The sequence below is a fragment of the Gossypium arboreum genome, chromosome 5, assembly GCF_025698485.1.
Source record: "Gossypium arboreum isolate Shixiya-1 chromosome 5, ASM2569848v2, whole genome shotgun sequence".
Classification (NCBI taxonomy): Eukaryota; Viridiplantae; Streptophyta; class Magnoliopsida; order Malvales; family Malvaceae; genus Gossypium; species Gossypium arboreum.
Window position 1 is genome coordinate 38,401,406 of NC_069074.1, and position 72,089 is coordinate 38,473,494.

The 72,089-nt window shown below is 33.2% G+C and overlaps 2 protein-coding genes and 2 long non-coding RNA genes across 4 annotated transcripts; all 4 read left to right on the plus strand.

Annotated features, from left to right (window-relative positions):
- The first annotated feature begins 3,829 nt into the window (after positions 1–3,829).
- On the plus strand, positions 3,830–4,681 carry LOC128292839 (uncharacterized). Its single transcript, XR_008282787.1, has 2 exons — positions 3,830–4,193; positions 4,430–4,681. It is a non-coding gene; the product is annotated as an uncharacterized LOC128292839 (long non-coding RNA).
- A 32,154-nt stretch (positions 4,682–36,835) lies between these two features.
- Positions 36,836–40,033, plus strand: LOC128292659 (uncharacterized). The gene is made up of 6 exons (XM_053027549.1): positions 36,836–37,180; positions 37,394–37,832; positions 37,896–38,555; positions 38,601–38,785; positions 39,476–39,656; positions 39,852–40,033. Exons 1-6 carry the CDS (start codon positions 36,836–36,838, stop codon positions 40,031–40,033), a joined length of 1,992 nt encoding a protein of 663 aa, XP_052883509.1.
- A 15,475-nt stretch (positions 40,034–55,508) lies between these two features.
- LOC128292903 (uncharacterized) lies at positions 55,509–56,190 on the plus strand. Its single transcript, XR_008282885.1, has 2 exons — positions 55,509–55,571; positions 55,871–56,190. It is a non-coding gene; the product is annotated as an uncharacterized LOC128292903 (long non-coding RNA).
- A 7,502-nt stretch (positions 56,191–63,692) lies between these two features.
- Positions 63,693–65,632, plus strand: LOC108451273 (F-box protein At2g39490-like). The gene is made up of 3 exons (XM_053027550.1): positions 63,693–64,795; positions 64,966–65,187; positions 65,315–65,632. The coding sequence occupies exons 1-3, from the start codon at positions 63,794–63,796 to the stop codon at positions 65,630–65,632; spliced, it is 1,542 nt and encodes a 513-aa protein (XP_052883510.1). The 5' UTR covers positions 63,693–63,793.
- Positions 65,633–72,089: the final 6,457 nt, after the last annotated feature.

Sequence of the window (72,089 nt, forward strand, 5' to 3'; positions counted from 1 at the left end):
AACCATAGCCTATATCAGCTTAAACCACGAAATAGAATAAGTTGGCCTTAGCCTGAGCGAATTCAAAATAAAGCCCATAGGCCCATAATGTAACGTAATGATATTACATGTTTATGCGAAACTCAACCATATCCAACCGTATACACCCCGTACCAACCTTACACCGTGTGGGAGACAACTCGACCCACCCAACCGCTACACACCACGTAATTTGTAGCATGGCTGCTGAATGATAATGTGACAGAGTCACCATCTGAGATAATCGTGGCGAGCCACGGAATCGATATATGTGGCGAGCCACCGGATCGATATTTGTGGCATAGCCACCGAACGCTTCCTCCATAATATAACCCATGTCCCCATGCAACAGATATATAATCATGGCATACATCATACGTAATCGATCGTCATGCTTTTCAGGTCAAAATTAACCCTAGGGTATAACGGTAATTTTGCACCTAAGGGTATAACAGTAATTTTCCATACATAGGGGTATTATAGTAATTTAGCTACTTTTAGGGTTTTCATGCATATCCTAACTATTTACGTACTATCAGAACACTTACCGCACATACTTACTAAATTAGGCCCGTTGGCCCATGAACCCGATCTTTGGCCCATTAAGCCCAAATTATCAAAATGTACGAAATCGCGCGTACTGCAGTTTATTACTTTAGATTACCAAATATACAAACCCAACTATCTTACGAGCATTCGCACACTCGCAAATTCCCAAAATACTGACTTTTCGGCATTTCGGCTTTTGCCAATCTAGTCTATGAGAGGGTGTCAGTTACACACATTGCTTATGCGACGATATCTTGTGAGATCCACACACGAACTGCCTACAATTGGATTACTAACACGTTAATCTAACTATTCAAATACGAACTACGTATTAACCCCTTACAATATTCAGTCAACCACACCTACAGATCATAGTAAGCTTATAAGAAATCAATAAGCAACTCATTAACAAATTTTTGTCAATGTTTACCACATAATCATAATTTCACTGCAAGCTGTCTTTCTGAGCAACAGTCACTAAATCATTTATAACTGGAGCTACGAAACTCCAAATCAAGTGTCGTTAATTTTCCCTGAAAATAGACTCATATATCTTCTATTCATAAAATTTTCAGAATTTTTGGTTTGGCCAATCAATACCAGATTTTTCTTAAAGTTTCCCATGTTTCACTGTTTGACTAATCTGACCACTCTTAATTACGAATCAAATTTCTCATTGTACATAATTCAAAATATGTTCTCGTTTATTTCATTTGAAACTAGACTCAACAAGCTTTAATTACATAATTTATTCACCTTCTAACTCATCTCCCATAATTTATGGTGATTTTCCAAAGTCACGTTACTGCTGCTGTCCCAAGCAGATTTACTACCAAAACACTCTTTCACACATAACTTGCATGCATGTTATTTAAACATGTATATCACCAATCAATCATCACATATCTATGATTTTACTTAAGTATAATCTCCATTTCATCATTTTAAAGCACAACATGTTAGCTGATTTTTCCCTTTAACATCTAAGGCACATGCATGCTCATTTGCTTGGCTCAACTTCACCTATCTTCCATTTTTCATCAAAAGAACATGAAACAACAACCATTTCCTTCATTTTAATTCATGACTAAATGCTCACAACACAACTAAAAATCAAAATATACTTCAAGAGTTAAGGTAGAATCAAGAAGAACTCTTGAACCTCAAAATAGAAGCAAGGTATTAAGAACTTACCTTCAATTTTCCTCCTCCTAATGACCGAAAACTCAAGAGCTTTCTCTTCTCCTTTCTCTTCTCTAACTTTCAGCTATGATGAACAAAGATGGACAAAACTTTGTTCTTTTCACCCCTTTTTCTTTTAATAAAACTTCATATTTCATCCATTTAATTCTTTAATACAAAAGACATGAAATTCTTATCATGAAACATTTACCTAACCCATTATCATGGAACATTTACCTAACCCATTATCATGGAACATTTACCTAACCTATTATCATAGAACATTTACCTAACCCATTATCAATTTGTATCAATTTGTCTACAACAACATGATGGTTGGCCACTTCATGTAAAATGGGAGGTTTGTCATGCAAATCCTCCTATTTTGCACTCCTATTTATTTGGCCACTTCAATTTAGCCTATAGCATTTTCAAACATTTTCACATAGGTCCTATTTCATAATTTCACTCCCTTTTTCTTATGGAACAAAAATTAACTAAAATTACTGGGTTCTATCTTAAGCTTGGGCCTTCTAGAGGCCCACTAACATAATTAAACCTATGCCAACATTCACAGGATTCCCGAAAATTGGGGCGTTACACTCATAACGCCCAAAATTGGTACCTAATTATTAATTAATGTCCTAATGTCGAAAATTTGAAAAGGTTTTAAAATACAATCCCTTTTAAAAAATGTTTGGATAACTCGAATTGCATATTGATATTTTCTTGTTCCGAAGGAATAAAATATCATATCCAGCACATTAGGATACAACATTTCAAGCCTTCGATACCAAGATCATCTCATGATTTTTAAAACTCATGCATTGAAATTTAAAATGATATTTGGTTATTTGGTTATTTGGTCAATGAAAAATCAAAACCCAGCACGTTAGGACACGATTTCTCGAATTTCCAAACACGAAATATTGCCTTGTTTTGAGAAGTTTTCAAATAAGCGATTATAAAACTGACTTAAAATATATTTGTTTGGTTTACTTAAGGATAAAAGACAATCGATATTGGCAAAAAGTTGAAATTATAATCACGATGCAATAACAAGAAATAAAAGCATAATTGCAAGCATGGAATAATAATATGTGAGTACAATATTATACAAATGAATGACAATGATATAAAAATATGAATATACAAATCAAAATACACACAATGGCAATGATCACTTAATATATGTCACTTAAATACCAACATTAATAATCAAACGAATGAAATAAATAACATAAAACCATTTAAAATAAACAATGAGACAATTTTAAATAAATAATACGTAAGAAATAAGTTTAAAATAGATATTATAAAAGAAATGTAATGTGAATGGTATAAAACAACTTAAAATAATTAATACACAAAACAATTTAAAATAAAATAAAGCAACTTAAAATAAATAATATATAACAATTTAAAATAACATATAGAAAGTCTAACATAAATAATATGTAAAAAATTAAAATAAATAATATTTAAAAATATAAAACAGTTTAATAATAAACAAAAATTTAAAACAATTAACATATAAAACAGTATAAACTAAATAACATAAAATTTTAAAATAGATAAAATAGTTTAAAATAAATAAAATATGTAAAAATATTTAAAATAAATAATATATAATAAAACAGTTTAAAGTATACGGTCAAGGATTGAATTGGGATTAAAATAAAATTAGAGGGTCAAATTTAAAAAAAGAATCAGGTCCCAAACGAAACCCGCGCAAAGGTACGAGGGCTGAATGTGCAATAAATCCAATCCTTAGACACACGTCCTTTTCCCAGGGAATCAGTGAGCCAGGGACTAATTTGAAAAGGTAAACAAATCCTGTGGTTCGCTTTAAAATATAAAAAAGTACACAAAGGACTAAATAAAAACAAATCGAAAATGCGAAAGGGATGAAATGAATATTCGCCCACTTTCAGAAAATGCGCGGATCCTGAGGCCTACGTTGGTTAGGTCGTGGGTCTGGCACCTAAATGGCGCCGTTTAGCATCCGAAAATAAAGTACCAAAACGGTGCCGTTTTACAAGCTTATAAAATTAATTTCTTTTGACAAAAATTCATTTAGTTTCTGCTCTAAAAAAAAACTGCTTTCCCCATTTTTTCTCTAAAAAGGGTTTGGGGTTGGCCAAAGCGGTTCAATGGCTCTCTGTCGTGGCCTCGCCGTGAACGACGGTCAGAGACACGCGGATCCGGCCCTTTTTTAAGCCCTTTCCAAACCCTTTCCCTTTTCTCTTTAAATAAAAAATAAAAAAAAATCTAGATCTAGGATATTCAAAACGGAAATAAGAGAGAAAAAGAGGGAAAAAAATGTAAATAACGAAGGGAAGCCTTCATTTTCGTTGCTTTTTCGACCCTCGTCGGAACCCGAATGGGTTTTATGACATTTGGATTGCCGGAGATCCCCACAACGAAGGAAGACGCGCCTAAAGGTAGGATTTTTATCCTTTTCTACACATTCATTCCAAAATAAGAAATAAAAATAATAAAAATAAAATTAAATAGATCTTTGAAACTTTTGTTCTTTTGATTATGATGATTGTATATTTTCGTGTATTCTCTCTGTAACCAAAAAATACAACCTTGTATGGCTTTATATAGCCGAATAAAAGAAAGAAAAATACATTCTTTTTTCCATTTTGTGTTGTTATTTTAGCCTGATTGGCAGGTACAAGGCGACGTAAAGGCATACGGGCGTCCTAACGTGGCGAGGTGGTCGTGGTTGCGGCGCAAGGAGGCCATACATGGAGTAGTTGGCTGCGACACAAGGGCTAGGGTTTGCTGCAAACATGGTCTGAGCTTTGGGCCATTTGGGCCAATGTAATTGGGTCTTAGGGTTTTATTAGTTTTGGGTTTTAAATTGGGCTTGCCATATTGTAATGGACTGTATGAAAATTTGGGCTTTTATTTCTGTTTATTATTTTTTTGTGGGTCTTAGGCCAGGGTGAAATTGGGCCTCTACACAAGGAATGAAAATCCAATTTGTGTTTATTGAAAGGTCTAAGATGAAGGAATGACTTAAAACTAAAGGCTTTTAAGAAGTCATAATTTGGTTTGCTTGCGAACAACATCCCATGAGGATTATTATTATGAATAACTTTAGTGGTTGTCGGTTCATGGTGAACACAGTTGAATAGAATGCATAATTGTAGAAGGTTAAAAGATTGAAGGTTGTGTAAGCAATGTGAGCCCAATCTCAACAACTTGGCAACTAAGCTATTTTAAGAAGGTGTTTGATGGCATGTTAATCTATGAATAATACCATTATACAGAAACTAACGTTTTAAGGTTCTAAACTTTCCATTGTCAGTCTATATCTCTTTTCTTTTTCCTATCAAATATTTTTTCGTCACAAATAGAAATCGTATGACAACAGTAGGAGCTTCTGATTTTTTAGTGAGAAAGCATATCCATGTATAATTTGTGTATGCATCCATGATCAAAACAATATAATATCTGAATCCATTAGAATGTATAAGAGTTGGATCCCATAAATCTATTTCAACTTGTTATAGAAGTTTACTATAGTGATGGATATTTTAAATGGAAATTTGTGCATTTTTCCTATGACATGCATTGGAAGAACCAAAATCTTTTTTTTTTTTTGCTGAGTAGAAGCATTATATGACTTTAGTGAATAAAACGCTGCATCATAAGGGGAGTAACCTGCCCTATTGAGCTAGAAAATAAATGACTCGTGTTTTTAGACAAGACTATATGATAGATATATATAAAGAGAGAAAGAAAAACTAGTAGATAATAAGACTAAAGAAAACTCTTTAATATCTACAGTCGGTAGAATTTAGGACTCAGCATTAGGTTGAGGTGGGGCTTTGGCTTTAGTAGGTGTAGAGTATAGAGGTCACCGTGCTCATGTCCTTGAAGTAGGAGTTCCCTAGACACCAAATTCTTCTTGAGAAATCATGAGGTATGGTGTACTAGTTTTTCATCTCATTCCTTAATCATGTGATCGAGGTTCGATCTCTGCTAATAGGAATGGAGCATATTTCATGATCATTCGTTTAACTTTTTAAACTGCACTTGTAGTAAGGGTTTAATCACTACTATCGGCAATGAATACCTTGATTATAATTGAAAACAATCCTTCATGAGACAATGTAAAGGGTAAATTTCAAACGTAATGTTATTATCCTTGAAAAACTTGGAAACTAAAAGTGAACTTTTAGCGATTTAGGTGCAAAGAGTATATTAGAAATGGTAATAGTTTAGATTTGGATAGAAAAGTAGTTTGTCCAATATAAGTAAAAGCCTAAAAGGTTTAGCGCATTGTTTTCAAATATGTAGATTGTAAAAACTGATCAAGTAAAAAGAGTTCGAGTGTGACCTGTCAAATCACATCTCATCAACATAGTAGAGTTTGTGAAGTATAAATTTTAAATTATGAATATTAGAGTGACATGTACATAGTTAATATTTTGGATTGAAAGCATTAAATTGATAGTGCATTGGTTAAAGGTAGTGTAGTGATTTAGTGGACATGTATTGAATACTTGGTGGCACATTAGTTGAAGATTCAACTTAAATAAGTTCTATGATTATTCGAATGAAATTAGGAGTATTTTGAGGTCTAAAAATGGTTGAGAATGATTGGGGTATGATTTAGTATATATGTTCAAAGGTGTTTATAAGCTTGATTTTGGCTTCCTTACATCTAAGTCTTAATACTTACAAACTTTGAACCTAAAAATCAATAGTAACATAGTAACAGGTTGGATCTTGCTTCCTTGCTCTAAGAGCATATCATTTTTAGGTCTCAAAAGGCTTCTAAATGACTCTAAAATGCTCTCTTTTCATAGTGTTGGATCTTATGTGTAGTACCCCTACCCATATCCCACGCCGGGACAAGGTACGAGGCATTACTAGACTTAAACACATGCATACAAACATTTTCAGGTCATAAAATTTTTCTCAAATTTAAAACTTTCAAAATTCCTTTTTAACGTCCCTAATATGGACCTACGAGGCCCAAAACACGCTTTGGAAATGGTTCGAGAATAAACCGAACACTTTTGAAAACTTTTAAAAAAATTTCAATGCAACCAAGGGCATACGCCCATGTGGAAGGGCGACACGCCCGTGTATACTCTTAACTTGGCCATGTCGAAGGTCCGTGTAGCTCACACGGCCTAAACCTATCGGGACATGCCCGTGTCCCTATCCCGTATAGATTTATTTCTCAGTTCAAACCTACAGGGGTTTTCACATGGCCTGGCACACACCGGTGTCCATGTCTTGTGTCCCTCACATGGTCATGACACGCCCATGTTTCAACCCGTGTACTAAAACCTAGACATTCTATTTCTGACGTTATCAACGATTTAGTGCACACAGCTAAGGCACATGCTTGTGTGCTAGGCCGTGCGGCGAATTTAATTTCCCATTTAAGGTATAGACTTCACATGGCCTGGGCACATGCCCATGTACTATGGTCGTGTCCTTTATACGGTTGAGACACACGGCCGTGTCTCCACCCGTGTAGTTACTACTAGGCGTTCTTTTTTCCAAATTTAGGTGCAGGGGACACACAGCTTGACTACACGCCCATGGGGCAGACTGTATCTCACACGTAGCCTAGACACACGCTCATGTGTCTCCCTGTATGGACAAAAACAAGGATATCTACCAAGCCTTTTTGCCACCATTACTTGCACCAACCTACACAACATCAAATATCTCCTACTTATCAATACAAACCATGCAATAATCACATCCATGAAAATCCTCATTAAATGCATTTAGCAATAATAAATATTAGCCATCATCCATGGCCTTATACAAAATGAATCAATCTTTATGGAAAGCCAACATATTTGGCTAAAACAATATGACACTTAGCAAAAAGACCAAGCCCTATACATTGCATACTCAAAATGAAAAATCTAACTATACTAAATATTCTGATTGATAGTGTGATTGAGCCTCTACCATCCTTTGATCCCCGAGTTAGCTTGGCGATGCTATAAGAAAATGAAAAAGAAAGGGAGTAAGCATAAAGCTTAGTAAGCTGCATGTAAATAAGTAACAACATCAACCATGCATTTTTAAACACATAGCATATTATAAACCAGCACAAAATTCTCAATTTAACAATGGTAGATTTGTTACATATTTACACATCACAAGTATAAGCCAAAGATTTCAAGATCGTCCCGAAATCATTCTCATAGATAGAACTTACTCAATTTCATCCTTACCATTAAGGAATCATAACTAAGCTCATATCTCATGAGTTTCAAGTAAGAACCTGTACCACTCACAAAATGATTATTTCCTTTTGTATCTTTATCATAAGCTTAAAATAACCCCTGGAACCATTTGGAATACTAAAAGATATCCGATAAGCCCCACACAAGAGGGTAAATTGCCGATGCCATGTCCCAGACATGGTCTTACACCAGCTCTTGTCTCAATGTTGATGCCATGTCCCAAGCATGGTCTTACATTAGCTCTCATAATGTGGCGGATGCATGTCCCAAACATGGTCTTACACTAGCACAGATATCACCCAAATGTCATGGCATGGATATCCAATCGATTCCTAAGGTTCAACCGAGAGTTTTTACTACCCCAGTTTTCATCATGCATATTCACAACAATAATCAAACACTTTGTGCCATATTAATTGTTCAATACACAATAACAATAAAGTTGTATTATTTACGTACAACTTACCTCGGTATATAAAAAGTAGGTGACTAGATTGAATTAGTCTACTAGCTTGGTCTTTCCCCGGTCTAGGTCCGGATTCCTTATTTCTTGATCTATAATGATAACATTTATTTATTTAATCATCACCTTAATCAAGGCATTCTAAAATTCCTACTTTGGCAAAATGACTGTTTTGCCCTTAAACTTTCACAAAATAACGATTTTGCCTTTAGGCTCGTAAAATGATCTTCATCGAATTTATTCATTAACCAAGCCTATCCAAATCTACTTTAAGCCTATAGCATCTCAAAATTTCAATTATTTCACACATTTACCACCTATTTTATAACTTGTACAAAATGATCCCTTTTAGGGGTTTTTCATGAAAACCACTTCACAAAAGTTGTTTATTTAACAACCATGATTCATTTTATTTTATAAAAATTCATCAAACAACATGAGTACTCAAATGGAAACACCCTAGACTCTCAACCATTTTGCAAAATAGTTCCCCCATTAGTTAGCTTATACTACAAGGGTCTTAAAAATAGAAAAATCATCAAGAAAGGCCATCAAAATCACTTACTTGCAAGAGATAGAAGTTTCTGAAATTTTGAGCTCTCAAAACCCCCCTTTTTGTTGAAATTTTCAGTGGTGAAGAGAAGGAATGAAAAAGATGATAGCTAGCCTTTAGGTTTATTATTTTATTATCAATTAAGTCACCTAACATTTGACTATTCCATGAATTAAGGCTCCATGTCTAGCCACTAACAAATTTGTGGTCTATTTACTCACAAGGACTTCTAATTTAATGTTCCATAGCTATTTGAAACTTTTAGTTAGTAGAACAAAATTTCACACTTTATGCGATTTAGTCCTTTTTTCAAAATTAAGCATGCAATCACTAAAATTAATTCACCAAAAATTTCAAAGACTCATATAGTCATGCTATAACACATAAAATAATATAAAAATAATTTCTCTAACCTTAAATTTGTGGTTCCGAAACTGCTGCTCCAACTAGGCCTAAAATCAGGCTGTTACATTGTGCCCTTAATGTAGCATTTTCATCTTTATATACTTATATTTTTTCAAACAAATTGGTTTAATAAAATATCTATTAATGACATTAATATCATTTATATATTTTCCTCGATGCTTTTTGCACGCAAAGCAAAATGGAAGCAAATATTTGCTCAGCGATTATATAATGTTTAACTAATACTATATGGTACAATATGGTCAAATCATAATATGAAAATACAACTTGTATTAGTAGATAATCTAAACATGACCTTAGTCTAATTGAAAATAAACAAATCGTTTAAAAGATTAATATGTTGTCTATCAAGTCCAATTACGAAGACACCTTGTCTTGGGTATTGGAGTAGATGAATTCCAAAAGCTAGAGACATAGATGTGACTCACTAGACTGATAGTACATCAGACAGGACCCAACTAGAGTAGATCTTAGATTCATTTATGAATTTATTCACTTATGACATTCATAGTGTGTCATACACTAATCCTAAGTGAATGATAGGCTATGTATGTGTGACTCGTATGCTTTTATGTAAGTAAAAGATTGAGTTCAAATAGATAAGGAATCGAAAGCTAGCGTGTTGGGTATACAACTTCCATAGTATCTAGCATCATTTCGTAATATTGGAATCCACAACCTAACTAAAAGGTAATTGATATTCTGCCATCGGCATTACATGATAGATATAAAATAAAAATTGTGATAAATGATTGATTTAATTACTATTTCATAGTAATTAACTTTTCATGAAAAAAGATTTAATGGTTACCATAAAACAAAATAGGAGCACATTGGAAGAATTGGTTTATCCCAAAAAAATTGAGGATATCCTATGAGAGTAACACACTTATGAAAAGGTCATTGGACAATCACTTATTAAGTAGCTTTTGTAATTGTATATAATAAGGGAGAGCTTAGTCATGATACTTTAGTAGAATGACTTCATGACTAAATAAGTTTATAATTAATAGACAGAAAGTTAGAACTTATTTGAACCCTAATTATATATGTTCAATTGATCCCTTCGCTAGCTGGTTGAGGCTAAAAATGAAATGCATGTAGAACCAAATGAACGGAAACAATGAAGTAAGAAAAATAGATTGCATTCACAATAAATGTGTTTTCTCGCTAAATACATAAATGACTTGGGAATTAATTTAAAGTTTTTGAATTATTATTTAATTAGTTATAATTAAATAATTGAAGCTCAAAATGAAATTAAATTAATTAGTCATTATGAATTAGTTGAATAAATAAATTAAATATATTTTTCATAAATTATTTTATGGTAAAATTTGTCATGGTTTTGATGAAATTAGAATTGGGTTAAAAGAATTTAATTGATAAATTTATTTAGTTAAATTAATTAATTAAATTAATTGAATAAATAATATTTATTTTGATAAATAAAATGTAAACATTGGATTGGATTAAATTATAATGTGTTGGGTCAAAAGTTTAGGAAGCATATATAATTGGACCTAATACATGAGACACCCAACATGCCCTCATATTAGCATGTGAGGGGCGACAACCCTAGTAGAAAACACTAGGGTATGTTGCACATCCCTATCTCACTTAGAGTGGGATTGTATTTTCTATTTAAATATCGTTATTTATGTAAGGGTTATTCAAGCAAGATTCTTGCACTTCCCTCTATAAATAGAGAGCATCGGTTGACCTAAACACAAACTTTATAGATTATTGAGTTATTGTTATTTTGCCAGAAAGTAGTGTAAATTTATTTACTTGCAATGAATTCTATGTTCTAGGAATTACAATCTTTATCAATTTTTATAGAGAGGACTTACTTTTCCTACTTAAATTAAGTAGACCGTTTTCTTTTTTATGATTTGGTTTGTGTTGCTTAAGCCCACACTTGGTGCAAGTCATGGTACGAGGATAGCACAGAAGGTTGTTCGGTTGAATGTCAGGTTTGACTAATTTCGTCTTGCATATAGCACAATTATTATAAATATCACAAGAGAACTCAGTTTTGAAAATTTTTAAACTTCCACTGTAACTGTAAAACTGTTGTCTTAACCAATTTTTCCAACTGTAACACCCTTCACCTGATCCGACTACTGAACCCGAGTTTTGAGATGCTACTACAGTTATCAAAATATTCGCGTGCAAATCATAACATTGAATTCAAATTAAATCATCAAGTTGTTCTAAATACATGCATAATAGAATTTATGAATCAAATAAAGACGAAATCAAGCATATAAACATAATTTAATAGATTCGAGCATGATTAAGGATCAATCTAAAAATTTTTAAAACTTGATACTAGGTACCGATACAAAAGGAACAAGTATCGATATTTTTATCAAAAGTATCGATATCGTTATGACATTCTGCCATTTTCAAAACATTGTTCATTTGGTCAAGTATCGATACTTTTACCCATATAGTCAAAATCACAAGTTTGAAAACATTTTCATGCTCAAAATTATGACACCATTCACTAAAAAAAACTCAAATATTTCATTTCCAACAATCCCAATCCAAGCATACTCAATAAATAACTAACAACCTCATACAATACACCAAATTGTTCCATTACTATACAACATATTCTTACTCACATACACATACACATATCTTTTACATACAAGTTATATTTTAATAATTTTAATTTTAAGTGTGCCACATTTGATACTCGAATAACACTCTCATCATTGATACTATAATTCACCATGTACATATCAATACACATCATTCCCATAATAACCTATAATGCATTCAATAACCAATATAAATACATCCCAAAACTTAACCAATTCATGACATAAGATCATTTCTAAGCATACAATCAATATGCCCTCATAGGTACCATCATTAATATTAGTCACAAGCAATTATAATTCATATTTAATCCATGATCATTAATATTAGTCACAAGCAATTATAATTCATATTTAATCCATGATTCAATTCATAGTATAAATAGACCATACACATGTCACATTCCAAACTTTACCATAAATCAAACATCATTTTACTAAGTTAACATATAGAGATATATGTTTATAAGCAAAATCAACCTAAACCAAAACATATATATGTGTCATTACCTAAGCTTGCCATTCTCATTTGTAAAATACCATTCAACCTTTACTTAAGTGACCATATGCACATGTTCACATTTATCCAAGCTCAACATTACCAAAGCCCAAACACATTCATTGAAGTACAATTATTTGATCATTCTATATACAAAACATATATTCATTCAAAACTCAAGCCATAATCAAGAACCAAAGTACTAATATTCAAGATTGACTAAAAATGAATGACCTATATACATGCCACAAAACCAAGTTTTAAGTGATAGAAAGGCTACTAAATCAATACTGGGATAGTGTGAGCTTCTCGATGATCCGCCTAACACATTCCGTAAGTTGACACTACAGGTAAAAAGGAAACAAGGGAGTAAGCATTACAATTGCTTAATAAGTTCGCAGGTATTAAAACCAAATAACTTACCTCAAGTTATAATTATACACTACATGCTACTTAGCTTGATAAAGTTTGTCTATCATGGCAAGTCTCATATCAAAAGGTGAGTTCAACTTTTATCATACTATATATTAACTCAATCATTTTACATTTCAATTCACTTAATTCAACATTTCATTATCATTCATAAAACAAGCAATCATTTAATCAATTCATTATCTTAATCATTTCATACAATTTATTTACTCGTAATACATCCCATTTCAAATTAGTGCTTAACATTATTTTCATTTCATAGTTTGATTTCTCAATCAAATTCATATTAAATCATATAAACTTCATTTCATAATACAAATTACGAATCACATTCCAACTCAACTTCCAAAACCATGGATTCATTGAACACAATCAATCAATGTTCCTAACTCATTCCACAATTCCATATTCCATTTCACATTTCACTTCCATTTCACATCATTTGTCATTTCAAATATCAGATACTTTGTTTTTGCCATTGTAACACCCCAAACCCGGCCTAGACATTATGGTCGAATCTAGTGACGTCACAAAGAATGGGTTTGAAAATGAAGCTAACTTGAGAAAAACCTTAAGCATATAAACCCTTGATTGCTTTCATTTATTTTAAACATATATTCCAATGGTCGACTTGCTTAAAAACGTATGACTTTAGCAAAAGCTTAGGAAAATCATCGTGTTTAAGGAAAATAGTTCATATGTATATATATATATATATATATATATAGAAAATCAAGTTTTAGATAAAACAATCATAGTATTAAGCAGGTTAACCCATAATCGCCCAAAACCAAAGCCAAACAGTTTAAAAGAGTCTAGAGAGTCCCAGAAAATACAACTTCTCAAATCTCAATGCCAAAACTTAAATAAAACCATAAAACAAAATAAATCAGTGATAGCATATGGTCACTATCGAGTCCTTTACTGCATTGACCCACTTAACTCTATGGATTACCTGTACAGATTAAACAGAAAAGAGTGAGTTTACGTAAACTCAGTGTGTAACCCCACAGAATTAAGCATGCACACAACCAGAAAATCACAACCAGTCAAATACAAATTCAGGCTTAAGCCCGTTACAGACTCAAATACATCTATGCAAATCAGAATAAGAAATCAGATAACTTACCCCCATCGTCTACACACTATCTCCGACCATCCCTACATACCATGTGGGGTTTAAAACACCCACCCAGCCCTGCACACCATGTTGTACCGATACGGCACCTAATAGATATAACGCAGCTATGCTGCCAGATAATAGGCATACTACCTTTCAGAACACTTCCTCCAATATACATCATCCCACCCCAATAACAGTAATAGATACAGAAACAGTTATGCAATTTAACGTACTCAGCATGCCATTAACTAGATCACAGATAGTCATACAGGTCAATAATCATAAATGCACTATACTATCATGCTCTGTAAAGGATATCAGTTAAAAAGATCATACAGTTTAGGGTTTGTTAGCCCTTACTGACCCTACAGTAGGCCCATATTCGTTTGGGACAACCTGTGTAACTCAAAGGGAAAATTCAGTTAAATGGGCCCGCACGCTCGTGTGGGTTGCCTGTGTGGACCTACACACCCAAATTGGCTTTACCCGTGTGGATCGCACGGCCTAGCCCAAATACCACACGCTTGTGTGGTGTGCTCGTGTAGGCCGACACACCCATGTAGCTTACACGCCGAATTTGGCCTAGCCCGTGTATTCACACGGCCACACTCTGGCCATCACACGGCCGTGTCTTGCACATGGCCTGACCTTTATCGATCATACGACCATGTCCTTGAGCACGACCTACCACACAGCCGTGTGGCATCGACAATGGTATTTTTTGGCTTTCGCCAAATCTTGTTTTTCTATGTTTCGGGTACACACTTGGTTCGATTTTAATGTTCATGCAAACACAAGCCCTCTAGAACCAGTAATGAAAAGGAATCCCTAATGCTTAAATCGCTGCAGGAGCACCAATAGATTCTTGTTCTCCACCCAACGAACACGGTTAGGATTGCACAAAAGAAACGAATCAAAGAAGCTGGAAAAGGTAAGAAGAAGAAGAAGATTTTAATCAGTGGAGATGGGGAAAACAATGTAAAAAGGAAAAAAAGGGATTTTAGAAGAGAAAATAGAAATAAAATAAGATAACAAGAATATCCCACAATCCCCTAATTATCTCCACTAACCTACTACTCATAATTCCAACTGCATTGAGACATTTGTGCCGAATCGAGCAAAAATAAATACCCATGCTTGCACAGGGATTCGAACACAAGACGTCCACACAACACATTGACTTCCTTACCACTCGAACCAACAGGCTCATTCTACTATGAAGTTACAGGCAATTAAATATAAGCCCACTGACCAGAGATAGGGCTTAATTCCAAAAATAACAAAATTTACTAAAGGTAAGGCTTGAACTTGGGACCTCACACACACACCCAAAACACTTAACCACTGAAGTAGATATACAGTTGTGTCAAACAATTACAGAAACATAAACAAATATTTTGGGGAATTACAACTCTACCCCCTAAAAGAAATTTTGACCTCGAAACTTACCTGATTAGAAAAGATGAGGATACTGCTGAAGCATCAAATCCTCAGGTTCCCACGTGGCCTCTTCGTTGCTGTGATTCTGCCACAGCACCTTCACTAAGGGAATGGACTTTTTCCGCAGAATCTTAACATCACGATCCAAAATTTGAACCAACTCCTCCTCAAAGTCAAGTCCGGTCTAACCTCAATCACCTCAACTGATACAATATGAGATGGATTAGACCGATATCGCTTCAACATTGAGACATGGAAAACATCGTGAATTCGATCTAACTCTAGAGGTAGCTCTAACAGGTAAGCAACTGGTCCCACTCATTTCAGAATTTGATACGACCCAATAAACTTAGAGCTTAGTTTGTCCTTACGATCGAACCTCAGACTCTTCTTCCAGGAAAAAACCTTATGTAACGCCCCAATTTTCGGGAATCTTGTGAATGTTGGCATAGGTTTAATTATGTTAGTGGGCCTCTAGAAAGCCCAAACTTAAGATAGAACCCGATAATTTTAGTTAATTTTTGTTCCATAAGAAAAAGGGGGTGAAATTATGAAATAGGACCTATGTGAAAATGTTTGAAAATGCTATAGGCTAAATTGAAGTGGCCAAATAAATAGGAGTGCAAAATAGGAGGATTTGCATGACAAACCTCCCATTTTACATGAAGTGGCTAGCCATCATGTTGTTGTAGACAATATGAGTACTTGATATCCATAATTTATGGTACAAATTGATACAAATTGATAATAGGTTAGGTAAATGTTCCATGATAATAGGTTAGGTAAATGTTTCATGATAATAGGTTAGGTAAATGTTCCATGATAATGAGTTAGGTAAATGTTTCATGATAAGAATTTCATGTCTTTTGTATTAAAGAATTAAATGGATGAAATATGAAGTTTTATTAAAAGAAAAAGGGGTGAAAAGAACAAAGTTTTGTCCATCTTTGTTCATCATAGCTGAAAGTTAGAGAAGAGAAAGGAGAGGAGAAAGCTCTTGAGTATTCGGTCATTAGGAGGAGGAAAATTGAAGGTAAGTTCTTGGTACCTTGCTTTTATTTTGAGGTTCATGAGTTCTTCTTGATTCTACCTTAACTCTTGAAGTATATTTTGATTTTTAGTTGTGTTGTGAGCATTTAGTCATGAATTAAAATGAAGGAAATGGTTGTTGTTTCATGTTTTTTTGATGAAAAAAATGGAAGATAGGTGAAGTTGAGCCAAACAAATGAGCATGCATGTGCCTTAGATGTTAAAGGGAAAAATCAGCTAACATGTTGTGCTTTAAAATGATGAAATGGAGATTATTCTTAAGTAAAATCATAGATATGTGATGATTGATTGGTGATATACATGTTTAAATAACATGCATGCAAGGTATGTGTGAAAGAGTGATTTGGTAATAAATCTGCTTGGGACAGCAGCAATAATGTGACTTTGGAAAATCACCATAAATTGTGGGAGATGAATTAGAAGCTGAATAAATTATGTAATTAAAGCTTTTTGAGTCTAGTTTCTAATGAAATAAACAAGAACATATTTTGAATTCTGTACAATGAGAAATTTGATTCGTAATGAAGGGTGGTCAGATTAGTCAAACAGTGAAACATGGGAAACTTTGAGAAAATTCTGGTATTGATTGGCTAAACCAAAAATTCTGAAAATTTTATGGATAGAAGATATATGAGTTTATTTTCAGGGAAAATTAACGGCACTTGATTTGGAGTTTCGTAGCTCCAGTTATAAATAATTTAGTGACTGTTGCTCAGGAAGACAGCTTGCAGTGAAATTATGATTATGTGGTAAACATTGACAAAAATTTGTTAATGAGTTGTTTATTGATTTCTTATAAGCTTACTATGATCTGTAGGTGTGGTTGGCTGAATATTGTAAGGGGTTAATACGTAGTTTGTATTTGAATAGTTAGATTAACGTGTTAGTAATCCAATTGTAGGCGGTTCGTGTGTGGATCTCGTCAGCATATCGTCGCAAACAGGCGTGTAACTAACACCCTCTTTCTTAATCTAGATCGGCAAAAGTCGAAAAGCTGAAATGCCGAAAACCGGTATTTTGTAGATTTACGAGTGTGTGAATGCTCGTGAGGTAAATCGATTAATGTTTTTGGTAAGCTGCAATGTTTGGACCGCAAAGTGCATGATTTACGTGCCTCGATATTTTTGGGCTTAATGGGCCAAAATTGGAATGATGGGCCAATCTGCCCAATTCAGTAAGAACCCTCGGTAGTGATTCATTAGTACGTGAAAGGTAGGAATATGCATGAAAACCCTAAAATGGATAAATTACTGAAATACCTTTAAAAGTGAAAAATTTACAATTTTACTCCTAGGAGATAAATTACTTGAAATACCCTAGGGTTAAATTGACCTAAATGCATGTTTGATCGTTGTTATTTACTACATGCCATGTTGTTATTATCGATGCATGGACCGGGATATTGACGGAGGAAGTACTGAAAGTGGCTTGTCCACATCTTGGAGGCTTTGCCTCAATTCTTTGATAATCTGAGCGACAAGGTCAGCAATCAGGAGTGTTGAAATTTGGGTGGGTTGAGCTATTCCCACATGGAGTGTATGGTGGTACGGGTGGAGTGTAGTGGTTGGTGGGTTGAGTAGTCTCCCCAAATTGGCTTGCATATGTTATTGATGTTGCATGTATTTTGAAATGGGCCTATGGGCCATACATTATCTGAATAAGGGCTAAGGCCCGGTTTATTATAATCTGAAAAGGGCTCGCCCAAGACCACTATTACCCAAATGGGCTTGCATATGTTTACTTGATGTTGCATGTATTTTGAAATGGGCCTATGGGCCCTCATCATTATCTGAATAAGGGCTAAGGCCCGTTTATTGTAATCTGAAAAGGGCTCGCCCAAGACCATCATACTGAATGGGCTTAGGCCCAATGGGCTTGAGTGACTTGGACTTTGAATGGGTTTCCTTACACATCGAGTTTCCCCAAACTCACCCCTTTTATTTTCATCCACGCAGGAAATCCCCAACCATAGTGGGCTTGGAGCTGTGAGGGAATTCGGAGTGGCCACCAGTTCTGAAAGTTTGATTTTCTTCTGGTGAACTAGACATCCTTTTAATTACGTTTGAAGTTTTGGGTGTTTTTTTAAATGTAATAAGGCCGCTTAATTATTTTTGATGGTTTTAATATGTATTACTAAGATAGGTATTACTTATTTTAACTGTTGAAATTGGATAACTTTAGGGTACGTTTTCAAAAACAACAATTGATTTCAAAATAATACGACAACAAGCAAAGCTTCCGCAATGAAAGTATTTTCCAAAATTAATCACTTTTCCTAAAAATGACTTAATCAAAATCGGTTTCCTAGAAATATCCATGACGTTAAGGTGTGGCAATGGCGGTATGCATGTCTAGGATTGGATCCGAAGGAGCTTGGTACTTAAGCGATCCGATGGACTCACCACCTCTTTTCGGTTTCCTACCGGTGCACTTCCATTCACTTTAACCCTTAATGAATTAATCTTTTGAACATCAAGTACGATTTTCGGACTTAGAATGGAAATTTTTTTTAACGTTTTTGATGTGGCATGTCGGATCCGGCTATAACTTTTGGGCCGGGTTTGGGGTGCTACATTTAGTGGTACCAGAGCCCAGTTACAACAACTCAGCTGTGGAATGAGTTTACAAAAACAAAGATTTTCGAAAATGAAAATTTTATAAAGAATGCGAAAAACTCAATTTTCAAAATTTAGATCTTAAGAATGTGCCATTCCGAATCTCCGGCTCAAGTCTGTAAGTATTACTCTGAACTCTTCTGAATATTTTTCGACTTATCTGTGCATCTTCAAATCTGCTAGGATACTCTAGATAGGATGATATCGAAACCATAGGAAAATCGATAAGAGATCAAATCGTAGCTAGACTTGATTCTGCGAAAACAAACTCTAAACTACTTCGTCGATTCATAAAACATCTGTAATAAACACTGGAATATTAATTGATGCATAAAAATTCTAATTAAGATAATACGATATGAATACAAGAGCTACTCATACAAGAGGCCGTGGACGGAGCCGAGGAAGTGCTCGAGCGAGATCTTCGTCTTCGAGACATATGCCGGCGGTGGATGCACCGTACCACCGGCAATGAGGTAGAGTCTCATGATCATGGTGCCGAGGATGATGCCCTATCACGGTAATGCTTCGTGTTACGAAAAGGGTTGCGGAGCAAGTTCGGCAACGAAATTCAGGGATCTATTTCTGAATGACTTCGGGACTAACGGAACGGAGATCTTTAAGGGCGTCTCTGGTATAGCCTCGAATGTGGCGGAATATTGGTTGGAGGCCACAGAACGGATTATGGACGACTTGGACTGCTCTGAGGAGATTGTAAGTGGGGTATCTGTACTAAGTCCCTTGGGTCACTCGGTTAGGGTAGACAAACTGTATAGGAATGTACCCTTAGAAACTCAAGGCAAGGTTTTTCCTGGAGATCTGATGGAGTTACCGTTCGGAGAGTTTGACCTCATTCTGGGAATGGATTGGCTTGTTAAGCATAAGGTGATTCTGGATTGTGCTGCTAAACGAATGGTGTTAAGAACTACAAAGTATGAGGAGGTTATGGTGATAGGTGAGAGAAGGGATTATTTGTCCAATGTGGTGTAGGCATTAAGAGCCGAAAAGTGGATTCGGAAAGGTTGTGAGGCCTAATTAGTATTTGTAAGTCAGTCGGAAGAGGAGGGACTGACAGTGGATAAGGTTAGGATCGTAAAGGAGTTCCAAGATGTTTTTCAGGAGGAGCTTCCAAGATTGCCTCCGAATCGAGAAGTTGAGTTTGGAATAGACTTGTTGCCTGGAATGGCGCCTGTGTCTATCGCACCATATAGGATGGCACCGAAGGATTTAGTAGAGTTAAATGCTCAAATTCAAGAGTTGTTGGATAGGGGCTTTATTAGGCCAAGCGTGTCTCCATGGGGAGCACCGGTGCTATTCGTGAAAAAGAAGGATGGTACGATGCGGATGTGCATTGATTATCGCCAGTTGAACAAACTGACGATTAAGAATAAATATCCACTGCCAAGGATTGATGATCTGTTCGACTAGCTTAGAGGAGCTTCTGTATTTTCCAAGATTGACCTTCGATCTGGATACCATCAGTTAAGGGTAAAGGAAGTGGATATTCATAAGACAGCATTCAGGACTCGATATGGTCATTACGAGTTTCTGGTTATGCTGTTTGGGTTGACGAACGCACCTGCCGCTTTCATGGATCTAATGAATCGAGTGTTCCAACCTTACTTGGACCGATTCGTGGTAGTTTTCATCGATGATATTCTGGTATACTCGGAAACCGAGGAGAAACATGAGGAGCATCTACGTATTGTGCTGCAAGTGCTGAGAGAGAAGGAACTGTATGCAAAGTTTAGTAAGTGTGAATTTTGGTTGCGAGAAGTGGCTTTTCTAGGTCATGTGGTTTCTGCTGAAGGAATTAGAGTGGATCCTCGAAAAATTGAAGCAGTTCTGGGATGGAAGCCACCAAAATCAGTATCGGAAATTCGGAGTTTTCTGGGTTTGGCAGGCTACTACAGAAGGTTTGTGGAAGGTTTTTCTGTGATGGCAGCACCTCTGAAAAAAACTCATAAGGAAAGGAGTACCGTTTGTATGGACTAAGAAGCAACAGGAAGCTTTTGAGAAGTTGAAGAAAGTTCTGACTGAAGCACTTGTGTTAATTCAGCCGGAGTCTGGGAATGATTTTACTGTGTACAGTGACGCATCACACGTGAGTTTGGGCTGCGTGTTAATGCAAGAGGGTAAGGTGGTTGCATATACATCACGATAGCTTAAGCCTCATGAGGGAAACTATTTGACTCATGATTTAGAGTTGGCAGCAGTGATATTTGCACTTAAGATTTGGAGACATTACTTGTACGGAGAAAGGTGTATTATATACACAGACCACAAGAGTCTTAAGTATTTGTTGACTCAGAATGAGCTGAACCTTAGGCAAAGGAGATGGATTGAGTTGCTTAAGGATTATGACTGTTCGATCGAGTATCACCCAAGCAAGGCTAATGTGGTAGCCGATGCTCTAAGTCGTAGAGCTATATCTGATCTGAGAGCAATGTTTGCTCGTGCGAGTCTCAGATGATGATAGAAGTCTGTTGGTGAGTTGCAAGTGAGGCCAACCTGGGTGGATCAGATTAACGAAAAACATTTGAACGATGAGTCTTTGGTCGCTCGTTTTCAACAAGTTAAGGAAGGGGAAACTTCTGAGTTTGGGAGCCAGAAGAGACGATGCAACAGCAATACCCTCATCTGTTTGATTAGGTAAATTTCGAGGACGAAATTTCGTAAGGAGGGTAGAGTTGTAACGCCCCAATTTTCGGGAATCCTGTGAATGTTGGCATAGGTTTAATTATGTTAGTGGGCCTCTAGAAAGCCCAAACTTAAGATAGAACCCGACAATTTTAGTTAATTTTTGTTCCATAAGAAAAAGGGGGTGAAATTATGAAATAGGACCTATGTGAAAATGTTTGAAAATGCTATAGGCTAAATTGAAGTGGCCAAATAAATAGGAGTGCAAAATAGGAGGATTTGCATGACAAACCTCCCATTTTACATGAAGTGGCTAGCCATCATGTTGTTGTAGACAATATGAGTACTTGATATCCATAATTTATGGTACAAATTGATACAAATTGATAATAGGTTAGGTAAATGTTCCATGATAATAGGTTAGGTAAATGTTTCATGATAATAGGTTAGGTAAATGTTCCATGATAATGAGTTAGGTAAATGTTTCATGATAAGAATTTCATGTCTTTTGTATTAAAGAATTAAATGGATGAAATATGAAGTTTTATTAAAAGAAAAGGGTGAAAAGAACAAAGTTTTGTCCATCTTTGTTCATCATAGCTGAAAGTTAGAGAAGAGAAAGGAGAGGAGAAAGCTCTTGAGTATTCGGTCATTAGGAGGAGGAAAATTGAAGGTAAGTTCTTGGTACCTTGCTTTCATTTTGAGGTTCATGAGTTCTTCTTGATTCTACCTTAACTCTTGAATTATATTTTGATTTTTAGTTGTGTTGTGAGCATTTAGTCATGAATTAAAATGAAGGAAATGGTTGTTGTTTCATGTTTTTTTGATGAAAAAATGGAAGATAGGTGAAGTTGAGCCAAACAAATGAGCATGCATGTGCCTTAGATGTTAAAGGGAAAAATCAGCTAACATGTTGTGCTTTAAAATGATGAAATGGAGATTATTCTTAAGTAAAATCATAGATATGTGATGATTGATTGGTGATATACATGTTTAAATAACATGCATGCAAGGTATGTGTGAAAGAGTGATTTGGTAATAAATCTGCTTGGGATAGCAGCAATAACGTGACTTTGGAAAATCACCATAAATTGTGGGAGATGAATTAGAAGCTGAATAAATTATGTAATTAAAGCTTTTTGAGTCTAGTTTCTAATGAAATAAACAAGAACATATTTTGAATTCTGTACAATGAGAAATTTGATTCGTAATGAAGGGTGGTCAGATTAGTCAAACAGTGAAACATGGGAAACTTTGAGAAAATTCTGGTATTGATTGGCTAAACCAAAAACTCTGAAAATTTTATGGATAGAAGATATATGAGTCTATTTTCAGGGAAAATTAACGGCACTTGATTTGGAGTTTCGTAGCTCCAGTTATAAATAATTTAGTGACTGTTGCTCAGGAAGACAGCTTGCAGTGAAATTATGATTATGTGGTAAACATTGACAAAAATTTGTTAATGAGTTGTTTATTGATTTCTTATAAGCTTACTATGATCTGTAGGTGTGGTTGGCTGAATATTGTAAGGGGTTAATACGTAGTTTGTATTTGAATAGTTAGATTAACGTGTTAGTAATCCAATTGTAGGCGGTTCGTGTGGATCTCGTCAAGATATCGTCAAAAAAGTGTGTAACTAACACCCTCTTTCTTAGTCTAGATCGGCAAAAGTCGAAAAGTCGAAATGCGAAAACCGGTATTTTGTATATTTGCGAAAAAGCGAATGCTCGTGAGGTAAATCGATTAATGTTTTTGGTAAGCTGCAATGTTTGGACCGCAAAGTGCATGATTTACGTGCCCTCGATATTTTTGGGCTTAATGGGCCAAAATTGGAATGATGGGCCAACAGCCCAATTCGTAAGAACCCTCGGTAGTGATTACATTAGTACGTGAAAGGTAGGAATATGCATGAAAACCCTAAAATGGATAAATTACTGAAATGCCTTTAAAAGTGAAAATTTACAATTTTACTCCTAGGAGATAAATTACCTGAAATACCCCTAGGGTTAAATTGACCTAAATGCATGTTTGATCGTTGTTATTTACTACATGCCATGTTGTTATTATCGATGCATGGACCGGGATATTGACGGAGGAAGTACTGAAAGTGGCTTGTCCACATCTTGGAGGCTTTGCCTCAATTTATCGATAATTGAGCAAAGAAGGGCAATCTGTGGAGTGTTAAATGGGTGGGTTGAGCTATTCCCACATGGAGTGTATGGTGGTGCGGGTGGAGTGTAGTGGTTGGTGGGTTGAGTAGTCTCCCAAATGGGCTTGCATATGTTATTGATGTTGCATGTATTTTGAAATGGGCCTATGGGCCATCTCATTATCTGAATAAGGGGCTAAGGCCCGCTTTATTGTAATCTGAAAAGGGCTCGCCCAAGACCACTATTACCCAAATGGGCTTGCATATGTTTACCGATGTTGCATGTATTTTGAAATGGGCCTATGGGCCCCATCATTATCTGAATAAGGGCTAAGGCCCGGTTTATTATAATCTGAAAAGGGCTCGCCCAAGACCACTGCTTACTGAATGGGCTTGAGTGACTTGGACTTTGAATGGGTTTTCCTTACACATCGAGTTTCCCCAAACTCACCCTTTTATTTTCATCCACGCAGAAATCCCCAACCATAGTGGGCTTGGAGCTGTGAGGGAATTCGGAGTGGCCACCAGTTTGAAGTTTGAAGTTTGAAGTTTGAAGTTTTGGGTGTTTTTTTAAATGTAATAAGGCCGCTTAATTATTTTTGATGGTTTTAATATGTATTACTAAGATAGGTATTACTTATTTTAACTGTTGAAATTGGATAACTTTAGGGCACGTTTTCAAAAACAACAATTGATTTCAAAATAATACGACAACAAGCAAAGCTTCCGCAATGAAAGTATTTTCCAAAATTAATCACTTTTCCTAAAAATGACTTAATCAAAATCGGTTTCCTAGAAATATCCATGACGTTAAGGTGTGGCAATGGCGGTATGCATGTCTAGGATTGGATCCGAAGGAAGCTTGGTACTTAAGCAGTCCGATGGACTCACCACCTCTTTTCCGGTTTCCTACCTGGTGCACAGCTTCCATTCACTTTAACCCTTAATGAATTAATCTTTTGAACATCAAGTACGATTTTCTGGACTTAGAATGGAAATTTTTTTTAACGTTTTTGATGTGGCATGTCGGATCCGGCTATAACTTTTGGGCCGGGTTTGGGGTGCTACACCTTAAGAAACACTAAGTCCCCCTACAGAGTACTCAATCTCACGCCTCTTCAGATCCGCATAAGATTTCTGTCTATCAGAAGCCACTTTGAGACAATCCTAAATCAGTCGAATATTATCTTCCGTCTCAAAAAATAGCTCAGGACCCAAAATCTGACATTCACCGAACTCAGTCCAACATAGTGGAATATGACACTTATAACCATACAGAGCCTCGTAAGGTGCCATCTGATGCTACCCTGGAAGTTGTTATTGTAGGCAAACTCAGCCAACGACAGATAATCCTCCCAACTACCTCGAAAATCAATCACACAACTCTGAAGCATATCCTCCAGTATCTGAATCACCCTCTCAGATTGACCATCAGTCTGAGGATGAAACATAGTACTGAAGTCCAATCACAAACCCAGAGTCTCGTGTAACTTCTTCCCGAACTGGGACGTGAGCCGACAATCTCTATCAGAAATAATTGACACTAGAACCCTATGTAGTCTAACTATCTCGAAGATATACAGTTTCGCCAACTTCTAAAAAGAAAAACCCGTCCGAACCGAAATTAAGTAAGCAAACTTGGTCAATCGATCCACGATGACCCAAACAGAATCCTTTTTAATGGGTATCAAGGGCAACCCACTCACGAAGTCTACCATTACACGTTTCCATTTCCATAAAGGAATCTTGACTGGCTGCAACTGTAATGACCCGAATTTTATATAACACACTTGTAAGTAATAGAGTTTATTAAAAATATTTAATGGTATCAGAGCTATAGTTTAACCGGTTCTCGGACCAAACGTAGTATATGTGAAGTCTAAAAACACATGTCATTAAAATATGTGATAGTGTGATATCTCTCGACTCTAATGAAATTTGTTTTACTAATAGAAAGAGATGTTTTTCAACCAAGCTAATTCTGATAATGCTAAAAGCGATACTCAAGTATACGAGTAGAAATTTGATTATGATGAATCGGTACAAAAAAAAGTATGAATAAATGTTTTATAATACATGTCGATGATGAATATTATGTTATATGTATTACTAAAAGCAAATTATATTACTACATGAAATATTGTCTTGATGACTAAATTACAAAATATATAAATGTAATATATGAAGTACATGATAAGGATTATTAGAGAATTATGAATGAATAGTGAATTTTGAAATATATTACATGTATTGAAGATACGAAGATATAAGTATATGAATTATTGGTACAAGGATTAAATTGTAAAGCATGTAAAAATATTATGCGAAAGGTGTAAAAGTGATATGCATGTATGAAATAATTTTTCCAAGTAGACAAGGTTAAAACTACTAGGATGTTAAGGGACTTCAGCATGCTCTTTGATATTTAGCACGTCAGTGCTCTCTGATTAGCACATTTGTGCTCTCTGATATTTAACACGTCAGAGCTCTCTGATTAGCACATTTGTGATCTCTAATATTTAGCACGTCAGTGCTCTCTGATTAGCACATTTGTGTTTCTCAGATAGCACTTCAAGATTTTCGCTCATTAGTGCATAATAATGCACCTCAGTATAAGTCCTGTATATCCGAAGTGTTCTATCTAGTTTACTGGGCCTCTGTTAAATAAAAAGTAAACAATTTTCGTTACGAGATAAACGATTATCCCTGAGTAAAAATGTTAGTTATGATGAAGCAGAACTCGTAAAAGTACGGATAAATGTTTTATAATACTTGAGAATAATAAATGTTATATGAGTAAATACATGAAAATTAAATTATGAGGCTTTATGATCTATACCCCTTTACTAATACAGTTATATGCATTGAAATTCATGAGATTTATATTGATTAAATTCAGAAGCGGAAAGTGAAAAGCTCAATGGTTGAACAATTGATAATGCAGTCGGAACTGAGAATGAGTTAATAAGTAAAGATGAGTTCTGAATAGAGATATCAGATTTTTCTTAAACTAGTTGAGATATACAGTATCACTGTTAAAGAAAGAAGTTATTTATGGGAAAATCGATTTATTTAAATATGGTATTTACAGAATAGTTAACTGAAAATTTCTTCAAAATTAGTTTTTTTTGTGAAGTAAATGATGTGAAATTATTGATGACTATACTTGTCAATAGATTGGTGAATAAATTGCAAAAATATTTGAATATAGCCGTTATAACTGGGTATATTATAGTAAATTTTTGGGATTTTATATGGTTATAGTGTACAGATGATTTCTGCCTAAACATTTTGGATTGAATATGATGGTTGTTTGCAATTTAGAAATAAAAGTTGAACAGAGGGATTCAGAACTTATACAGGAGAATTTGCATGAAATTATAGTAGTACTATGTCTATGCATTCTGGAAGAATAAGATGTACAGTGATTTGAGACAGATGTGTTGAAGACTGGGAAAAGAAAAGCAATACTTTGAATTTGCATATAAATGTTTATATCAGGTATAGACGTCTTTAGAACTGTTACAGCCAGTGATGATACCATAATGAAAATGGGATAGAATTTCTATAGTTTTGGACTGGAATTATCTCTGTCCGTGAAAAAGAAAGATGATATTTGAACAATCGTCGAAGATAAGGCAAAGTCTGTATAATTTATTTCGATATGAATGAAATTCTTACTTAATAATTATCTGAAATATGGGCTTCTGAGATCGTCAGATTTATGGTATAGTAATTTTATTATTTCTGATTGAAATACATGGTTTATATTCTGATTCTAAAACAAGTACAGAAGTTCGGGATATGTAATAATAGTTTACAGTATTGTATGAAATTCTGTATGATTGTAAATGTAGAATTTCATAGTATTTGATTTAATATTGTGAGAAAATGAATATGCAAAGTTGTTTGATTTATGAAACCGGAGAAAAGTGAAAGTGATCGGATTAGATTGAAATAGACTGAAAGCAGTTTTAACAGATGGAAATTATGTATATCGAGTATTTTGCCAGTGATGAGGTATTTCTTAAGTTGCATGTTGGAAGAAAATTTTGAGATCTAATTGGAAAAGAGAAGTTGAGTTCTCGTTCTGTTTGGGTATCTGAAATTATAGAAAGAATTCAGATAGTAATGAATTGATTGGTTTCACTTCCGAAGCTACAGAAAATTTGTGATGCTCAGAAAATATAGGTCAAATCTCTTATATGTTAGCTTGACAAGGGATATTGAAATTTAAATTGATTCATTGTATGAAGAAAAAGAACCGATCGAGATACTAGCTTGAGAAGTGAAGTCATAGTATTAAGGAAGTAACATGGGAACCGAAAGAAACAGTGAGATTACTGAATCCCAGAATCCCCACCTCTTTTAGGCAAATTTCAAGGACGAAATTTATTAAAGGGGGGAGAATTGTAATGACCAGAATTTTACCGATACTGAAAAAGTGTAACTTCGGATCTCTGTTTATGAAAAATGGATTCGTAAATATTTATTAAAAATATTTATGAAGTAAAATGAGTGGTTAATTAGAGTTTAATTAAGTGAATTTAACTTAATTAAGAGTGATTAGGAAAAAGGATTAAGTCGAATGAAGTGTAAAAGTTTAATTACGTAATTAAAGAAGATAAGGGGACTAAATAAGCAATTAAGCCTATTCTAAAGAATGAGGTGGTAAAACATAAAAATCTTTGATTTTTATGTTGTTTAAATTATAAATATATTATTAATGTTATTATTTTATTATATTACAAATTAAATTAATTATATTATTATATTTTGAAATAAATTAAGAAAAGACAAACGTATGGTGCATATGGATATGGTGACATGTGTAATATTAATATACATACAATTGTAAAATACATGTATATTTACTTATCATATAAGTATATTATTAAATTATACATTAGTATTAAGTAAAAGATATTTATATAATAAATAGATTAAAGAAAGACAAATGTAAGGATATAAATGGATACAAATGTTACATAAATATTGGTTATTTAGTAGATTTTATTGTTATTATATTATATATATAAAAAACAAATGGAATAAAGAAAAAAAAAAGAAGATAGAAAAGAAACAGAATGAAACGAAACAGAGAGCAGGGGAGGAAAAGAAAGAAAGAAAAGAAAGAAAGGGAGAAAAGGAAAATTTGAAGGTTTGAAGTTTTAAGCTTTAATAGGTAAGTCAATCAAGCCCTTTTTACTTAATTTTGATGTTTTAGAAGTTTCGAGAACAAAGTTTTGATGAAATTAAGTTGATATTTTGAAAGTTATTAGATTTCTAGATATTATCCATGATAAATAAAATGATGAATTAAGGGCTAAATTGATAGAAATTCAAGTTAGAAATGATATAAGGATTGAATTGTAAAGTGATTCATAAGTTTTATGCTTTAAGGACTAAATTGAAAAAATTTCAAAATTATGGTTTTATGATGAAAAATAGATAATTATGTCTAAGTTTGGTTAAAAATTGAGTAGAATTAAAGTATGAATTAAGATAGAAAAGTAAGTGAATTTAGTTAGGATTATCTTGAAATTAAAAGTAGAAAATCAACATTTTGCACTAAGACTATTTTGGACAGCAGCAGTAGTCTAAGTTTGAAAAATCACCAAAAATTGTATAAATTGAATTAGAGGATGAATAAAATATGAAATTAAATATTATTGAGTCTAATTTCTTATAGAAGAAACGATATAAGCAATTGAATTACAAATTATGAGATATAATGAATTTTGTGAGACAAGGTCAGAATGAATTCGGGTTCCCCTGTTCTGACTTTGGAAAATCACCAAAAAAATGGAGAAAAATAATTAGAGGCTTAAAGTTATATGTTTAGAATCCCTAATGAGACTAATTTTAGGAGAAATCAACAGGAATATTATCCGAGTTTTGTACTGTGAGATAATTAATTTTTAGTAAAGAAGGGTCGAAACTGTCAGACAGCAGAACAGGGATAAATTTAAAGAATAAACTGTACTTATTGGCTAAATCAAAAATTCTGAAAATTTTATGATAAGAAGATATATGAGTCTAGTTTTAGGGAAAATTAGGGGATCTTAATTTGGAGTTTTATATCTCCAGATATAAATAATTTAGTGACTATGACACAGATGGACAGCTTGAATATCCATAAAAGTAAATAATAAAAATTATAGATAATATTACTTACAAGTGTGTTACTTAATTAAACTCTAATTAACCACTCATTTTACTTCGTAAATATTTTTAATAAATATTTACGAATCCATTTTTCATAAACAGAGATCCGAAGTTACACTTTTTCAGTATCGGTAAAATTTGGGTCATTACAGCAACAAACCCGAAGGCAACTGGTGCTCAGCCTTAACCTGCTGGCCCTTCAAACATCGAGTCACAAAATGTGTAACCTCATGCTTCAAACTTGGCCACCAGTACAACTAGTAGAGATCTTGATACATCTTATTACTGCCGGGATATATAGCATAAGGGCTACTATGCGTCTCTATCAGAATAGATTGGCTTAGATCAGAATCGTTCAACACACAAATCTGTCCTTGAAAACATAACACACCATCACTGTTTAATCCAAAATCAGTAGTATTACCACTCTCAATCTATCAAAGCCGCAAACTCAGAGACTCAACCCCTAACTTCCTATCTCGAATCTGTTCAATCCAAGTTAGCTTAATCTGTAACTCGGCTAAGAGACCCCTATCATCAAACAGACTAAGCCAAGCAAACATCGCCATCAAATCAGACATCGCTCTTCAGCTTAGAGCATCGGTTACCATATTAGCCTTACCATGATAATGCTCAATGGTGCAGTCATAATCTTTGAGCAGTTCAATCCAACGACGTTGCCTAAGGTTCAAATCTTTCTGAGTAAGGAGGTACTTAAGGCTCTTGTGATCAGTGTAGATGATACACCTCTCACTATACAGATAGTGCCTCTAAACTTTCAATGCAAAGACCATGGCAGCTAATTTGAGATCATGCATTGAATAGTTCTTTCCGTGCATCTTAAGCTAATGGGACGCATAAGCCACAACCTTACCCTCCTGCATCAGAATGCAACCCAAGCTAACATACGACTCATCACTATATACCACGAACTCCTTACCAGATTCAGGTTGTATCAGAACAGGAGCCTGAGTCAAAATAGATTAAAGCTTCTCGAAACTCTCTTGATGTGCATCAATCCAAACAAAATGGACACCTTACGCAGAGCTTAATAAGATGAGCTGCAATCAAAGAGAACCCCTCGACAAACCGCCGATAATATCCCTCCAAACCCAAAAAGCTATGAATCTCAGATACGTTCTTAGGTTGTTTCCAATCTGGCATAGCCTCAATCTTTTGAAGATCAACATAAATCCCCTCAGCAGAAACCATGTGCCCTAGAAAAGTTACTTCACACAACCAGAACTCGCACTTGCTTAACTTAGCGTAAAGCTATTTCTCATGCATAATCTAAAGCATTACTTTAACATGCTCATCATACTCATCCTCAGTATTAAAGTAAACCAGAATATCATCGATGAAGACCACGACGAACTGATCCAGATAGGGCTAAAACACTCGGTTCATCAGATCCATAAATACAGCCGGTACATTTGTCAAATCGAAAGGCATAACTAAGAACTCGTAATGTCCATTACTAGCCTTAAATGTAGTCTTATGAACATCAACCTTCTTAACCCTCAACTGATGATACCCCGAATGAAGATCACTCTTAGAAAACACAAAAGCCCCTCAAAATTGATCAAACAAGTCATCGATCATCTGAAGCGGATACTTATTCTTTACAGTCAACTTGTTCAATTATCGATAATCGATGCACATCCTCATGGTCATATCCTTCTTTTTAACAAATAGAATTGGCGCTCTCCACGGAGACACACTAGGAGTGATGAAACCACAATCCAGAAGCTCTTGCAGTTGAGCCTTAAGCTCAATAAACTCTTTCGATGCCATACAGTAGGGGGCAATGGATATCGGAGCCGTACCCAAAAGAAGCTCAATCCTAAACTCCACTTCTCGATTAGCAGCTAATCCTAGTAACTCCTCTGGAAAGACGTCCAGAAAATCCTTTACTGTTCTGATATTCCCAAGTGAAGAGTTCCTAAAATTAGAAACACTTACATAGGCCAAGTACGCCATACACCCTTCTCGGACCAGTATCTCAGCTACTAGTGTGGAGATCACATGTGACAAATAGTTTCGATGCTCACCAATCATAACCACCTCTATATCATCCTTGGTCCTCATAATGACCCTCTTAGATGTGTAGTCGAAACTGACTCGGTGCTCACTAACCAGTCCATACCTAGAATTAGATTGAAGTCCCCAAATGAAAGCTCCATCAGATTTTCCAGAAAAATAGTCCCTTGCACCTCTAACGGAACATCCCTATAGAGTTTACTAATCTGAACAAACTGCCCCAACGAGCTCAGTACAGTAACCTCACTAGTAGTGCTCTCCCTAAAAATCCCCAAAGTTTCAGAAACAATACTAACTATGTATGAGTGAGCAGACCCTATATCTATCAAAGCCACATAAGGTACACCAAATATAAAGAATGTACAGATGATGACGTCAGGAGTATCTCTATCCTCTTGGTGATGCGCAGCATAAACTAAGGCAGGCTGCATCGCTTCAATCTAACCAGTACCTCTGCCTGGTGCTCTCTATCTACAACCTATACCATTACCACGCCTAACCTGTCCATGGCCCCTAGATGGTCATTGAATCTGCTGAATCGCTCTTTGAGGTCAGACAAGACTTGAGTCAAGCTTGCATCTAATCTACCCGCTGTGGACACTCTTTAATACGATGCTCAAGAGACCCACACCTTAAACAATCCCTAATCCTCCTCCAGCACTCGCTCGGATTGCGTCTCCCACAATCTTCATAAGGCAGTATCCTAGTAGAAGCAACAGGGCCTCTCACTCTGAATCCTTCTTGTTCTTACCTCTCTCCCTATCCCTATTCTGACACTTATAGCTTAACATCCGTGGCGGTCTTCGCCTTCTCGACTAGAACAGAAGACTTGCAATCCCTCTATAGAGCTACCAAAACTCTCAGATTATCTCTTAAGCTATCTTCAAACCGAACACATCTCTCGTACTCAGACGCCACCATGCCTCGAGCGTAGCGGCTCAACCTCAGAAATTTGGCCTCATACTCAGCCACAGATCGGTCACCTTGCGTAATGTTTAAGAACTCATGCCTGTGAGCATCAACGTAGCTAGATCCCACATACTTGCTCTGGAATGAAGTCTTAAAGAATTCCCAAGTCAGACGATTAGGCTGAGTGCCTTCTCTAACCATTAACAATCACTGATAAGCCTCATCCCGAAGTAAAGAGACTGCACCCTTCAGTTTCTACTGAGGGGTACAGTTCAGATCATCCATAATTCTCTCAGTGGCCTCCAACCAATACTCGGCCATTAGGGGTGACTCTTGTAACATCCCTAAACAACTCAGCTCCATTAGACTGGAGTCGCTCAGTTATTAACCCTCGGCCCCCAGATTAAGAATTAGGCCCAACGACACTCTCCAATATCCTCAGCATGGCTTGGGACAATGCGTCGTCCCCAGCCGAATGACTCTGAGACCCAGTTTCAATAGCAGGTGACATAGGTGCCTTACTAGTGTCCAGATTTGGCATGTTGTCTAGAGATGAGGACTTAGCTCGAACCCCTCCACGCCACTACCACGGCCTCGGGTACCACATTCGCAAATTCCACGAGCACTTACTGTCTAATTCGAGTTTATCTACATTAAGAGTTTTATGCATCAGTTCAATATTGTAACGACCAATATTTCATGGGCACCAAAAAAGTGAATTTAGGGCCTCTGTCTTAGGAAAACGAGTCTGTAAATATTTATTAAAAAATATTTACGAAGTTAGTTATGGGTTGAATTAGATTTTGATTAGGTGAATTTAGTTTAATTAGAAGTAATTAGTAGAAAGGATTAAATTGAATAGAGCATAAAAGATTAATTTTAAAATAGAGAAAAATTACAAGGGACTAAATTAGTAATTAAACCAAATTAGTGACATGTGTAAGATACGAATAATACATGTGTATTTAAATTATTAGTACAAATGTATGTTATATATATATTTACTTATAAATTAAGTAAAATATAATTACTTATTATTATTATTATTATTATTATTATTATTATTATTATTATTATTATTATTATTATTATTATTATTATTATTATTATTATTATGTCATATTATAATTTACAAATGGTGACAATTGTATGGTGAAAAATTAACACATGTGTACATGTGTGTATAAATACACATGTATTATTTTTATTTGTTATTATATAGATATTTTATAATTAAATATTAATTAAGTAAATAATGTAATGAAATAAAGGATAAAAGAAAAGAATAGAAATAGTTACAGAGAAGAAATGAAATAGAAAGAAAGAAAGAAGAAAAGAAAAGAAAAAGGAGAAATTAGGGTTTTAATGCTTGAAGTTTTAACTAGTAAGTTTAATTAAGCCCTTTTCTTGTGATTTTGATATTTTTGAAGTCCTAGAGTTGAATACCTTTGAGTTTATGTGGAAATATTGAAAATTAATAGATTTTTTAAAACGGTTTATGTTGAGCAAATGATGAAATTATGGATTAAATTGATAGAATCATTAATTAGAATTGATTAGAGGACTAAATTGTAAACTAGGCTATAAGTTTTGAGTTTATGGGCTAAATTGAAAGAAGTTCGAAATTATGGTAAAATGATGAAAATTTGATGGATATATTGAAGTTTTGATGGAAATTGAATAAGAAAATGATGTGAATTGTAAAAAGAAAGAAGATGAAAATGGTTAAGACAAATTTGAGATTTAGGTAAAAGTTGCATGAAAAATTATTATTTTATATAAAATATGTGTGTTATTAATTAATTGTACTTATGCTAATTTTCGTAGCAAACAAGGAAACCAGACGTCGAATACGAAGGGAAAGGAAAAAGTGATCCAGGAATAGCTCGAGAAAAATATCGATTTGTATTATCATAATTCAAGTTATTTCTTATTAAATGTTTAATTTTAATATATGTGTATGGAATTTGAATGTGAGGTAAATATTGATATTTAAGTTGAATGTGAATTAGATTTATTTGATGAATAAATATATGTATGTGAAATTGAATTGTATGATTGAATTGAGTAATGTTGGTATGCATATGGATTTGAATTGAGAAATATGTGAGAAAATATGATCAAATTGCAATTGATGTGAATTGACTGAAATAGAGGAAGTAATCTGATACCCTATTAAATAGTCAGGCTTAGTGGATATAGTTGGCATGCCATAGGATTAGAAAGGTTCAGGGATACTTCGACTTCGAGCCGATGAGACACTTGATGTGTCATTATTACTTCGGATAGATTCAATGAGGTGTTGGTCGCCACTTTGCTTCGGCTTAGCCGATGAGGCGTTGGTCGTCACTTATTTGCTTCGAACTATCCGATGAGGTGTTAGTCGCCATCCTGGTATGTTTGATTGGCTCCATGTATACGCCAAAGTCCGAGTCATGTTAATAGGGGAAAATAAGTGAAATAATAAAATCAAAGGAATTTGATTAATTAAGCTATTGAATGAAATGAGAAAGTGATATTGTAAGATGGAATGTGAGATGAAATTTGTAAAGAATTGAAGGTGTGAACCAAAAGGTTCATGAAGTGTTCATATTTGAAATGTGAATTGAATAACTATATGTGGTTGAGAGATGAATCAAAGGTTCATGAGTTATTTGAAATCTCATTGATGATTTATTGGATCTATCATTGGAAATGATATAATGGAAATATGATATTTTGGTATGAATTTATATATATGATTTGTATGTATGATTTACTAATTATCTATGTATGTTATGATATTTTATTGTTGTTATAATTTGAAATATGATAATACCACTGAGTATTTCCAATACTTAGTGTACGGTTGTTTCCTGTGCGTAGGATAGGTAAAGTTGAAGTTCAGTCAATCATCCGAGTCAATCCCGACCTCAGCTCAATTTTGGTGAAGCATCTATCTTTTAAAAATGTGGCATGTACTAGGTTTGGTGTTTGTCACTTGTAAATATATATTTTGAATGTAAATGTGGTGCATAATCCTTAAGAGGTAATGAAATGAATGAATGAAAATTTGCTAAGTTTGAATAGGTTTGATGAAGTTATTTGATCAAGATTTATAAGTAAATATTTTGGGCATGAATTAGGTGTGTTTTGTATGTGAAAATAGCTTTAAAATGGTGAAAAATTAGGTTTTCACATGGCCTAGCCATATGGGCGTGTGCCAGGCCGTGTGGCAAAGTCATACTTGCCCACAGGTTAGTCCCACAGCCGTGTGAGTAAGTCAGATCTGCCCACAGGCTGGCCCCACGGCCATGGGAGTCCCACAGGTAGGCCATACGAGCATGTCCTAGGCCACAAAGGCGTTTGCCCCTATTCTCAAAGAAAAGTTTCCAAAGTTCCCGGTTTAATCCCAAAATACTTCCTAAGTATATTTTGGGCCTCGTAGGTCCATATTAGGGTCTTAAAAGTGGAATTTAAGAAATTTTAAATTGAAATATAGATTTATGACTCGGTGTTGTTCGTTATTAGTGTTTAATTCTAGTAATACCTCGTAACCCTATTCCGGCGATGGGTTGGGGTTAAGGGGTGTTACATTTTATTGGTATCAAAGCTATTAGATTTAGCATATTCTTAGGCTAAATCGAGCTCGTAAGTGAATCTAGAAGTACATGCCACATTCAAGTCAAAATTGAGTCGGGATTTTTAGATGTTGACCTATTTAATTATTTTTGTTTTATAGATTAAAGATGTTTGATGGACACCTTGATGATATAAATGAAAAAATGTTCACTGGGGATGAAGAGTCGTATGATTTAGATAAAATAGAGTCAGCTACTCCCAGTGTAAATCCAGTTAGAAACCAACCGCCTAATATAGAAAGAGATGAAAAAGGTAGAAATGAATCTGAATTAGTAAAAATATTAGCTGATGCTCTTCAGCGAGCAGTAGAGTCTATACCTACTACTACGACTGTATCTATTCTTAGACAGACCCCAATTAAGGAACTAAAAAAATACGGTGCCACAGAATTCTCGGGTCTGAAAGGAGTTGATCCGTCCATAGCTAAAAATTGGATGGAGTTGACTAAGAGAGTATTGCAACAACTAGAATGCACCCCTCGGGAAAGTTTGTTATGTGTTGTATAATTACTGCAAGGGGAGGCTTATGTATAGTGGGAATCAGTGGTTTGACATTTACCAGAGAATTAGATAACTTGGGATCTATTTCAGAAAGAGTTTTAAAAGAAATATATCGGAGAAATGTATATTGAAGACAAGAAGCAATAGTTTTTGACGTTGAAACAGGGTAACATGTCAGTAATAGACTATGAGAGAGAATTCTCGAGACTCAGCAGATACGTCTCAGAGTTTATTCCAACTGAAGCTGACAGTTGTAAGAGATTTTTATGGGGTCTGCGAGATGAGATCAAATTACAGTTGGTATCTCAACGTATCACTGAATTTATTGATTTGATTGAACATGTCAAAATGGTAGAGCAAGTCTTAGGATTTGACAAAAAGTCTGTAACTTCTAAATTGGTTGGGAAACGTATGGGAACTGCAAGTTCGAACCCTTTACCAAAAAGATCCAGGGATTCTCGAAGTGGATGGAGATCCATTTTGAGATCAGATAAAAGAGAAAAGAGTCAGGGGAAACAAACTACAATATCCATCGATAGTGTAAGAGGTCCGTCCCGAGATGTTAATATTCCAGATTGTAAACATTACGGGAAAAAGCACAGAGGTGAATGCTAGAGATTGGCCAGAGGGTCTTTTAAATGTGGATCTATAGACCATTGTATTAAAGATTGCCCGAAGAATGATAGTGCTACACCTGTGACATCACAGAGATCGGCCTTTACCGCTAGAGGCAGAGGATCGAGAAGAGGTAGATTAGTATCTAGAGGAGGAGGTACGAGAAGAGGAAATGACATAGTGACCCAGCAGTCTGAAGCTAGGGTACCGGCTAGAGCATATGTGGTTAGAACTCACGAAGAAGGTGATGCTCATGATGTGGTAACAAGTATATTTCTATTATATTCTGAGCCTGTTCATGCTTTAATTGATCCTAGATCTTCGCATTCTTATATTAATTCAAAATTAGTTGAGTCGGGAAAATTAAAATCTGAAATATCTAGAGTGTCTATTGAGGTGTCGAATCCATTGGGGCAAACAGTGTTAGTGAACCAAGTCTGTCCAAAATGCTCGTTGATTATACAGAATAAAACTGGAGATTTTGATATAATATTGGGAATAGACTGGTTATCTGAACATGGAGTGATTTTGGACTGCTATAAAAAAAAGATTCTTCAGACAGCGAGTGAAGGTCGGGTTAAAGTAAATGGTATTCGTACTAGTGGGCCAGCACAAATTATTTCAGTAATAAAGGCTAGTAAGTTACTTCAGCAGGGTTGTTCAGCATATTTGGCATATGTTATTAATTCAGATTCAGTTGGAAGCCAGTGTGGTAAAATTCGGACAGTTTGTGAGTTTCCTGATGTATTTCCTAAAGAATTATCGGGTTTACCACTAGATAGGGAGGTCAAGTTCACTATTGAGGTTTATCCGGGCATAGCTCCAATTTCTATATCTTCATATCGGATGTCACCTACAGAGTTAAAAGAGCTAAAGATACAGTTGCAAGATTTACTAGACCGTGGTTTTATTCGACCGAGCATATCACCGTGGGGAGCTCCGGTATTATTTGTTAAGAAGAAACATGGCTCGATGCGACTCTGCATTGACTATAGCCAGTTGAATAAAGTAACAATCAAGAACAAGTATCTACTTCCTCGCATTGATGATTTGTTTGATCAGTTGAGGAGAGCTTCTGTATTTTCGAAGATTGATTTAAGATCAGGCTACTACCAGTTGAAAGTAAAAGAAAGTGACGTTCCAAAGACAGCTTTCTGTACAAGGTATGGTCACTATGAGTTCTTAGTAATGCCATTCGGGTTGACAAATGCTCCAGCTGCTTTTATGGATCTCATGAATCGTATCTTTCAACCATATTTAGACCAGTTTGTAGTAGTTTTTATTGATGATATACTAGTCTATTCGAAGTTAGATTCAGAGCATGATCAACATCTCAAGATTGTACTACAGATATTATGGGAAAAATAATTGTATGGAAAGCTCAGCAAATGTGAATTTTGGTTGTCAGAGGTTGTATTCCCGGGTCATGTAGTATCTGCAGATGGAATCTGAGTTGATCCAAAGAAGATTGAAGCAATTGTACAGTGGAAACCACCAAGAAACGTATCAGAGGTACATAGTTTTCTTGGTTTAGCTGGGTATTATAGAAGATTTGTAAATGGATTTTCGAAGAAAGCTTTGCCGATGACCAAACTGCTACAAAAGAATGTATCATTTGTATGGGATGATCAGTGTCAAGAAAGTTTTGAAAAGTTGAAGCAAATGTTGATAGAGGCACTAATTTTGACGTTACCAGAATCAGGAAAGGATTTTATTGTATATAATGATGCTTCATTAAGTGGTTTGGGCTGTGTACTGATGCAAGAGGGGAAAGTAATAGCTTATGCATCTCGTCAGTTGAAACCATATGAGTGTAACTATCCAACTCATAATTTGGAGCTAGCAGTAGTGATTTTTGCCTTGAAGATTTGGAGACACTACTTATATGGTGAGAAATGCTATATTTATACGGATCATAAAAGTTTGAAATATCCCCTTTCCCAAAAAGAATTGAATTTGAGACAGAGACGGTGGATCGAGCTTTTAAAAGTTTATGATTGTGTCATAGATTATCATCCAGAAAAAGCTAACGTAGTGGCTAACGCTTTGAGTAGAAAAGCTGTAATTGATTTGACAGCAATGTTTACACAGCTCAGTACCTATGATAATGAGAGTTTGATAGCTGAATTGAAAGTTAAACCAGTGATGTTCGACCAGATTCAATCAGCTCAATTGAAAGATGATAAATGATTGAAAAAATGAGAGATGATACAGACTGGTACGGTAGAAAATTTCAGCATTGATGCACATGGATGCTTAAGGTACCGAGATCGAGTTTACGTTCCTGCTAAATCTGAATTGAAAGAGTTAATACTTCAAGAGGCACACGATGGTTCATTTGTTTTACCCCCAGGAGGCATAAAGATGTATCGTGATCTACGAGATTTGTATTGGTGGCCCAAAATGAAAAGAGATATAGTTGAATATGTTGGTAAATGTCTTACATGTCAGCGAGTAAAGGCAGAACATCAGGTTCCTATTGGGTTACTTCAGCCGATAAGTATTCCTGAGTGGAAATGAGATCGCATCACAATGGATTTTGTTATAGGATAACCACTGTCGACGAGTAAAAAGAATACTATTTGGGTAATAGTTGATCGGCTTACAAAATCAGCTAACTTTATAGCAGTCAGAATAGATTGGTCATTGCAGAAGCTTGCAGAAGTGTATATTCGAGAAATTGTTAGATTGCATGGTATTCCAATATCTATAATTTCAGATAGAGATCCTCGATTTACATCAAGATTTTGGAAACAGTTACATGAGTCATTAGGCTTACAGCTTAATTTCAGCATAGCATTTCATCCACAGACTGATGGACAGTCCAAATGGGTAATTCAAATATTAGAAGATATGCTTCAGGCTTGCATCATTAATTTTGAATCAGGTTGGGAATGTTATTTACCTTTAGTTGAATTTGTGATTAATAATAGTTTCCAATCAAGTATTTAGATGGCTCCGTATAAAGCATTTTTATGGAAGAAGATGTAGATCACCTGTGTGTTGGACCGAACTGAATGAAAGAAAAGTGATTGGACTGGAATTGATTCAAGAAACAGAAGAGACAGTCAAGAAAATACAAGAAAGATTAAAAGCTGCATTTGATAGACAAAAGTCCTACATTGATTTGAAATGACAGGACATTGAGTATTCAATTGGGGATAAAGTATTTCTTAAAGTTTCTTCATGGAAGAAAGTGTTGAGATTTGGTCGGAAAGGTAAATTGAGCCCTCATTACATTGGGCCGTATGAAATTGTAGAAAAGATTGGACCAGTTGTTTATCGATTAGCTTTACCTCTGGAATTACAGAAGATACACGATGTTTTTCATGTTTCAATGCTACGCAGATATAGATCAGATCCTTCTCATGTCATTGCTATTGAAGATATTGAGATTCAACCGGATTTGTCTTATGAAGAAGAACCAGTAGAGATTCCAGCACGAGAGATAAAAGAATTAAGAAATAAAAAGGGTTCCTCTAGCGAAAGTGCTATGAAAAAGTCATAAGGTAGAAGAAGCGACTTGGGATCCAGAAGAAACTATGAGAGCTCAGTACCCCCATCTATTCTCAGGTAAATTTTGAGGATGAAATTTATTAAGGGGGAGAAATGTAACGACCCATATTTCACGGGCATTGGAAAAGTGAATTTAGGGCCTCCGTCTTAGGAAAACAAGTCCGTAAATATTTATTAAAAAATATCTTCGAAGTTAGTTATGGGTTGAATTAGATTTTGATTAGGTGAATTTAGTTTAATTAGAAGTAATTAGTAGAAATGATTAAATTGAATAAAGCGTAAAAGATTAATTTTAAAATAGAGAAAATGACAAGAGACTAAATTAGTAATTAAACCAAATTAGTGATATGTGTAAGATAGAGAATAAATACATGTGTATTTAAATTATTAGTACAAATGTATGTCATATATATATATATATATATAATTATAAATTAAGTAAAAGATATTTACTTATTATTATTATTATTATTATTATTATTATTATTATTATTATTATTATTATTATTTTCAAATGGTTACAATTGTATGGTGAAAAATTAACACATGTGTACATGTGTGTATAAATACACATGTATTATTTTATTTGTTATTATATAGATATTTTATAATTAAATATGAATTAAGTAAATAATGTAATAAAATAAAGGATAAAAGAAAAAGAATAGAAATGGTTACAGAGAAGAAACAAAATAGAAAGAAAGAAAGAAGAAAAGAAAAGAAAAAGGAGAAATCGGGTTTTAATGCTTGAAGTTTTAATTGGTAAGTTTAATTAAGCCCTTTTCTCGTGATTTTGATGTTTTTGAAGTCCTAGAGTTGAATACTTTTGAGTTTATGTGGACATATTGAAAATTAATAGATTTTTGAAAAGGGTTTATGTTGAGCAAATGATGAAATTATGGATTAAATTGATAGAATCATTAATTAGAATTGATTGGAGGACTAAATTGTAAACTAGGCTATAAGTTTGAGTTTATGGGCTAAATTGAAAGAAGTGATGGTTATATTGAAGTTTTGATGGAAATTGAATAAGAAAATTATGTGAATTGTAAAAAGGAAGAAGATGAAAATGGTTAGGACAAATTTGGGATTTAGGTAAAAGTTGCATGAAAAATTATTATTTTATATAAAATATGTGTGTTATTAATTAATTTTACTTATGCTAATTTTCGTAGCAAACAAGGAAACCGAGATGTCGAATATGAAGGGAAAGGAAAAAGTGATCCAGGAATAGCTCAAGAAAAATATCTGTTTGTATTATCATAATTCAAGTTATTTCTTATTAAATATTTAATTTTAATATATGTGTATGGAATTTGAATGTGAGGTAAATATTGATATTTAAGTTGAATGTGAATTATATTTATTTGATGAATAAATATATGTATGTGAAATTGAATTGTATGATTGAATTGAGTAATGTTGGTATGCATATGAATTAGAATTGAGAAATATGTGAGAAAATATGGTCAAAGTGCAATTGATGTGAATTGACTGAAATAGAGGAAGTAATCCGATACCCTATTAACTAGTCGGGCTTAGTGGATATAGTTGGCATGCCATAGGAATGGAAAGGTTCAGGGATACTTCGACTTCGAGTCGATGAGACACTTGGTATGTCATTATTACTTCGGATAGATTCAATGAGGCGTTGGTCGCCACTTTGCTTCGGCTTAGCCGATGAGACGTTGGTCGCCACTTATTTGCTTCGAACTATCCGATGAGGCGTTGATCTCTATCCTGGTATGTTTGGTTGGATCCGTATATCCGCCAAAGTTCGAGTCATGTTAATAGGGGAAAATAAGTGAAATAATAAAATCAAATGAATTTGATTAATTGAGCTATTGAATGAAATGAGAAAGTGATATTGTAAGATGAAATGTGAGATGAAATTTGTAAAGAGATTGAAGGTATGAACCAAAGGTTCATGAAGTGTTCATATTTTAAATGTGAATTGAATAATTATATGTGGTTGAGAGATGAATCAAAGGTTCATGAGTTATTTGAAATCTCATTGATGATTTATTGGATCTATCATTGGAAATGATATAATGGAAATATGATAGTTTGGTATGAATTTATATATATGATTTGTATGTATGATTTGCGAATTATCTATGTATGTTATGATATTTTATTGTTGTTATAATTTGAATTATGATATTACCACTGAGTATTTCCAATACTTAGCGTACGGTTGTTTCCCGTGCGCAGGATAGATAAAGTTGAAGTTCAGTCAAGCATCCGAATCAATCTCGACCTCAGCTCAATTTTGGTGATGCATCTATCTTTTAAAAATGTAGCATGTACTAGGTTTGGTGTTTGTCACTTGTAAATGTTTTATATTTTGAATGTAAATGTGGTGCATGATCCTTAAGAGGTAATGAAATGAATGAATGAAAATTTGCTAAGTTTGAATAGGTTTGATGAATGTTTTTTGATCAAGATTTATAAGTAAATGTTTTGGGCATGAATTAGGTGTGTTTTATATGTAAAAATAGCTTTAAAATGGTGAAAAATTATGTTTTCACACGGCCTAGCCACATGGGCCTGTGCCCAGGCCGTGTGGAAAAGTCAGACTTGCCCACAGGTTAGTCCCAAGGCTGTGTGAGTAAGTTAGATCAGCCCACAGCCATGGGAGCCCCATGGGCAGGCCACACGGACATGTCCTAGGCCACACGGGCGTGTGCCCCTATTCTCGAGGAATATTTTCTGAAGTTTCCAGTTTAATCCCAAAACACTTCATAAGTATATTTTGGGTATCGTAGGTCCATATTAGGGTCTTAAAAGTGGAATTTAAGAAATTTTAAATTGTAATATAGATTTATGACTCGGTGTTGTTCGTTATTAACGTTTAATTCTGGTAATGCCTCGTAACCCTGTTCTAGCAACGGGTTGGGGTTAAGGGGTGTTACAAATATTTATTAACAGATATTTTATGTAGTAAATATTAGAGGTTCAGCAATGTTTTTGAAATTTTTAGTCTCTATTCGTTTCACTACAGTTTCAGAGAATACTATCTATAGTGTTTTCAAAGTATGCTGAATACAATATTTCAAAATAAACTATCTAAGTTTCAGAATAATTACAGGATCGGTGCTTGAGACTCGGTGTACCACATTCTCAATCAGAATATTTTTAAACCATTTGAAAATAAATTCTTTAAAACATATTTTTTTTGGAACCCAAAATTCACAACTGATTTTTGCAACCTAACTCTGATACCACTAAATGTAACACCCAAAACCCGGCCTATATGTTATGGCCAAATCTGATGACATCACATAGAATGGGTTTGAAAATGAAGCTAACTTGACAAAAACCTTTAGCATGTAAACCCTTGATCGCTTTCATTTATTTTAAACATATTCCAATGGTTAACTTGCTTAAAAACGTATGACTTTAGTGGAAGCTTAGGAAAATCATTGTGTTTAAGGAAAACAGTTAGTATGTATATATATACTTTTTAGAAAATCAAGTTTTCGATAAAACATTCATATTATTAAGCAGGTTAACCCATAATCACCCAAAACTAAAGCCAAACAGTTTAAAAGAGCCCAGAGAGTCCTATAAAATACAACTTCTCAAATCTCAATGCCAAAACTTAAATAAAACCATAAAACAAAATAAATCAGTGATAGCGTGCGGTCACCATCGAGTCTTCTACTGCACCGACCTGCCTAACTCTATGGATTACCTGTATAGATTAAACAGAAAAGAGTTAGTTTACATAAACTCAGTGTGTAACCCCACAAAATTAAGCATGCACACAACCAGAAAATCAGAACCAGTTAGAAACATATTCAGGCTTTGGCCCATTACAGACTCAGATACAGATATGCAAATCAGAATAAAAAATCAGATAACCTACCCCCATCCTCTACACACCATATCCGACCATCCCTACACACCATGTGGGGTTTAAAACTCCCACCTAGCCCTACACACCATGTTGTACCGATGTGACACATAACAGATACGCATTATGCTGCTAAATAATAAGCATACTTCCTTTCAGTAAACTTCCTCCAATATACATCATCCCACCCCAATAACAGTAACAGATATAGAAACAGTTATGCAATTTAACGTACTCAACATGCCATTAACCGGATCACAGATAGTCATACAAGTCAATAATCATACATGCATTATACTATCATACTCAATAAAGGATATTAGTCAAATAGATCATACAGTTTAGGGTTTGTTAGCCCTTACTGACCCTACAGTAAGCCCACAGTTGTTTGGGACAACCCGTGCAACCCTAAGGAAAAATTCAGTTAAATGAGCCCACAAGTTCATGTGGGTTACCCGTGTGGGCCCATACACCAGTGTGGCGTACCCGTGTGAGCCCACACACCTAATTTGGCTTAGCCCATGTGGCTCACACGGCCACACTCCGGCCATCACACTGTCGTGTCTTATGTACAGCCTGGCTTTCGTTGAGCACACGATCGTGTCGTCGCACATAGCCTACCATACGGCCTACCACACGATCGTGCGGCACCGACAATAGTGTTTTTTGGCTTTTGCTGATTCTCATTTTTCTGTGTTTTAGGTACACATCTGGTTCGGTTTTGATGTTAATGCAAACACGAGCCTTCCAAAACTGGTAACGAAAAGAAATCCCTAATGTTTAAATCACTGTAAGAGCAGCAATAGATTCTTGTTCTCCACCCAACGAACACGGCTAGGATTGCACAAAAGAAACGAATCAGAAAAGCTGAAAAAGGTAAAAAGAAGAAGAAAATTTTAATCAGAGGAGATAGGGAAAACAACATAAAAAGGAAAAAGAATTTTAGAAGAGAAAATAGAAATAAAATAAGATAGCAAGAATATCCCACAATCCCCTAATTATCTCCACTAACCCACTACTCAGAATTCCAACTGCACTAAGACACTTGCGCAAAATCGAGCAAAAATAAATACCTATGCTTGCACAGGGATTCGAACGCAGGACCTCCACACAACACATAGACTCCCCTACCACTCGAACCAGCAGGCTCATTCTTTTATGAAGTTACAAGCAATTAAATATAAGCCCACTGAACAGAGATAATGCTTAATTCTAAAAATAACAAAATTTACTAAAGGTAAGGCTTGAACTTGGGACCTCACACACATACCCAGAACACTTAACCTCTGAAGCAAATGCACAGTTGTGTCAATCAATTACAGAAACATAAACAAATATTTTAGGGCGTTACAACCATTTATTTCCCTATTAACATAACTTGAACTCAAACAATTACAAGAATCTAACCAACACACTAATTTGGCACCGAGTGCCTTATCAGATAAATTTGAAGCAAATAGTTGTGCCCAACAATATAAATAAGTTTGGCACCCAGTGTCTCATCGGTATAGCCGAAGCAAATTGGCACCCAGTACATCATCGATTCATAGTTGAAGTAACCCTAAACTCTTCATATCCTATGGCATGCCAACTATATCCAACTTTATTCGAACAGTTAACAAGATATCTGTTTCATATTTCATCATTAACCAATACCTCAGTTCATATTTATTATCATCATTAGTATATTTATCCAACATATGACAACAATAAATCATCTCAATATAAGCTCAATTTCACATTATAACATTATATTATACTTTCACATATATTCAATTTGGTCATTATCACTATCAATCAGTCTAAATCAAATCAATTCAGCTTATTTCATCACATCTGTAACGGCCCATTTTCAATGAAATCGAAATTTTGGTTTTGGGACCACAAATTTGAGGTCATAAAATTTATTTTAATATTATTTTGTGGTCTACAAGTTGATAGTATCATTACATAAAAATTTCGTTAAGAAACTTTACCGTTGGTATGCCTAATTTGTGAAAAAGGACTAAATCGCATAAAGTGTAAAAGTTGTGTTCTATTAGCTAAAGGTGTCAAATAGCTATATAAATTTAAATTATATGTCCTTATTGAGTAATTAGACCACTAATTGAGTTAGTGGATGTACATGGAGTATAATCATGAAATTGGTAATGTCAGGTTGGTATTAGGTGATTAAAAAGATAAAATAAACTAAACAAAAGCTAGCAATCATCTTTTTCTATTTCCTTCTTCTTCAAGCAAAAAACACAAAGAAATGGGGGGTTTTTGAAGCTTAAAATTTCAACCACTTAGTTCCCTTGCATGTAAGTGATTCATTGACTCATTTTTATTGATTTTTATGTTTTTGAGACCGTAGTAGCATAAGCTAGCTAAATAGGGGACTAATTTGCAATATGATTGAAATTATAGGGTTTTTCCATGAGATAATTTTTGTTGTTCTTGATGTTTAATGGAAGTAAATGAATCCTTATTGTTAAATAAACAACTTTTGTTAAAAGATTTTTAATGAAATGGTCAAATAGAGGTTAAATTGTGAAAAAATGAAAAGTTGGTGATAAATGTGTGAAATTATGGGATATATGGGCTGCCATGAGCACCTATAAAATTCGGCTAGGCTTGGGTGTTGAGAAATTTGCATGAATACCATTTTACTAGCCTAAGGACTAAATTGTAAAGAAGTCAAATGTTGGGGCAAAGTGGTAATTTTTCCATATTATGAATTGGACTGAATTGAACAGAATCATTATTAAATTAGTTAAATTTTATATTATATAGATCAAGAAAAGCCACGTTCGAATTTAAACAGGGGAAAAAAGTAGCGGATTGATCGGTCGATTTACTCCGTGCTAATCTGAGGTAAGTTTGTATAATTACATTGTGTATTTATATACTTTAATTGAAATATGTGTATGTGAATTTAGTAATTATGGTGTATAAATATTGAATGCATAACTAGTATAGTACTAAGAATACCGAGCCCCGTTTGAACCTTAAAAATTCGTAAGATACAAATGACATGTCATTAGGGTTATCGATTTTGGTTGAGATATTGTATGTGTTGCGGACTCACCACAACTCGTATGAGCTTACTGATTATCAGCTCGTAAGAGCTTACTGTATTTCAGCTCGGAGGAGCTTACTAATTATGGCTCGTAAGAGCATACATGTACAAGAATTAATGAATTTATCGTTTAGTACACTTTGCGTGTACCACCTGTGTATCTAATGGTATTCTAGATGGTTCAATGGGAATAGTGTTATTACAGGATTATACAAGTTCGACATGAACAAGTACAAATATTTTCATGGCAATGATTGATATTTGATATATGGATTCATAGCATAGATGTTACATGTACATAGAATTCAATTAATTGATGAATTCATATATGATTTTCGATTTTATATGAATTATGACTAACATGATTATGGATTGTGTGATAGGCTTTGGATAAGTTGAATTGAGTTATACTTTGGGTTATTTACCTAAATTTATGATTATATGGTAAGTTTTATTCTATGATTTACGAACTTAGTAAGCTTAATTACTTACTCAGTTTATTTGTTCATGTTTTATAATGCCTCAGAAGCTCGCTAGATTCAGAAGCCGCTGGAGATCGTGTCACAGTATAAAATAATCATTTTGGTAATTTGGACTTTACATTTTGGGTTATATGGCATGTATAGGTATTTTGGTTAATGTGGCGTATATGTTTTGTGGTGTAATTAGCCAATCGATTTGGCTTGAAAATGATATATGTTTTTATATGTAATTAGATGTAAATGTACTTATGATATATTATGCATATTTGCTATGTGAAAACCATGTTGATGAATTGGTATTGAAAGTGCCAAGTGGTTGAAATTTGGGAATGTTATGTATGCTAAATTAGGCAAATGTCTCATACATGTAGTTGACCATTTAGGTAACCTTTGAAGTATGTTTGGTATGTTTTAAAGTGGTCGAATGAATTTAATTCTAATTTCATGTTGTGGTGTAAATGTTCATGTTATAAACTTGATATTAGTTGGTTTTAAGTACTTATTTATACCATGTTTGTATGTCAATTGATGTGTATAGGTTGGTACCAATATGGGTGAGGAATACGGCTTGGAAAATGACTTATTTTTTTTCCACACGAGCAGAGACACGGGCGTGTGTCTCAGTCGTGTGTGACACATGGCCAGGTGACACAGCCATGTGTCCCCTGATGCTTCTTTTGAAACCAAGTCAGTAGCATCACACGGCCTAGCACACGGACGTGTGGCTTGGCCGTGTGGCACAAGTCGGTATATCCTCCAATTTTTACACGGCCTGGCACACAGACGTGTGATGCCATTTCGAAGGGTACACAGCCTGGGACACGAGTGTGTGGCCTGGCTGTGTAACCCAAGTTAATGAGTTACACGAGGTCGGATGGCGGTCCCATAGCCACACAGGCACGTCCCTTGGCCACACAGGTGTGTGACCCCTACACTTTGAAAAAAATTTCCATGTTTTCTTAAAAATTCGTAGAGAACTCGGTTTAGTCCTAAACCACTTTTAATGTCTATTTTGGTCCTCGAGGGCTCTTATTAGAGACTGTATAAATGTATTTGAATGGTTTTTTATATGAATGATAAATGCATATGAAATGTATGATTGCTCGACTTATAAGTCTGATAATGCTTCGTAACCCTGTTTCGGCGTCGGATACGGGTTAAGAGTGTTACAACATCATCACATAATATATAGTATTGCAGGTCAATTTAAGATCAATTTCATAATTATTTCAATTTTCAATTCATCATATTCAATTTAGTCATCTTACTCACCTTTTTGTACAGAATTGTAAACAATTAAAATTTCAATTAAATATAATAATTATTATAATTCTAAATGCATAAACATTTATTACAAACACATCATATGAACTTACCTGCTCAAGACAACAAACAAATACTCTCCAATGACTAATCAACAAATTTTGTCTTTTCCCCACTATCTTCAATTTGGTCCAATTTTCGATCTCTATTCAAAAGTTCAATTCAATTTATCAATTCCAACCCTCTTATTTAATCCAATTGTAAACATGTACCAACTCAATTTCATTATTCGGTTGCCCCTAAAATTTTTCCTATTATTCGATTTAGTCCCTAAAATCAAACTTATTATATTTTCCAAATTTGAACATCAAATTTTAAACCCACTTCAATTATGTCCATTACAACCTCCTATTATCACAATTAACAAAAATTTCATACCAATTTCAATATATTCATAATTTAGTCATTACCTCAAAACTAACAAAATTTACTTAACAAATTAATTCTATTTCATTTCTATGCTCCAAAATCTACCATAAGCATTCAAAAATTTTAATTGATATCAATGGCAACTGTAGAAGTCTTTAACAGTTTTAAAAATGAAGATAGAAATTAACTACACCTAATTTTAACAATCTCAAAAACATAAAAATTATGAAAAATGAGGTTAAAAAACATTACCATGCAAGAGAAATTTGTTGGCCGAACCATGAAGCTTCTCCCATGGTGGTTTTTGATTTCTTATTCGGTGAAGATTATGTTTTAGCTATTAAAATAATAATTTAATATTCAAATTAAATAAAAATTTAATTATAAAACTCAATTAAAACATTTAACAACCGACCATCAAAGGTTAAAAAGGTATTTTGCAACTTAAAACCCTTAACATTAATTTATTTAACCTTTTAATTAATAAAAATCAATACCGATTAACTTTTACAAATTTACGATTTAGTCCTTTATCCTTACTTAACTATCCAATCACTAAAATTTTTGTGCCAAATGTCAATTCACTTATACAACAGCTCCATAAATATTTAATAAAAATATTTAAGGGCTTGATTTATAGAAACGAAATCCTAATACCTCATTTTTTAAAACCACTTGACTTTCGATACACACTACTTGTACGTTGACTAACTGACCAAGTAATAAAATTTATTAAATCACGATTCACTATTATCCTATATTTAACTCATAAATACTAATTAAATATGTCTATGGACTCACTTGTCAAAATTGTGGTCCCAAAACCTCTATTTCTGACACCATTAAAAAACGAGTTGTTACACCGACTATATGACCCTCAGGAATGTTGATAAGTGTTGTAATAGACCCGATTAAAGCCCAAAACATGTGTGAAAGCTGAGAATTATTATAAGTAATTGCATATGACATTTGTTGCTCAAGTTAGAAATTGGATTTGGGTAAGGCATGTTACAAGAAGAGTATTTAGCACTATTTGTATTGTGCTCATTTTAAATTAATGTCACCTTCATGAATATGGTAAAATAACAAGTTGGTTTAAATCTAAATAAGTATTATATTTTATATTGATATCATATTATTTAATTAAATTATTCTAAAAATAACAATTTTTTAAACTATTAAAAATTAATCATTTTGAACTTTTTTTTATTTTAAAATATGTCAGAGACCTCATTTTCGAGTAGAGAAAACAATGCAATGTGAAATCTTTTATGAAATGGAAAACCTAGAAATATTTTTTTTCACCTTTTTTTTTGTTTTCAACTTGGACATGTTATCAGTAACTTTCATACTGGGGTAGTCCAAGTACATCAGTCAAAAGACCAAAATCCCAGAAAATCTAGTTCAAGAATTAAAAAAACGAGCTGAACTAAACTAAGGGAGATAGCTTTGTTGATTCCATGTCCCATGATGATGTTCAACTTCATTTCTTTTTAATAATCATCAATCCATTTCGTGTTCATAGCTTTTGAATAATTTGATATATATTTTTGTATTGTTAGTACTTATGTTTTGGTTTTTCAATTCTAATTTATTTACACTTTTAGATTTTTAAAATTTATTTTATAATTTTTATCCAAATTTGAATTTTTAAATATTTTACTTTTTTTGAAATTTTTAGAATTAGAACTAAATTGACAAATTTTGTAAATGTTTAGGGCTAATTTTATTTTTTTTATATTTTGAGATCAAATTAATAGAAAAAGCCTAACGAAAACAAAATAGAACTAAAACAAATAGGAAAGTGACAAAAATATTCAATTTCGAAAAATAAAGTGACTAAATAAAAAATTTAATAATTAGGTGATCAAAATAGAACTAAAAGCATAATTGGGTGACTATTGTTGTTGTTTGCCCTAAAGCCTAAAACATACAAATAACTTCAATTTAAAATTATGAGATTCAACATAATTCATGTATTGAGTTAAACTCGAATTGTTGAACATGTAATAATCACAACTCGATATGACCCAAATCGAAATTGACATGAACTCTAAATTGACACGAACTCGAAATTGACTTAAATTCAAAATTGATCCAACTTAAAATAATTTGGAAATTTTAAAAATCAAATTACCCTATATAAATTGAATTGCAAAACTAAACTCACCAACCCAATTCAGATGTTTACTTCATCAAGGTTTGCATTTGTGTTTAAGTCCTAATATGTATATTTAAACCCATTGTCGAAACCATTTTTTTTGAAAACGGGAATCAACTTTATATTTTGAAAAGAAAACGAAAATTGGGAGTCGCCACCGATCCTTATTAGGTGTGCTCGGATCACCTTTGTTTTAATAAAACATTTTAGTTTACTACAACAGTGTTTTTGGTCTACGAAACTTGAGGAAACGGGATCGAGAGTCAGTTACGTGCGAGGAAGGATTAGCACCCTCAACACGCCCAAAAATTGGTACCGCATTGATTAGTTAGTGTCTTGGTGTCGAAAATTGAAAATCGGGAATGAGTTTTAAATATGATCCTTTTTATTAATATCGATTTTAAAATCCTTGAATTAGCTCAAAACGATTGCTAAAGACTTCTTCGTCTCGAGATATCGGAGTATCACATCCCGTAAGTTAGGACACAATACCATGAACTCTCGAGCACAAGTTTGTCTTTAATTTTAATTGGAAATTCGTGTATTTCAAAACTCAAAAGGAGATTTAGCTATTTAGAACCAACGAGAGAACCGAAACCCCGTAAGTTAGGGCACAATTCTTCTATGTTCCAAAATGCGAAACATTGCCTTACTTTGAAATTTTCGTTTTTTGAATAGTAGCGAATTTGATATTTAAAAAATCGTGTTATTCGTTCGGATTCACATAAAACAATTTATTGGATGAATGTAACGAGGCTTGATTTATGGGGTGATGATATGAAATGAAGGTGTAATGCGACATAGACCGATGATACATGAATAAAAATATCACGCATGTAAATGACGATAATATGAAAAATACCAATAAACGAATCATAATACATGCCATGGCAATAATCTTACAACGCACATTATTTAAATTCCAAACATTAATAATCAAAGAAAAATGAATTAAAAAATCATAAAGCAAATTAAAAAGAATAAAAAGTAACAAACAAATTTTAAAATGACAAGATATGAATTTAAACAAATAGATAGAAAAGAAGTTTAATATCAACAGTGTGCAAAACAATTTAAAATAGAGGATATATACATATATATAAAATATTCAAATAAGTAATTTATATAGAAAACCTAAAATGAATAATAACAAAGCAATTTGAAACAAGTAAGAGAATTTAAAATAAGTTGTACAAGACAAATTTAGATAAGTATAAGACTAATTTAAAACAATATAGATAAAGAGATTTAAAATAAATATTAAGAAGCTCAAAATAATCATGTAAAAAGAAATCTAAAGTAAATAATATATATGAAATTTTAAAGTAAATAACATATAAAACAGTTTAAATTAAATATTATACGTGAAAATTTAGAATAGAACATATATAAAATAATCTAAGGTGAAGGGTTTATTAGAATAAACAATATGAAGTAAACAGAATGGATTTAAAATAAGGTATATAAAATAACTTTAAAATAAATAATAGGTTAATTTAAAATAGTAACTAAAGAGTTTAAAATATATAATACGTAGAAGAATTAAAAGGATAGACGATATAAACATACTTTATGATAACGATTAAACATAATATATAAAGAAACATTTGGAATACATAATATGTAATAACAAAAGAATAAACAATAAAATAATTTGGAATAAATACATGGTACAAACAGTTTTAAAAGAATGGCAAACATATGAAAATTTGGAATAAATGGCATATATATATATATATATATATATAATAGGTGAGGATTAATAAATAATAGATACTTAAAGTAAGTTAAGATAAATAATAGTGATAATAGAATAAATAATATAACATCTGAAGGTATGACAGATATACACAAATATATGATAAAGGATAATAATGAAAGTAGAAATGAAAATAAATCCAATCTATAAAAATAATAATGAATAAATGAACATACAAGCAAGAATACATTAAACATTAACTAAATTAGGTTAATAGTATAATCATAATAACTTTAATAAATAATTAATTCACCACCAACCATAATGCAAATATAAATAGAATAAGTAATTCATGAAATAAAATGATAAAAACATAAATAATAAAAGAATGAATGAATAAAATGTAAGACAATAATAGATGATAAAATAATAATAACCAAGGTAAACGAAAATCGGAAGGAAATAAAGGAATTATGAAACGATTTCAATGACATAAATTAGTGATATACATTGATAAATAGATGGACAATGGGTATATATAAACCGATAAATAGGCGAACGAATAAATAAATTAGGACTAAGTTGAAATTCACTTAAATTTAATATGCAAATTATAAAACAAAAATATAGGCCACTAAGGACCAAGGCGAAACGTGCATAGAAAACAAGAGGTTGACCGGGAAATATTCCCAGCCCTCTATGCGCAGCGTTTCGTCTATCTGGGTCAAGGACCAAGTCAAGAATAGAATAAAATAAAAGGGTAAAATTTTAAAAAAAGAAACAAAACTATATTGGATTAAACGAAAAGGACAGGAAAGGTGGAGGGACTAAAGCAGAATTTCCCCTTCTCAAGGAAATGCGTAGACCCTTGGAGTGGGTCGGGTCGGGCGCAGGTGCACCAACACAGTGCCGTTTCGGCACTCAGTCCCCTACACTCAAAACGCTGTCGTTTTGTAGTTTGATTAAAAGCCCAAGTTTTTTTTTGATTACTCCATTTTAGCCCTGGGTTTTTTTAAAGGTTTTGCAGCCCCTCCTTTCTCTTTTCTTGCAGCTAGGGTTTTGAAACCCTCATGGCCGCCGTTGCTACGGTGCCACCACAGGTCGTGGTCGACGCCGCAAGGGGATGGGCTCGTTTAGCCCCTTTTGGATCCATATTCAAGGATCTAGCATTTTCCTCCATGAAGAATCAAAAAGAAAGCCCCCCACCTTCTTCGGACTCGATCAAAACGGAGAAGAACTTCGACGATCCAAGGTTCAGGTATGGCTTTCTTCTTTCCTTTTCCTCTTTTTTATTTCAAAACCGATTTTAGAAAATTAAAAAGAAAATAAAAAAAGAAGATATAAAAACAAAGAAACAGAAATTAAAGAACGAAAGAATGAAGTTCAACCTTTCTTTTTTTGATTGTTTAATGCTCTGTTCGTGTAAAAAAAACAATTTGGTTTCTGTTTAGGCTTTATAGCCGAAAATACAAATGATTCCATCTATGCTATTCTATGTTCTTTTTGCTTCGTTTCTGCCCTATTCTTGGTTTGTTTCTGTTTTTACTCTTTTTGCAGGTGCACACAAGTCAACGGGGCCATAAATGGCCGTTTTGGTGCCACGGGACAAAGGGGAGCCGAACCTCGGGAGTTGGACGTGCTGACGATGCACGTGGAAGGGGTACAGTGCTAGGAGGAAGTTAAGGTTAGGGTGGCCAGTTTCGATTTAGGCTTTTGGGCCTATTGGCCATCCGAGTTTGGGCTTAAATTTGGTTTGGACCATTTGTAGGTTAGGCCTGCTTGATTGTAATTGGGTAGTGTAGTGGATTTGGTGGAGTTTGGGCTTTTTGGGTTTTCGGTATTGTAAATGGATTTTAATAAATTTGGATTTTATTTTATATTTATGTTTTTATTAGTTTAGGCTCAGGCCGGGCAAAATGGGCCTGTTACAGCTACCTCTCTTCGCTCATTGTCGTGCAACAGGAATGGAGCAAAGACTATAAAAAGGTCAATTTTGCCTGGACCTATTGAGCCTTGACTTCTCTTGGCGCTTCTTTTCTTCGAGTAGCTTCAATATGCCCCACTCCAGTCTGCTCCACTGCAACTTCAGAGAGATGAGACTTGTCTTAATCTGCTCTACCGTAACTTCAGAGAGATAAGGTTAATGGCTTCAATCTGCTCCACTGAAACTTCAAAAAGATGAGATCAATGGCTTTAATCTGCTTCACTGCAACTTTAGGAATATAAGATTCGCCGTCTTCATTCTGCTCCACTACGACTTCAGGGAGATAAGATTCGTAACTTCAACCTACTCCACTGCATCTTCAAGGAGTTAGGGTTAATGGCTGCGATCTGCTCCACTGCAACTTCAAGAAGATAAAATCGATGGGCAAAATGGACCTGTTACACCCATAAAAGACAATCTTCTTGCTCCGGACATTGCTTTAGGGTTGTTGAAAATTATGATTTAGTATGATTTAAAAACTTAAATTATTTGTTTAAATAAACATAAAAGTTGGATTTCAATATCATAAGAGTTATATTCTAAATTTTAAAATCGAATTAATTAAATAATTAATTTTAGTTATAATATTATATCATCAATAAAATCCAAATTTTTAAAATTGTACGAATAAAGGAACGTCATGATTTTCAATTCCCAAAGATTTTTTCCAAGAAAATGCCATGATTTTCTGTTATAGTTACTCTGGTTTATTATTGTTTCATGTTGGCTCATGTATTAATTAAATTTGATAACAGTTTGATGAATTTCTTGTGGTTTAGTGTTGGCTGAAGTAGTCTTCTGTTGGAATAATTTTTATTTTATTTTTACCGCATAATTTATCAAATTAAATGGCGAGTCTTATCATCTATATTATATAAAAGAAGGTACATGAGTGTATATATATAGGAATTTGAGTTGTAGATAATTTTTTAAATAAGTTGCTCAATCCTAAGATAAATATGTTTCAACTCAATCCACTCTTTTTCAAATTATTTACTTTCATAATCACACTTATCTATTTATCATCAACTTCCTTTCACTATAAAAATTAAAATTAAATGATTAGAAAAGGCTCAATTATAAAATTTAAACACATTTTTGGCCTCTTCCAAGCCTCCAAAGTTAATGGGAAAGAAGAGAAGAAACAAGAAAATTAACCAGAGGCATGATCCAGATGATAATAACAACCCAACAACCACTTCAATCTCCAGGTAACAACTCTTTATTATTTATCATTTTCTAGTAAATTTTCAGTATGTTAGTTTAACTTTGTTGTATTGGATCAGGTATTTGGATTTCAGTAGTCTAAATAATGACGTCCTTCATCATATTATTCCATCACTTATCCATATGTGGAAGTATGATGGAGAGAAATCGTATAATCATGTCAATATCCCAGAAAGGTCAGCTAAGTGTGAACTTGTTTATATATTTTTACTTTGGGTTTCTGTTTGTTTTATGATCAAACAAGTTCTAAGTTTTGATATGATCAATGTTGTTTTTTTCCCTTTGGAACAGTAATAAGATGGACCCTAATGATTACATCAGTCATTTGCCTGATAACATCCTTAACCACATCATTTCCTTCCTCCCTTTTGAATCCGGTGTCCGAACTTCTTTCCTTTCAACTCACTGGAAACACCTCTGGAAAGAGGCTTTGTTGGAACCTGTCCATGATGTAATAACAATGGAAGCTGCCACTAAAATCATACAAAGTTTTGTTGATGATTTTGATACACACTATAGGCCCAGAAATAAATGGGGGTTCAGATTTGAGTTTCCTCATGGAAGAGGCATCTTAGTTGCTAGCATTTCCAGCAAGGGTGCACTTCAACTTGATTTTTCAGCTGGTGAACAAGAATCACCAAGGCCATTTGATTTGTTTTTGAAGCTGAATCTTACATCGGCTCTCCATTTATCACCTCCATACATGTGGTTTGATTGGTGGCAGCTTGAGGAAAATCACCAACTGCAAACCAAACAACCATCTTGGAACACAATGAAAGTAAAGTCGTTGTATCTCATATCAGTAAGCCAACTGTCTAATATGGCAGTTTCTTCATTGGTGCCAAATTTGCCATTTCTCCAAAGCTTGACTATCGCCAAATGCAATGGATTACAATCTTTACAAATAAAAGAGGCCAAAGGGCTTCTTAAATTAGTGGTCCTTGATTGCCCCGGTTTACAATCTCTCAGTTTTGAAGGTGTCTCTTTAAAATCTTTCAGATATAGAGGCAACTTAGTGTCCTTCAAAGTGTCCTGCAAATGTAAGCCTATTAACCAGTTTTGCAGGTGTGACTGTGGATTAATCTTGGAAGATGTCATGGTTGATCTCAGACAAGGTCATCTAACACAATGGACATGGGACTTTCAAAAGTCTCTCCGTTGCCTTTATCATTATGATCTCTATAAAAAAACCCGTTGTCGCTGCACCAACAGGAAAAGATGCTTCAAATCAATTTTGATAAGCATAAGGGGTGTTAAATCTCTAACAATACGCAGATGGTTTTTCGAGGTATGTTCAATAAAGAAATGTTCACTTTCATATTGATGTAGTACTAACCTATGTTATTCAAACTTGTGTATGGATGAGGATACATGTCTGACATGAATGTATGCTTTAAGAATGAAAATTCAACATAGTTACTAACCTTCATAATTTATTTCTTCTGAAATTTCTTTTAGACATCGATGTGCAAGCCGTTGTCCTTTTCAAGTAGAGACCCTCTACTTTGTATGAGCGACCTAAAAGAGCTTTGGCGGATTGATTGTTCAATGGAAAGAGAATCTATTAATGCTTTACTTTGCTTTTTGAAGCTTTGTCCTAACTTGGAAAGACTTTTTGTGACAGGAAGTCTTCTCATTTTTTTTTATGGACTTTGCATATTTAATGGTATAAGTAGCAATGTTATGCATACTCGAATACCTATACATGCCTGATACATATATATTTATGAAAACTTTCTTTATATATATTTAAAGAATTATGTCAATACCTATATCTTATTAAGTATATGTGGATCAAAACTTGCAGATCGATCCAAAATGCTATAACATGCCCAGCACTGGAAAATACTCAGATTTAGTCATTGTTCCTGATAAGCTCGGTGATCTCAAAGCTGTGAAACTTGAAGGATCCGCAGATGAAGAAAAGGAGAATTTCATTGCTAGGAGACTGATACCTTTATTCGGAGAAAATAATCCAGTTATTATATCAAAATCAGGTGAGAAATGTATAAAAGATCTAGTAAAAGTAGCAAAGTTGGAGAAGAAAGGGAAGTACCCATACAAGTTTAAAGTGGTTGAAAATGTTAATGAAAATTCTCCGGATCATGTTCATATGAAAGTCTAGTTTAATAAGGCAGCCCAATCTGAAGCAATAGTCAGCTTGCAGGACCTTGAATTTTAATTAGGAGTTGGGTTTATGAAGGATTGAGCACAGGGATGATTGTGAAAGGAGGAAAAAGAGAAATACTTGGCTTCCACACTTGCAGAATCGCTTACACTGAAAGAGATAACAGTTGTACAGCTCACGAACTTGCAAAATAGTGCTCGATGTTCTTAGAAACCATTGTTACTTTGGGTTTTTATTAGTCAAGGTCTTATTTAACTACAAAATTGCAATGGCTTTTTAATGATTTTTTTAAAATGTATTTCTTATTTTAATCACTTTTATTCTAAGTTTTATTTAATCATATTCTTGATTGTGAAATAAAAATTAAAAAAAACAAAGAAAAAGAGATAAATATGATTATGATTATTCATTTGATATAGGTTCAAATTGTATAATCTATTATATAAAAATAATAATTTTTATTATATTGAAATTATAAAGTTAAATGTTTAAAATTTATTCTGTCATGAGTTTAAATCTTATTATAATTATCTTTTATTAATTTTATAAAAATATATAAAAATACAAAATATTATTATCATAATATAACTTGCTTTATATATAAAAGGATATTTTAATTTTTTTAAACCGATTCCTATTGACTCGTAACATCAATTCAATTAAAAGTTTAAATATATGTATAGATAAATTATTACGATGTATATAACGATTCTGTGCTTCTTTGTTCAGTGAGGTAACGTTTTATACAATTTTTCCTTTTTTGTAATTTAATTATCAAATGTACCTATTTTATTGAATTTTAATTAATATGTTGGATAAATTCTAATTAATTTGTTTGATTTTTATGATATATGATTAAAAACATAAAGAGGATGGAGATGTATTGAAGCACAATTTTTGCATTTGGGAAGAGGGAGCTCGAAATAAAAAATATTCTTTGCTTAAGGTGTGGATGCATTTAATTAATTGTTTGAGTAAAATCTAAATTAGCAAGCTTTTCTCTCAGGCGTGGGCAGACTTAAATGCATTTTTTTAGATAAATTAGGAAAGAGATAGATTTTTAATATTTGCGATTATGTATTTTAATTATTTATATTCTCTTTTAGTAATATTTATAGAGGAGGAATCTATTTATATAATTTAAAAATTAAAATAATTTTATATATTTTTGTAATTATTTATATGAGTAATATTTTAATTGACCAACCTTTGAATTTATATCAATATAACTGTATTTGTTACACAAATAAATTTTCAAATTAATCTGATATTTCTATCATTTCAATTTAAAATGCTTTATATATTAACATACATTCAATAGTTAAATTTTTAACATAAAAAAATAGTTAGAAATTCTAAATTTACATCAAATTTGACATGCATGAACTATATAAATAGACCATGAAATATAACTATTAAATTATTAAGATATTAATCATATAAATAATTATTAAACTGTAAAACTATTTTAATTTTTACACTGGAGCCCTCCTCAATATTTATAATTATTTTAATAAGATAAATATTAATACATTTTTATTTAGGGTTTTAATCTTTATAAATAAAGACTTTTAAACTAGACTGAAAAATTAAGCATTAAATTTTAGTGCAGAATTTTTAAATATTGAGTTTAAATTAATCACGGAATATAATTTTTTATTTGATAACTTAATTCTTGAATTTTGAAATTTTATTATTTCATAATTTTAATCTTATTGATATTGTATTAATTATTTTACTTTAAATAATTTTGAATAAATTTTAAAGATAAATTTTGAATATTTCAATATTTTAATAAAATGACAAAATAAAAGTCTGAAAAATAAATTGAACTTAATATTTTTCACATCAAATGATACGTAGTATCTACTTAATATATTCAATACTTTTTGTTGAAAATTTTATATTAAGTAAAATGTTAATATAGTTATCAAACAAAAATAAAAAAATATTAAATGTTGACAATTTTCGTAATAATTTTGAACTTTTTTATTTTAAAAATATACAAAGACTTAATTTTTGAGTAAGGAAAATAATGCAGTGTGAATTTTTTTTTTTATGAAATGAAAAACCTAGAAACGTTTTTTTCTCACCTTTTTAGCTTGGAAATGTTATTAGTAACTTCCATACTTGAGTAATCCGAGTACGTTGGTCAAATGACCAAAGTTCTAGAAAATCTAGTGGTTGAATTAAATCAAGGGAGATAACTTTGTTGATTCCATGTCCTATGAGGATTCAACTTCATTTCTTTTTTGTACTCATTAATTCATTTCATATTTATAGCTTTTTGAATACATATGTTTTGGCTTTTCATTTCTAATTTATTTACAGTTTTAGATTTATAAATTGTTTTTATAATTTTTATCCAAAATTGAATTTTTAAACATTTCCTTTTCCTAAATTTTTAAAATTAAAGATAAATTGTCAAATTTTGTAAATGTTGAAGGATAACTTTATTTATTTTTTATATTTTAGGATCAAATTGATAAAATGTGTAAATATTGAAGGTTAAATTTGTTATTAGGCCAATCGAAAAAAGGCCACATCAACATTTCGTCACTCAACCTAATGACAACAAACAAGAAAGTGACAAAAATATTTAATTTCGAAAATTTGGGTGACTAAATAAAAAATTAATAATTAGGTAATCAAAATAGAACTAAAGACATAATTGGATAACTATTTTTATTGTTCGGCTTAAAACCTAAAACACACAAAGAACTTCAATTTTAAAATTACAAAATTCAGCATAATTCATGTATTAAATTAAACTCGAATTGTTGAATATGACCCAAACCAAAATTGACATGAACTCGAAACTGTCAGAAACTTATAATTGACTTAAACTCAACATTAATCCGTCTTGAAATAAATTAAAAATTTTAAAACTCGAATTACCTCGATAAAAATTGATGTAATTGTAAAACTAAACTCGCCAACCCAACTCAAATGTTTACTTCATCAAAGTTTTCATTTGTGTTTGAGTCCTAATTTGTATCTTTAATCCCATAAAAGACAATCTTCTTGTTCCTGTTTCTTTTGGACAATGCTTTAGGGCTTGTTTGGAAATTATGATTTGCGTTAAGCAATTTGGATCTTGATTTAAAATTTAAAATTATTTGTTTAGATAACAAATTAAAGTTGGATTTTAAGAGTTATATTTTAAATTTTAAAATGATTTTAAAATTTAAATTTTGAAAATTGAAGATTAATTAAATAATTAATTTTGAATGAAATTTAAGCTTTTCAAAAGTGTAGGGATAAATTAATATCAGGATTTTCAGTTCTGAAAACACTATCCTAAGAATTTTTCCAAGAAAATGTCATGATTTTCTGTTATAGTTACTGGGGTTTATAACTTGTTTCATGTCGGCTCATGTGTTAGTCTATATTAATTAAATCTGAGAACAGTTTAGTCAATTTCTTGTGGTTTAGTGTTGGCTGATATTCCTATAAAAACATCTAGTAGGAGTCTTCACCATTCATTTAATGAATTATGAATGTTTTCTTTATTAATTATATATTATCACGTTCCTGCATAATTTATCAAATTAAATGATGAATTTTATCTATATTTAATATTGATATCATCCAAACTAAAATTCAATTAAAATTAAACTTCCTAATTATCTTAAACTTCCTTTTATTATAAAAATAAATTTAAATTTAAATGATTAGCAAAGGCTCCAAAGTTAAAAGTCATTTGGCTTCTATTTTTAATTACTCCACAAATATCTCAAACATAGTGGAAAAGAAAAACAAAAAATGGGAAAGAAGAGAAGAAGCAAGAAAATTAATCAAGAGAAACACAGGCATGATCCAGATGATAATCACAACCCAACAATCACTTCAAGCTCCAGGTAACAACTCTTTATTATTTATCATTTTCTAGTAAATTTTCAGTATTTTAGTTTAACTTTGTTGTATTGGATCAGGTATTTGGATTTCAGTAGTCTAAATAATGATGTCCTTCATCATATTATTCCATCACTTATCCATATGTGGAAGTATGATGGAGAGAAATCGTATAATCATGTCAATATCCCAGAAAGGTCAGCTAAGTGTGAACTTGTTTATATATTTTTACTTTGGGTTTCTGTTTGTTTTATGATCGAACAAGTTCTAAGTTTTGATATGATCAATGTTGTTTTTTTCCCTTTGGAACAGTAATAAGATGGACCCTAATGATTACATCAGTCATTTGCCTGATAACATCCTTAACCACATCATTTCCTTCCTCCCTTTTGAATCCGGTGTCCGAACTTCTTTCCTTTCAACTCACTGGAAACACCTCTGGAAAGAGGCTTTGTTGGAACCTGTCCATGATGTAATAACAATGGAAGCTGCCACTAAAATCATACAAAATTTTGTTGATGATTTCGATACACACTATAGGCCCAGAAATAAATGGGGGTTCAGATTTGAGTTTCCTCATGGAAGAGGCATCTTAGTTGCTAGCATTTCCAGCAAGGGTGCACTTCAACTTGATTTTTCAGCTGGTGAACAAGAATCACCAAGGCCATTTGATTTGTTTTTGAAGCTGAATCTTACATCGGCTAACCATTTATCACATCGATACATGTGGTTTGATTGGGGGCGGCTTGAGGAAAATCACTCACTGCAAACCCACCAACCATCTTCGAACACAATGAAAGTAAAATCGTTATATCTCATATCAGTAAGCCAACTGTCTAATATGGCAGTTTCTTCATTGGTGCCAAATTTGCCATTTCTGCAAAGCTTGACTATCGCCAAATGCAATGGATTACAATCTTTACAGATAAAAGACGCCCAAGGGCTTCATAAATTAGTGGTCCTCGATTGCCCCCGTTTACAATCTCTCAGTTTTGAAGCTGTCTCTTTAAAATCTTTCAGATATAGAGGCAACTTAGTGTCCTTCAAAGGTGAGCCTAGTGGCAGGTGTGGCTGTGGGTTGTTCTTGGAAGATGTCATGGTTGATCTCAGACAAGGTCCTCTAACACAATGGACATGGGACTTTCAAACGTCTCCCTGTTGCCTTTATTATTATGATGTCTATAAAAAAACCCTTTGTGGCTGCACCAACGGGAAAAGATGTTTCAAATCAATTTTGATAAGCATAAGGGGTGTTAAATCTCTAACAATACGCAGATGGTTTTTCGAGGTATGTTCAATAAAGAAATGTTCACTTTCATATTGATGTAGTACTAACCTATGTTATTCAAACTTGTGTATGGATGAGGATACATGTCTGACATGAATGTATGCTTTAAGAATGAAAATTCAACATAGTTACTAACCTTCATAATTTATTTCTTCTGAAATTTCTTTTAGACATCGATGTGCAAGCCGTTGTCCTTTTCAAGTAGAGACCCTCTACTTTGTATGAGCGACCTAAAAGAGCTTTGGTGGATTGATTGTTCAATGGAAAGAGAATCTATTAATGCTTTACTTTGCTTTTTGAAGCTTTGTCCTAACTTGGAAAGACTTTTTGTGACAGGAAGTCTTCTCATTTTTTTTTATGGACTTTGCATATTTAATGGTATAAGTAGCAATGTTATGCATACTCGAATACCTATACATGCCTGATACATATATATTTATGAAAACTTTCTTTATATATATTTAAAGAATTATGTCAATACCTATATCTTATTAAGTATATGTGGATCAAAACTTGCAGATCGATCCAAAATGCTATAACATGCCCAGCACTGGAAAATACTCAGATTTAGTCATTGTTCCTGATAAGCTCGGTGATCTCAAAGCTGTGAAACTTGAAGGATCCGCAGATGAAGAAAAGGAGAATTTCATTGCTAGGAGACTGATACCTTTATTCGGAGAAAATAATCCAGTTATTATATCAAAATCAGGTGAGAAATGTATAAAACATCTAGTAAAAGTAGCAAAGATGGAGAAGAAAGGGAAGTACCCGTACAAGTTTAAAGTGGTTGAAAATGTTGATGAATATTTTCTGGATCATGTTCATATGAACGTCTAGTTTAATAGGGCAGCTGACTTTGAATTAGGAGTTGGGTTAATGAAGGATCGAGCAAAGGGATGATTATGAAAGGAGGAAAAAGAGAAATACTTGGCTTCCACACTTGCAGAGTCGCTCACACTAAAAGAGAACAATTGTACAGCTCACAACTTGCAAAATATGGATCAAATGCTGAGGTGGAACCCATTTGGATAGAGGAGTGCTTGATGTTCTTAGAAACCATCGTTACTTTTGAGTATTTTTGTTGATGATTTTAATTAAATCAGTTTTCATTTAAAAATATATTATTACTTTCATTAAAATCAAGGGTTTTGATTAGTGAGAATGACACAACAAGTCTTATTTAACTACAAAAGGGAAATGGCTGTTTAAACAAAATGGAATAGTTTAATGATTTTTTTTTAAATGTATTTGCTTTTTTAATCTCTTTTATGCTGAGTTTTATTTAATCAGATCTTTGATTTTAAAATAAAATTTATAAATCATTTATCAATAACAAAAAGGAGATAAATATAACAGTGATAATTCATTTGATATGGGTTCAAATTATATTATCTTTACTTTAGTATTGTATAAAAAAAACCTAGATTTCCATTATATTGAAACTACTAGGTTAAATATTTAAAACTCATTATGTCGTAAGTTCAAATCTTATCATGATTGAATTTCTATTGATTTTATAAAAATATATATAAAAAACAAGAATATCCTCATAATATTGTAACTTACTTTATATATAAAAAGGTATTTTAATAATTTTTAACTGAATTAGTGCCTTGTTGACTTGTAACATCAACTCAATTAAAGAATTAGATATATGTATAGATAAATTAGTAGAGATTTTCTCTATAACTTTGGCGCACCTAAATGCAATATTTTTAGATTTTTAATATTTGTGATTATTTATTTCATTATAGTTATCTTTCATTTATATTCTCTATTAGTAATATTTATAAAGGAGGAATCCATTTATATAATTTAAAATTTAAAATAATTTTACACACTCATTTAATATGGGTTTAAATTGTGCTATCCCATCCCTATTTCAATATTATATAAAAACTTGATTTTTGTTATATTTAAATTGTAAAGTTAAATATTTAAAATTCATTGTCTCATGGGTTTAAATCTTATCATGCTTTAACGTTTATTGATTTTATTTTAAAATTTAAAAGATAAAATTACCCTCAAAATAATTTAGCTTACTTTGTATATAGAAAGAGTATTTTAATAATTTTTCAATTGAATTAGTATCTTGTTAACCCGTGACTTAGATATATGTATAGATGAATTGTTACTATGTATGTAATGTTTTTATGGTTGGGAGAAATCCATGAACTTACAAGTTGGATGGTGTTTTCATAGATTTTAGCAATGGTGTCATTTTTTCCCGTCTGTGTTGTCATTTTTCAGTAGAAAAAGACTGCATGGGGCTGAATTCTAATGATGCTTACCTTTCATGGCTGTAATGCAATAATAAAAGCAACATGGGAATCAATATGGGCTATGGCTTTCAAAATGGTTTCATATAATGGTTTTGCACAGTTTTTTGTGTTCTAGCATTTCTGTTTGTTTCTATTCACCAGTTGATTGTGGAAATTACCGTTAGGATTGATAATCTTCTGCATTTTGATTATAACTTTGATGTCATCCAATGTGGATTTTGCAAGGGAAATGCATATATCTTATACAAAAAAGAAAAACATCGAACATCAGATCATGAGTTTCTACTAAGCAGGAACGAAGTCAGCAATTCATTGCTGGAGATACCAAAATAAAATTTTAGAAATTTGGGATCAAATTTTTAAAATTTATTAAAAAAAAAAACTTAAATTGAATAGTTCATAACTAAGAAGCTTGAAGACCACTGTATGCCTCCACTACCTACCCCTACCACTAAGAACTTGAAATCGAAGACTGTTACATGTCTGACAAGGGCAATTTAAGTTTTCCCATTGAGTTGCGCAAGGAGATTTGGTTGATGTTGCATTGTTGTAGAAATAACTCTCATATATATCATATATGTATATGAGAGTTATTTTAGTTTAAATTTCCTAGCATTTTAGGGTTAAATTTTAATGTTTAGGTTAGTTTTTATTATATTTTATAATTTTATAGATTAATTTTGTTTATTTTCTATCATTTTTGAAATTAGATTGAGTTTGTTTGCTATTTCTCTTTTTCCATTGGAGGCTCAAAGTGAAAAATGGAAGACTTTTACCATAAAGTAAGAAATGGTGAAAAGAAGTCTTCTAGTAAGTAATTAGTTCACCGTAATTCTATCTTCAATAGAGGACCTCGATAAAACCCAAGAAAATAAGGGTTATGGGTTTTAAAAGCATTGAGGAGAAAGAATGTAGCACCCCAAACCCAGCCCAGAAGTTATGGCCGGATCCAGCATGCCACATCAAAACGTTAAAAATTTTTTCCATTCTAAGTCCAGAAAATCGTACTTGATGTTCAAAAGATTAATTCATTAAGGGTTAAAGTGAATGGAAGCTGTGCACCAGGTAGGAAACCGGAAAAGAGGTGATGAGTCCATCGGACTGCTTAAGTACTAAGCTCCCTTCAGATCCAATCCTAGACATGCATACCGCCATTGCCACACCTTAACGTCATGGATATTTCTAGGAAACCGATTTGATTAAGTCATTTTTAGGAAAAGTGATTAATTTTGGAAAATACTTTCATTGCGGAAGCTTTGCTTGTTATCGTGTTATTTTGAAATCAACTGTTGTTTTTGAAAAAGCGCCCTAAAGCTATCCAATTTCAACAGTTTAAATAAGTAATACCTATCTTAGTAATACATATTAAAACCATCAAAAATAATTAAGCGGCCTTATTACATTTAAAAGCCCAAAACCTCAAACGTAATTAAAAGGATGTCCATTCACGAAGAAAATCAAACTTTCGAGCGGGTGGCCACTCCGAATTCCCTCACGACTCCAAGCCCACTATGGTTGGGGATTTCTGCGTGGATGAAAATAAAAGGGTGAGTTTGGGGAAACTCGGTGTGTAAGGAAAACCCATTCAAAGCCCAAGTCATCTCAAGCCTATTGGGCCTAAGCCCATTCAGTATGATGGTGGTCTTGGACTAATAGCCCTTTTGATTACAATAAACGGGCCTTAGTCCCTTATTCAGATAATGATATGGCCCATAGGCCCATTTCAAAATACATGCAACATCAAGAAACATATGCAAGCCCATTTGGGGAGACTACTCAACCCACCAACCACTACACTCCACCCGTACCAGCCATACACTCCATGTGGGAATAGCTCAACCCACCCAAATTTAACACTCCACATTCTGACCTTGTTTGCTCGATTATCGATAAATTGAGGCAAAGCCTCCAAGACGTGGACAAGCCACTTTCGATACTTCCTCCGTCAATATCCCAATCCCATGCATCGATAATAACAACATGGCATGTAGTAAATAACAACGATCAAATATGCATTTAGGTCAATTTAACCTAGAGGTATTTGGTAATTTATCTCTAGGGGTAAAGCGTAAATTTTCCACTTTTAAAGGTATTTTAGTAATTTATCTATTTTAGGGTTTTTCATGCATATTCCTACCTTTCACGTACTACGAATCACGCATCGAGGTTTCTTACGAATTGGGCCGTTGGCCCATCATTTCAATTTTGGCCCATTAAGCCCAAAAATATCGAGAACACGTAAATCATGCACTTTGCAGTCCAAATTTTGCAGCTTACCAAAAACATTAATCGATTTACCTCACGAGCATTCGTACACTCGCAAATTTACAAAATATCAGTTTTCGGCATTTCAGCTTTTCGACTTTTGCCGATCCAGACTAAGAAAGAGGGTGTTAGTTACACACCTGTTTGCGACGATATGCTGACGAGATCCACACACGAACTGCCTACAATTGGATTACTAACACATTAATCTAACTATTCAAATACGAACTACGTATTAACCCCTTATAATATTCGGCCAACCACACCTACAGATCATAGTAAGCTTATAAGAAAACAATAAGCAACTCATTAACAAATTTTTGTCAATGTTTACCACATAATCATAATTTCACTGCAAGCTGTCTTCCTGAGCAACAGTCACTAAATTATTTATAACTGGAGCTACGAAACTCAAAATAAAGTTTCGTTAATTTTCCCTAAAAATAGACTCATATATCTTCTATCCATAAAATTTTCATAATTTTTGGTATGGCCAATCAATACCAGATTTTTCTTAAAGTTTCCCATGTTTCACTATTTGACTAATCTGACCACTCTTTATTACGAATCAAATTTCTCATTGTACAGAATTCAAAATATGTTCTCGTTTATTCCATTTGAAACTAGACTCATTAAGATTTAATTACATAATTTATGCAGCTTCTAACTCATCTCCCACAATTTATGGTGATTTTCCAAAGTCACGTTACTGCTGATGTCCCAAGCAGATTTATTACCAAATCACTCTTTCACACATAACTTGCATGCATGTTATTTAAACATGTATATCACCAATCAATCATCACATATCTATGAGTTTGCTTAAGTATAGTCTCCATTTCATCATTTTAAAGCACAACATGTTAGCCGATTTTTCCCCTTAGCATCTAAGGCACATGCATGTTCATTTGTTTGGCTCAACTTCACCTATCTTCCATTTTTCATCAAAAGAACATGAAACAACAACCATTTCCTTCATTTTAATTCATGACTAAATGCTCACAACACAACTAAAAATCAAAATATACTTCAAGAGTTAAGGTAGAATCAAGAAGAACTCATGAACCTCAAAATAGAAGCAAGGTACCAAGAACTTACCTTCAATTTTCCTCCTTCTAATGACCGAATACTCAAAAGCTTTCTCCTCTCGTTTCTCCTCTCTAACTTTCAGCTATGATAAACAAAGATGGACAAAACTTTGTTCTTTTCACCCCTTTTTCTTTTAATAAAACTTCATATTTCATCCATTTAATTCTTTAATACAAAAGACATGATATTCTTATCATGAAACATTTACCTAACCCATTATCATGGAACATTTACCTAACCTATTATCATGAAACATTTACCTAACCCATTATCATGGAACATTTACCTAACCTATTATCAATTTGTATCAATTTGTACCATAAATTATGGATATCAAGTGTACATTTTGTCTACAACAACATGATGGCTGGCCACTTCATGTAAAATGGGAGGTTTGTCATGCAAATCCTCCTATTTTGCACTCCTATTTATTTGGCCACTTCAATTTAGCCTATAGCATTTTCAAACATTTTCACATAGGTCCTATTTCATAATTTCACCCCTTTTTCTTATGGAACAAAATTAACTAAAATTGTCGGGTTCTATCTTAAGTTTGGGCTTTCTAGAGGCCCACTAACATAATTAAACCTATGCCAACATTCACAGAATTCTCGAAAATTGGGGCGTTACAAAGAAAATAAGAAGAAATCACTTGGAGGCAAAAGAAAAACTCTCATACAAAGGATAACTTCAAACTTACAAAGACAATAAGAAAAAGAGATATGAGGAGCACGATTCATATTTTTCATCAAATTTCTTTCTTTTATTTTTTATTGATGTAAGTTTATTTCCAACTTTACATGTTCTATCAATTTAGTTGTAATTCTAAATAAATTAAAATAATTTAAAAATTTATTTCAAAAATATTTTATAAAAATATATAAAAGTTTCATAAAAAATATCAAATTTAAAAAGCAAAAATAGATATAAAAGTTAAAATTTGAAATTCACAGATACCCTTAAATATAATTAAAGAGAATGATAGGATTTATAATATATATATATATATATATTTAAAAAGCAAAAATATATATAAAAAGTTAAAATTTTGAAATTCACATATACCCTTAAATATAATTAAAGAGAATGATAGGATTTATAATATATATATATATATATATATCAACAAATCCTTAAGTAAAATATTAGTCGAGAAAGATGCATGGTATAACAAAGACTTTCATACAATAACAAGAGTCAAGTGTCACAAGTCATGGATTAAAGTCCATGATGAATGCATACAAAATAGCTCATGGAGGTCAATTGATTAAATGAAGCTCATTTAACCCACTTGAACTGACTCAATTCGTAGAACATATGAAAAGGCTTATCTACTTGAAGCATTAACGGTCTAGTGAAACATTTCAATAAATTAAAATTACCAGGGTGAATATCTGTAATTCTAAGAGATAAGATTGTATGGTATTTAAATCTCTTAAGACTCTTATCTGATACATAGACATCAATCTTAGCCATCGGTGTAACTTAAACTGTACTGTTAGATATGATGGAGTCCAACTATAAATAAATGTTTTCTTTTCATTTGTAATCACTTCATTCAGTGTAATTGAATACTTTTGAGAGTATTTACTCGACATTTACTATTCGTTCATTGTTTCTTCACTTGAGAATTTGCTTCCACTAAGTTTCGGTGCCTT

Excerpts from the sequence above, each read along its gene's own strand:
- LOC128292659 (XM_053027549.1), top strand. The coding sequence starts at position 36,836 with ATGTTTGATGGACACCTTGATGATATAAATGAAAAAATGTTCACTGGG. Across the intron at positions 37,181-37,393 it reads GGATGGAGTTGACTAAGAGA|GGTAACATGTCAGTAATAGA; the intron begins GTATTGCAACAA and ends ACGTTGAAACAG. Across the intron at positions 37,833-37,895 it reads TTACGGGAAAAAGCACAGAG|ATTGCCCGAAGAATGATAGT; the intron begins GTGAATGCTAGA and ends ATTGTATTAAAG.
- LOC108451273 (XM_053027550.1), top strand. The coding sequence starts at position 63,794 with ATGTTGTTTTTTTCCCTTTGGAACAGTAATAAGATGGACCCTAATGAT. Across the intron at positions 64,796-64,965 it reads TACGCAGATGGTTTTTCGAG|ACATCGATGTGCAAGCCGTT; the intron begins GTATGTTCAATA and ends AATTTCTTTTAG. Across the intron at positions 65,188-65,314 it reads TTAATGGTATAAGTAGCAAT|ATCGATCCAAAATGCTATAA; the intron begins GTTATGCATACT and ends CAAAACTTGCAG.